Consider the following 72,089-nt stretch of genomic DNA (forward strand, 5'->3'; position numbering starts at 1 on the left):
GAGTCCCTGCAGTTTGCATTGGACAGTTACACCAGACAAATTTCAATTCATTGGCCGGCCCACAAAATTTTTAATTCGGACATCTAATTTTCATTATCATTAAAAAGGGTCCAATGCAGGACACTGCAACAAGTGAGCTCAAGAAGGGCTAGAGACTTCATGAAGGGTAATGATGCCACCACCTTTGTAAGGGATATGTTTGACAGTGATGTGATTCCCTGCAAGGCTCATTATTACTTCTTTATTGTAGTCTTGAAGACTTTGACAGGAATGAATTATTATTATTAAAAAAAATAGATTAAGACATGAGATTTTCAATTGAATGTAAAATTAACTGCAAAACTTCAAATTCCCTTATAATAGTTTTTGTTTTTTTTTTTTGTAAACTATCTTCCTTAAATACAACAAATGTATGGTTAGGCTTTCTCACACACTAGAAGTCATATTGCTTCTAAGGAAACATACTATTAAAATAACAGACTATGAAAGCCCCCCATATACTTTCCAATTAATAAAAATTAATATTCTCATTTACAAGTAAAAGGAAAGGTTATTTCATTAATGAGTGTGCAAATCAGATGGATTTTCACTGATGGTTTTCATTATTTTAATATAAGATATATATTTCTGGCTGTACAGTAACTGCTTAATGATTATGTGAAATAGATTTCCTATTACTAAATTTTTGTATGGGTTGAGGATGGTTTTGCAGTGAAAGCAGAGGCTGGGGAGTCATCCCTGGGTGCTCTGTGAAACCTTAAAACTCTAGAATGTTTTAGATTCCAACTGTTAACTCAGGATTGCCATGCCCACAACTAAACTTTGTCCTTAAGCACCTCATCCAAAAATCTTTCAAATTCCTTCAGGGATGGTGCCTCAAGCGTCTCTCTGGGCAGCCTGTTCCAGTGCTTGACAGCCCTTTGGGAGAAGGATTTTTTCTTCATATGTAATAATCTAAACCTTGCCTGTTCAACTTGAGTGTTCTGCTCCTCATTCATGGAGCAATAACTCCACAAATACATAGAGGTGACACCTCAGACTCAGAGGTACCAGTGGGGTTACAGGTGGCAAAGCCAAACCAGGGGTCAAAGGCATCTGATTTTGTTGTGGCGCGGCATGCGCTCTTCGCCGCGGCACTCCGAGCCGTGCTGTGCTGGGCGGTGAGGGAAGAGAACGGGCGGCCGCTTTCCCCTGCAAGCTCTGCAGTCTCAGTTCGTGGCGCAGGGACAGACAAAGGCGACACGGGACTTGGGGGGGAACGAGATGGTTTTATTCCATGAGCCCCAAGACCCCGGCAGGCGGGGGGGCAAAGGTTTTATACAGAACTCAGGAGGACGGGTGTAGGAACAGCAACCAATGAGGGAATAGCAGGGGAGGAGTTTAGGGCAGAACTAACATCTGGAAGCTGAGGAGGGGGCTAGAATGAATGACAGGGAAGGTTCTAGGGAAAGGGGCAGGGAAAGGGGGGTTGGGGGGGGGGAAACAGATATTAAACAAATATCAAATGAAAGAAAAACACACCACCGCATCTCCCTCTTTTCCTTTACAAAAAGAAGGAGAATTTTGTGGTTTAAGCAAATTAATAAAACATGCAAATAATATAAAATCATATGATAACATTGTAAATTACTTAAAGGACATGAAAGACACATTATTGCATTTATAGGGCAGGAAGAGTAGTAACAGCCTAAATTAGACACAAGACTGTACAAAACTTGCTGTTTTGCTGCTCTGAGTAACAATCTAAAATAATGTAAATAATGTAAATAATTGAAATAGAATGAAATAATTGACAGAAATTAAACTAAAAAATTTAATTAGAATGATTACAATTACAACTATTTAATTTGAATAAAATAATTAAATGGAATTATTGGAATTAAATATAATAAAAGATCAACTAAATATAACTAATAAATTTTTAAATTTCGCAGCAATGCAGCAAGCCTGAAGCGATATAGTAGCTGAGTGATTCCTGTAGCAATAATGGTTAAACACAGCCTTTAAGTTAAAAAATATCAGAAAAGACTGAATTAATTATAATTACAACAAAACAACTTAATATAAAATCAAATTGTAACATTACATATTATTAAAAAAACATAAATTGAAAGACATTAAAAAATGATAAACTAATTGTGATTACAACATATGAAACATATAAAAACTTTATCTGGAATATATAAAATTGTTCTAAATCAAAGTCCAAATTAAGGGTACAAAGCACAGTAGGATTTGTGACTTCATCTGATTTAGAATTTGCTTCGTCGCGGCGCTTGCGATGTTCAGCTTCTTAAATTTTTAAAGCAGAGTTAGCGGATAGCGGCACTTGTCTTAAAGCAGAGTCAGCGGATAGCGATGTGGTTTGTTCAATTTGAATGTCCGTTTGAGAGGTGGGCATAATATCTTGAGTATTAATTAACTGGGATGGTATTTCTTTCTATAAAATATAACTCAACAAACAGATTATTCAAAAATAATCAAAAGCAAAAAGAGGAATTTGTAGTTAAATAAAAAGGAATATTGGGTAGGGTACATTAAGGAATAGGATAGGGGAATCAGACAATCACTTAATTAGTGATTGCCATGATTAACAGGGGGTATTGGTAAGGGGTGGACCGGGGCGCCGCCATTTTAGGGGGAAGATAAAATGACGGATCCCCAGTCCCGGGTTTCGGCTCCATTTCTTCGGGAGAAGATCCCTCCCGACCCTCCCCCCGGAGGACGAGCCCGAAGAAGGATGGGGGAATATCCAACCCCGCCTCCCCACAATAGGGACTAGCCTTGTGCAGGGACGGTGCAGGGCTATTGGGGGAGAGATGGGACTGGCGGGAAATCAGGGGCGGAAAAGAACGGTCAAGGCGGGAAAGCGGGTCCCGAGCGGCGTGGCCAGCGCCATCTTGGGAGGGGTGCCAGATACACTGCACTTGGCCTGAGCAGTGTCCGGCAGGGCACTTGGGGCGGCTCGGCCACAGCAATCCCCAAGGGAGGATAGGAAAGGGTTTTAGGAAAGTCCGAGGGGATGGGGATATAGGGAGCTTCACAGAAGCAAAAAGGGGAAATTTATAGGAGGGGGGGGGGGCCGCCCGACGCAGCTGGATGTCGGCGCAATGCGTGGGTGTAAAGGGCCCCTTTTAACAACGCTCCTATAGCTAACGTGTCGCCCTCTTAGCTGATCCCTACTGGTGTCTTTTCTACCCCCTCCGTCCAGCCCAGAATGGGGAGGGGAGGATAGAGAAGACAACTTTTTCGAGGAGAAGAAAAAGCGATCCAATCTAGGTCCTCACAGAAGACTAGGCGAAGGATAGCACTCAGTGCTAGCTTCCCCCAGAAAAAGAAAACCCACCCGCTTGCCAGGGACATGCAAGGCTACAGCCCCAGTCTGGGCGCAGACGGGGGTTAAAACGCGAGAAAAAAAAAGGTGGCAGACCCAGCCGCCCATCGGGGCGACCCCCACCCCGTGTAGCCCACCTTACCTTGCAGGCTCGGACGGAGATGGCTTGAATTTTCTCCTCGACTCGATGGAAAAGTCGCGGTGAAAACTGGGGATGTTCCTTCCCGGTTTTGGCCCTTCCGGAAGCCTGGGTGTTCCCGTTAAACCAAGACTCGTCCCCGAAGCCTTGGTTTCGGCCACTATCAGCTTCCGTTGGTCTCGCTGCAGATGCTGACCGAGGAACGAACCTCTTCTCGGTCAGCCCTTCTTCAGGCTCCCCCGAGCCGCTGCCAAAACCGCCCTCTGTGTCCTCGGGTAAGTCTGCCCGCCAAAAAGCTCTGCAGCCCGGCTGCCCGTGCAGCGCGGCTGCTTCCGGGCGGGAAGATGGCGAGAACAAAGAGGGTCCCGGAGCGTCAGTTTTTCGCTCGGCGCTCAGCTCCTCTTAGCATCAGGCAGAGCTTTTACGGCCGTAGATGTTCCTCTTCCCTCCTTCTTCTTCTGTGAGGCGGGCGCCCCCACGAATTTGCCCGTTTTTTCTACAAGACGAAGGAGGGAACCATCCTCTCGCTACCATATGTTGTGGCGCGGCATGCGCTCCTCGCCGCGGCACTCCGAGCCGTGCCGTGCTGGGCGGTGAGGGAAGAGAACGGGCGGCCGCTTTCCCCCGCAAGCTCTGCAGTTCAGTTCGTGGCGCGCAGGGACAGACGAAGGCGACACGGGACTTGGGGGGGAACGAGATGGTTTTATTCCATGAGCCCCAAGACCCCGGCAGGCGGGGGGGCAAAGGTTTTATACAGAACTCAGGAGGACGGGTGTAGGAACAGCAACCAATGAGGGAATAGCAGGGGAGGAGTTTAGGGCAGAACTAACATCTGGAAGCTGAGGAGGGGGCTAGAATGAATGACAGGGAAGGTTCTAGGGAAAGGGGCAGGGAAAGGGGGGTTGGGGGGGGGGAAACAGATATTAAACAAATATCAAATGAAAGAAAAACACACCACCGCATGATTTCTTTGCCCCTAAACCAGTGATAAAATCATCATGCTTGCCATTTCTACATCTTAATTCTTTAGTACTTGCAAACTGTTCTGGGATCCCTGACCTGAAGGTCTGTATAGTTCTTTGATTTCTGTACCATCTCTGCACAGATTATCATTGAATTAAACAAACAAAAAAATAAAGAACAAAACCTTTATCCATCACACATCTCCAGTAACTGCCCCCCTCCAACATTTTATTGATTGACTGAAATATTTAGAAAGTAATTATATTACTACCTTAACAGTTTTGGGTTTAGAGAGATTAAAATCCAGCCTTTTCCTCCTGAATGCTTGAAATAGGAAGGATTGCTTCAAGGCTTTACAATCAGTTCACTCTGAATTATTTTTATAATTATTTCCACTCCAACTATGTGCTGACATTTACATATTATGTTATAGGTTTCAGCATGTTCCCAGCTCTGACTGTGTTTTGCACTGTAGGCTAAATTCTTGTGTTATTACTGATGTTATTTTTCTAATGTGTCTCTCTGAACTGTCCACATGGAAAACATTCTGGCCTGATGATATGCTTTGTTGGGATTACAGCTGGGTCAATTAATAATGGTCAGTGATCAGAAGCACCTCTCAGCTAGGTTACATAGTTTAATATGACAGCATAATTCTTTTGTCTTCTTTGACAAGTCACCTGTCTCTACAATGACACAGATCATAATATAAAAAAGTCTAGAGGAAATGAATACCTGTTTTTATAATGATATCATTAAATATGCACACTTAAATCCCATGTAAATCTTCTCTATTATCTCACATACCAGAACAACATTAAAGTTTACTGAAGTCCCAGATGTAAAAGATAAATGGAATGGTTCCTTGCTATCCTATGATCCTGGACTACAAAGTTTCTTGGAAACAATTACTCATTGGTACAGACAAGAGTCATTATATATAAACTACATCTGATCTGCTTTGTTTCTCTGACACTGGAATATTACCATGCCCGTTTTCAATAGATTTTAAGTGAAGATTCCCCATTTTTATCAATTATAGCACTCATTTTCACTAATTCCTAATTTATTATTATTATTTAATAAATAATTATTATTCATTATTAAAATCCTAATTTTATGCCTGATTTAGTAACCAAGCATAAAAGTATGGGGACTTTTCACACTTAAGGTGATACTCATCCTCAGACAGAGATACTGAAATTTAAGTCTGGATGTATAAACATGTGAGCTGGAATTATCCTAAACTTTCCTAAATTATCCTAAAGTCTACTTCCAGGAAAGTAGAACTCCATATCCCAAGCCTTCCTCATGCACATTTTACAAAAGATGAGTGAAAATAACACAGGCTGACAACATCAATACAGAGGTCAAACAAATGGTTGATGGTTCTAGGATGAAGTTTTTTACTGTCTGGTGTCTTCACTAAGGTTGATCACACATCTGGATTAAGCAATATCTCTCCTCTGGTAGCTAAAAAGCTGCTGACTTAAAAGTGGAGGCAGAGCTGCACAGAAGGTCTTGAATCACTGATGAAGGCTGAAGATGTAAAAAATTACCTAGGAAAAGTAAGGAAGTTGGGGTAATTAGTGCTTTGAGAGCTTTTGCTCAGCTTTGCAGGGGCTCTTCTACAGGCTGCAAATTGAGGAAGGAGGAAAAACAGCAGGGCAGGGGCTCATAACCACCAACCACTACAACTTCATCTTGAAAAGGTTCTGTCAGGGATTTTTTAGCAGAATACTTCCTATAAAGAGCAACTTCAGTGCAATTTACATGAACTGAATGACATTGCTGAAAATGAACTCACAGACAAATCCCTTTCTCCCTTTTTCTGGAGTATTGTGTTTCCAAGGAGACAAGTGTGATGCTAGACATGGGTTTTCTGCTGATTTTCCTTGAAACTTAATTTTTGGCTCAGATCAAAACGAAGCTGAATGAATCAGAGATTAGTCAATATGTGTAGTTTGATGTTGAAATTTCCAGAGCATTCATTCTAAAAGCAGACCTTCAGAATTTTGTTTATTTGGATAAAGTGCTAAGGTAGATCATATCCTCACATTTTAATTCAAACACCTAAGGCTTGCTAGTTGAAAAAAAGTTGGAAAAATAGTGTGAGCTAAAAATTCTTACTTAATCAATTTTCCTTCTGTCAGGCACCTGTTGCCTCCAAAATCTGAATAGTTTTCCCTGATTATTTAAAATATAACTATATTTTTGCACAGCACATGATCAGACTCAGAAGGGGAACACTACTAGATGTACCCTGGCAGTCACTTGTGATACCTAACACTTATTTAGCTGTTATCACTGCTCGTACCTGAGTCTCTACTTCAGGTCACTAAAGAGGTGTCAGAAGTCGTGAATGGTTACAAATGATGCTCCCTCACCTGACCACCAAAACACCGAAAGCATGTCTGCTTGCCAAGATAATAGCATTTACCATTCCCATCTCACAATTTCCTGTTGTCTTACTGTCTGGAAATACAGCTGAGCTACCAGCGTTTGTGATGCTGCTTCTCGATGAAAGCAAGCCAAAGATGGACCTGGCAGCCAGAAAATGTCCTACTCCAAAGCACTGGAGTATTGAGTAAAAATAATTTTGCAGCCCATTTATCAGCCAGGGAAATTATGTCCATGTTCCCAGACTTGATCCAACTGCCAATAGAGACAGTGAAAAGCAAAGCTTACTGTTCCAAAGTTGTGGCAGAGTTTCCACCTCGCCTGCCAGTGAGATAGTACTGCACTGTAACTGAAGAGTGCTGCAAGATTTTCGGAGTTGTGAAAAAATTCCAAGTTTCCAAAAGGGACATGCCTTTCCTATTACTTGAGGGAACTTTCAAGCTATGCACCTTCTTTAGATTACACAATAGTTTGAAGAAGCATAAAGATTATTTTTCTCTGAGCTAAGGGGCAATACTCTTCCCACATTTCTTTTTATGAACTATGCCACAGTCACAGTAAGTTCCATTTTCATCAATGTTTTTTTATCTTTCAAGGCTATTTCCCCATGGAATGGAATGCTAACAAACCCATGTTGTCCATCCCCTTCCACACCTCTGATTTCTAATGCTGTTGTGAAGATGCACTGTTTTTGGACTGCTGCTCATCTTATTTGAACCTCTCCTCCACTTACAAATTCTCCCTCCTTTTACATTTCTTCTCTGCTGCTGACAACTGCACCCTTTCCTTTTTCTCAGACTCTCACATTTCCTATAATCTTTGATTCTGCCTCTTCCAGCCTCTGTGCTACATAAAAGTTCTGTGAAAAAAAAAAAAAATCTTCAGACACTGTTAAGGTTTCAGTTTGCTGTGTTGTTTTCTTCATTGACAACCTACAATATAAATTGCTTATATTAGACAATTCTGCCTCCCTATATTGTAAATTTGTCCCACCTAATTTTGACTGTACTGATGCCAACACCCTCCAAACAGCTGAAGCTTTCAAACTTCAATCTCAGGCTGTCAAATAGGGCAAGTTACTCTCCCCACTGACTTTGTGCTCAATTCACTCCTTCCTGATACTCCATGCAATAAGTTTAAATTTATTAAACTTGAAGGTCAGCATATTGCAGTCCAGCTGCAGAGTTCATAACTGATTCATTCACTCCTCATGCTAGCTCCAAAACTTCTTAGTTTCTTATACTATTTTTTACCTTGTTTTCAGGATGTGCTTAAGGCTCACAGTAAAATCATACCTTGCCATTTAGTTACAACACACAGACTTCATTCTGACCTTCAGAAGGGATCTCTCTGACAGATGCAAGCCTTCTGCTTTTGCACATCATGAATAGTCTCAGATTACACCAGGATTTAAGACCATTGCTGCAATATAAATCCAAGTCTGCCAGCCTAGAGACTCCAAAACCTAAGCAAGATTTTCTAGCTGAAGTCATCAGCACTCAGACCCAGCTCCCCCACTGATCAGTCCTCAGAGAACAGATTCTTGGCCTCTGCTTGCTCACTTTCCACTCAGCACTGACTACATCATCCTTGTGGGTCTCTCAGGAAAATGAAAATAAATATAGTCCATGGCAACCCCTCCTATATCATTCTGTGTCTGCTTTCTGCATTGCAAATGTGGCCTCCTTGCCACAGCTGTTTTTTTCCAGCTCAGAATGCTTTATCACTGCACCTATTCTCTCTCATTAGACTAAAGTTTGGATCCAAATGATAGGTCTCATAAAATTTTTTTCTGGATTTAGCCCTTCTCAAGAGGCAGCTAAGGAGAAATGTACTGCTGACAGAAAGACAGAGACACTCCAATACAACTATACAGTGACGTGAGCAGAAGACCACCTGTATTCCACTCTTTCTTAATTGCCCTCCCTTTTTTTGAGCCAAAGAGTTGTGCAATCATGCACATCTGTGCAAACACAGCATGCAAAGAGCCTCTGGTTGTCAGTGTCAGCTCGCTCTCTCCTCCTTGTGGTTTTGGCTGCAATGATGTTTGATGATAGGCACAGTCAGCTTTGGATAGAAGAGCTATGTCAGACAACCTTGCATGGAAAATGTATGCTGTCCATGGGCTTTGAACCAGACAGCTGGACACAGGACTGATTTTGCTTTCAGTTCCAAATCTAAAATAATTTTAAAAGTTACACCAGTGACTACAACTAATTTTTCTCAAGTGTGAAGAAGTCACTGACATGGTGAAGGAAAAAAAAACAGAGAATGACTCAATGCTAATATGAAAAAATATAGAAATATATCTAAACCTTAAGATTATTTTGTTGCTTTCTCTTCTGGGACACGTACTTGTGTATGCAGTAAGGTATGAAGGGGAGTGGTGGGCAGGGCAAGGATGTCAATTTGTAAATGAGTCTCCTGGGAGGTACCTGTGGAAAGTGAGCAATTTCCCATATGAAAGGTCCTTGAAAATTAGAGCATGGGAAGGTGATTGGTGGCATAAATTGTGCAGAAGTATATTCTTAAATATGCCTGTGCTGGTATTTGTGAGGGCAGACTGAGCTCAAGATCAGTTTCTTTCCTGGGGACTGGAAGTCTTGTTTCTTTCTTTTATAGAAAAGGCTGTATTCTGGAGGTCCAGGAATATTTCTGGTATGTTTATGGAGAAAAGGATTATCCCTAGGACCCCTAGAGAGCTGTGGCAGGTGACTAATAAATCATGAGTCTCCAAGCTGCAACTGAAGACATTTGTCTGTTAAGCTGACAAAAAGTGGGTGCCATGTGAGATAACGAGATTGACACAAGTTCATACTACCATTCCATTGAAATTATTCAAGTGACTCCTCTTCGTTCTTGAAGGTCTTAGTGGTTTCTCTCCATGTTATCCATCATATTAATTTCATCAGATGTGATATCCTTCCATTGCTGTCAGCCAGTCATAAATTTTAAAGCAAAAATTTTCAGTTTTCTCTGATCTGATCCTTATCCTTGGGAAAAGCTTCCAGTAATCATACATAAATAAACATCATTTCCCTTTCTCTTCCTCCTAATGGCCCAATCCCTATGCTTGGCTTGCTGTGTGCTCAGGCCAATATATATCACATTAACAGGTAAGGTCTTCTTATTTCTCTTCTACAGATCTGTTTGTATGTTTTCCTTGACTAGAAATGCCTGGGTTTATTAAGGTTTGTTTTTTTTTTTTGTGTATGTGATGCCTAATGTTGTGGACACCTGGTCTTTCATACAACATAGAAACACAAATAAGTACAAAGAAATGTGTGAGTGTGCATATGTGAGAGAAGTAGAGCACTTTCCCTCATATTTCTTGAGTGCAGAGAAGTAAAATCTAAAACCAGTGCAAAATACAGTTTAGTTTTGGTTTTATCTGTTATATAAAGAAACTGTCTGGTGTCCAAACTCATTCCATTTGCCAAGTGTCCATCAACATTTTGCCAACAGAACAGAGGATGAAAGATTTTATTTTTCTCCTGTTTAGCTTTCCAACAAGAACATAGAAGATTAATCCAGTTTCTTCCCAAGAAGGTAGCTCATTAAGCTTCCTGACAGGAAAAAGCACTCTGTTAAACAGCATGCCAGAGCTTCAAAGAGATAGAACTTTTCTTCTTGGAGTGCTCTTATTCTTAAAGTATGCACTCAAAAGAAAAAAAAATGAAGAGACAACACAAGGAATTTCTGTGGCTTAAGAGTTATCTGGAGCTAAAAATGTAAATCAATTCTATCTACTAGACTTTGTTTTCAGTTAAAACAGTACACTCACCATTGAGAATATATGTTTGAAGCTTCTCTATTAATCAGGCAAACTACCAGATAAACCTGCTATGATGACCCTAGAAATCACTACTCTTACACTAGACTTCCTTCCATATATCAAGTTGAATGAAGAAAAAATAAACCAAACCAACCAGATAAACTAACAAAAAATTATTCCTCAAAAATCCCAAAATCACATCATGAACACAACACATAAGCTCCAGGATGACTAATGAATTCATACACAGAAACTCATCTGTTAACAATATCAGCTTACAAAATCAACTGGCTTAATGAATGGGAAAACATGTAGGAGGAATTACACACCAGCAGAGCTATTTAAATTAAAAAAACCTTCTGCTTCAAGCAGACAAGTTTTTGGTCTATGATAAAAAAATAAATTATGTTGGCCATAACATGATTTATTTTGTTATCATACCTCAGTGCTGCTGACACATTCAGTCATTTCTCTTGTACATATTAGACATGGAACAAAAAAAACAGATCCAAGCTTTGGCTCAAATGTTAAGAAATTTAGTTTGAGATAAAGACTGCAATTTCACCTTTAGTTTTTATAAACTGAACCAAGAAGTTCTGATTTCACCAAAGTCCCTGTCAAAGTCAATTAAGAATGTCCTTGCATAGTGATGAAGGACCATTAAGCAAGTTAATTCTGCCAAGCCTTTTGCTTGATCTCATGGATTCTCATTTAGTTTTTTATTAATTTATTTTATTTTCATCTTCTTTTTACCACAGGAGAAGATTTATGGATGGCTTACAGGGCTATATTTCCTTTTTTGGCATAATCTTTATACTGATATCCTGAAGCTTCCCTCCAGGCACTGAATTCAGATACAAATCATTATGAATGATCTGAGCAGTCTTCCCTTTCTCTGTTTTCCCATCAATGACTGCAGCAGTCTTCCCTTTCTCTGTTTTCCCATCAACTCACCAGTACAAATGGCACCTAAAAAAGTCTACCACAAAATTACTTTTTTGTTGCTGTTGTTGTTTACTTTTTGCCAAATGTCAAGTCATGACCTTGTATTGTGCCTGCTGTAGTAACAACAACCTGAATCTGTAGGATAGAAACTTCAGAAAATAAGTCAAATATGTGTAATAAAGACTATACTGTCTTTTTTTTTTTTTTTTTTTTTTTTTTTTTTTTTTTTTTGTGTCGCAAATACATTTAGAAGGTCTTTTTTCTTATATTCCTTCTATATGCTTTTATTCAATGAGACTATCTCAGTCCACAACAGCTTCAGGTTCTCCCAGGATAGTTAGTGTGAAAACATTAATGCCAGTACAGTCCTCTTTAAACAGTGCCTGTGTAGAGGTGCCTTGATCAGCACATAATGTTCTAATGTGCTTTAAGGTAAAGTCATCAAGCAAGCAACGAGCTCCATTGTGTCTTGGCTTGTGCAGCAGGTTGCAAAGAAAAGAGAGGGAGCTGGTGTTGGTGTCTCCTTGGATGGAGATCCCACTGGTTTCTCTGCCAATGCCTTGATCCTGTCAGTTACAGCACACCACAGGTGCACAAAACCACAGCCAGTGTCTAGAGCCATTTCAGCTTTTAGTGTTACTGCATCAATCACAAGACACTTGGAAATATGAAGATGTCATTAAAAGACATCAACATATCCAACTCTGACCAAGAATGTGAAATCTTCTTTATATCAATGGCACATAATGAACTGAACGTACCCAGTACAGGCAGATGGAAAATTAATGAACAACGTGTACATATTTTTAGGGTGGTCTTGAAGTCGCTCCAACGTAAGAAGGAACTTCCCAGGAATGAACTGTTATTTTTTCTCCTTTGTGGATAGCATATCCAGGCAATAGAGTCATGCACAAATTTCCACCAAATTTAAACAATTCTTACTTCAGCTTACTTTTTCATTTATCTTCTAAATTTGCAGGCAACATTTCAGTGATTATGACTTTGGGCTTTATTTCTATTTATTTTATTTCTATTTTGTTCTACAGACTGACTTCAAAGAATTGCTGCACTGCACATGTATGACTCCTGTGTGAAACAAGTGCCTGTGAAATCCTTAGACAAGAAAATCAAGCTCAGAATCACTGATCCAGTAGAAAATTTTGTTTTGAATAGTTTTTTTTTCTCCTATTGCTTTCTAGCAATAAATCACTTTACAGAATACAAGTAAAACACAGTCAGAATAGAAACCAGGTACTCTGTATAACAATTTAAACACAGAAAATTTTTATCTATGTGCAAGTTTAAAATACTTGAAAAAAGCAATTATTTTGGCTGTCATAAACATTATGTTTGCCACATCTCAAAAGATTATTCCCATCTTTACATGAGTGGTTTAACTTTAATACACTCTAAGAATCAGAAATGAAATTAAAAAATATATTGCCTGGATTCAAGTACTCTTATATTTCATATAATAGCATTTCATCTTTACTTCTCAACTGAAGGATCATGTTTGATCCTTCAAACATGAAGGATCCAACATGACTGAAAGAATATTAAACTTTCCCTCTGATTAAAAGAATATTAAACTTTGCTTATGACACACAATTTCCTTCAGTTTCTGCACACAAGGCACAGTCTCCTTCACATCATTTCAGACTAAAATGCAGCATTTGCTCCATGGTAAAACTGCACAAATTAAAGAAATCACAAGAAATTGATTGCACTGTGGGGAGCCCAGAACAAGGGAAAGGAAAACAGGGCCTTGACTAAATGTTGTTTGCTGAAGTGAATCAGCTAAAAGAAGATTACATCACACATAGTCATGGGAATGGCCAGTAAAACAGGAGATATTAGAGACTAATAGAGAAATCTTTTGGTTTGTTTTTTTTTTTTTTTTTTTTTTACTTGTTTGGGGATTAAAAATTAAACTTGATCAGGTATTTGTAATTAATTCAGGTAACTCAAAATTATTGGCTACAAAATAGCATGGTTATGCTGAAAGGACTAATGCATCCAAATTGCAAATAGAACGTTCTTTTATCTGTAAGAAACTTAAGACATCTGTGCATTTTGTGTGATAGAGGTAAGAGAACATTTTGAGGAAGAAGTTGTTTCCAGCCAAAAAGGTTGAAAATATTTTAATTGTGACTGTGTGAGTTTAATAATCACAGGATCTGCTTACAAATACTTCTATATGGCTGAAATATTTCTTCTTTATTTAAAGGTGTGGCATCAACATCTGTTTGACTATCCATAGATACTCCATCAGATAAGAACATAAAACTAGTAGAGTTAAAGCATATTTACACTTGGGCAGCTGAAAAATACATCACAGTCCTTGATGCTTTGATTTGGGATGAAATGATGAAACAAACCCTGTAACCTCAGTCTTGGATGGTGTAATTAAAGCTGGCAGTACCATCTAGTGGGCTGAGAAAGAATTGAAGAATACAAATACCAGTAGCCAGTATCCTGAGACACCCAAGTATTATACTGAGATTTAGGAAGCATAATGAGAGTAGACAGTACTTTTAAGACTTTAAGTTCTATAACTTTTTTCACATTATTGTTAAAAATATATACAATGGAATGCATGTAGGACAAACTTTAAGGAATTTGGTACAATTTTTTCATTACCACCTGTGTATTTCAGCTAAACATGATTGCTCTATATCTTCTTCTTCATAATTGTAAGCCTCATGTTCTCTATTGATTTTGGGCTCTCCCATAAGTCTGTATAGACTAATTTAACTATAGATTAGATTCCTTCTTCTCTTTCTTTTCCAAAATAAGCATCATAGTTCTTATTGACTCATTATTTTAATGTAGCTCAAGAAGAAGCACAACAGATTTCAGTTTTCCTTCCAAATTTATACATGAAATGTTTCTTCTTTTTTTATCATCGCCTGGTTTAGCTACTTTTGATTGCCTCACTTTTGAGAGGTTTCCAGATCCTGGTTATGTATCATATATTAGTCTTAAGAACTACTGAATACTTACAGTATGGACTGCTCAGAACACTTGGTATTGTAAAATCAGACGGTAAAATGCTATTTACAATTCTTTGCCTCAATCTTTATGTGATTTTAAGTAACAAATGTACGGAGTATTCTTTTCTTGCCTGAAAACTGACGAATCCTTTTGTCTCTTCTGAGACACCAGAATTACATTTTGATTAAAAAAATCTTCACAAAATAGTGCCCACTTTCAGTGACTTTTGCCTTTTTTCCTTTGTGCCATGCTTCAAGCCCAGCCAAAAACCAAGCCCCAAGCAGCCATTCACTCACTCCCCCACCAGCAGGATCAGGAAGATAACTGGAAGGGTAAGAGTTAGAAAAATCATGAATTGAGATAAAGACAGCTTAATAAGGAAAAGCAAAAGCCATGCACAAGCAAATCAAGAGAATAATTCACTGTTTCCCATGGGCGGGCAGGTGTTCAGCCACCTCCAGAAGAGCAGGACTCCATCACACATAATGGTGCCTTGGGAAGACAAAGGCCATTACTCCAAATGTGCCCCCATCCTTTCCTCCTTCTTGTTTCCAGATTTATATCTTGAGCATGATGCCATGTGGTACAGAATATCCCTTTGGTCAGTTGGGGTCACCTGTCCTGATGTGTCTCCTCCCAGCCCACCAGGCACTCACAATGTCCTTGCTAGTGAGACAATATGAATAGCAGAAAAGGCCTTGGCTCTGAGTAAGCACTGCTCAGAAATAACAAAAACCTCTTTATACTGTCAACATTATGTTAAGCACAGATCCTAAACACAGCCTCATACTAGTGAATATGAAGAAAATTAACTTTATTCCAGCCAAAACCAGCACACTTTGTAAAAGATATGTTTACATAGAAATCACTACATAAAAATAACGTTCTTCGACAACTAATGCTAGTAACTGACTAGTTCTTCAACTGGGACAGTGTCACACAAGCAAGGATAATTGCAGTATTGCATGAATGTTTCTGTTTCTGAAGCAAAAATTCTTCTCTGATCTTTAATTTCTGTCTTGCTAATGGTGACTCACCAAATTGCAGTTGTTTCTAGTTATCTCATTGCACAGGATAATTTACAAGTGAAGAGTATGAGCAAAACTCACCCAGAGAGCCCTCCCCTGTTTGTTGTTGGCCTGAGGAAGCTGAGAGTACTAGGTGTTCCTGGGAGTGTTTGAGGATGTCTAAGAGAGGCAACGTTTCAATAGGTTTATCTAAACTTCTCAGGGCAAATTCTTAGCTCATGTCCCTTGTCATCTGCTCACCTCAGAGAGAGCTAGGTCAATTTACAAGACCTATGTATCCTCTTTTATGCTCCCTCACAGAACTGATGCAGTGAGTTATCACTAATGAGAATACAGTTTATATTCCTGGCACTTGGGGGACTTTTCTTCACAGTTGTGAAACAGGAGTCAGCTATGAGCAAAAGTAAAGAGAAGTAACAAGAGTAAAAATTATTTGGAAGGGTGCTACTGCAGATGTAACTGAAACAACTGTGAACATCTGTACAGCTGCTATCAAACAGTATTTTAATCTGGTGGCACTGGCAAGAAGGTGGCAGATAGTGTTTGTCCTAGAAACACCTCAAAAACTACTAATTTCCTTTTCCTGAAACTCACTTTTAACTAAAAAACTCTGCAGAAATTTAATAAAATGCAAAATCAGCACATGGTGACTTCCTGTTGAAGCACAAAATTTGAGTTAGGGTAGGTTCTACAGGCTTCAACTTTACCTTGATGCTTTTGGAGAGGCTAGAAGTAAGACAATAAATACTAGTTTTAGCCTCAGAGATTTCTCCATGTAAAAGGTAATGCAATCCTTTAGAGACAGACCATTTCATATGTCATTTATAAATTATCCTACAATATCCAAATATTCTGATAATAACCTGCCATTTACCACCTTGTAGGGTATCCAGGGCATTAAAACTTCATGGTTCTTCTGGTTTATTTACTTCAGGGGAGAGCAAGGGTGACATCCAGTGGTGTATTCAGCATTCTGTGCAGATTAAGCCTTCAGTAAAGGAGATCTCTTTGAGGCCTTAGAGACAAAAGAATGTTACCTATTATAGCTTAGATCAACATGATACTGCATGGTTTTCCACATGGGTCCCAGACTACATCTTTTATAAATAATTTCCATTTTTCCATACATCTTATTTGGGAATTAGGAAGCAAAGAGCACTAGTAAACAATAGGACACCAAAGGATATTCTGTAAACTCTTTTGCTCAGAATATATGAACTTATGAAATAATAATAAAAAAATTCCTCTCCAAATTCAGCAGCTTGTATGGGGTAGATAGTCAACCCAGAAATGTCACTAATCAATGTTATCTGTGTATGTGCCAGTAATATTTGCATGGCTTCCCCTCCCCAGATTTACAAAGGGAAACAGTGAGAACAGCTCACTATTTTTTTGTTTCTTCACTTTTCTGCTGTTTTCAAGGATATCAGTATCAAGACAGGTATTATGTAGAGTATGAAGAAAGCAGTATTATTTCAGCTTAAATCACTTAAATCACAAACCATGTATTATAGAAAGCTACAGGCTCAGTCACTCCACATTCACAGAGCTACTAGAACTCAGGCCACTGTACTGACCAGAGGTAGGCAGTCAATATACTTCTGAAACTCACAGCAGTACTTATTCAGCATTTAATTTTGGGAACATAAGTAAGCACAATACTTCTCATCCACGTGCCTCTGAGCACTGTATGTGTCTCAGGGACAGCCTGCAGCAGGCCCCGGGCTGTTCAGATATAGATTACAGAACAGACAAATGCCACATGTGTGGTGCCTCATGTGCTCTCTAGCGCAACTCCTGCCTGTATGGCAGCTTGGCTTTGGGAATGTGCTCACTGAAGGTTGTGATGTACCACAAAAAAGACTGGATATCATACAAGGGAGGTAAGTTCCTCAGTGTTAGTTAACTTCCAAAAAATGAGGCCTTGGCATAAAATTTTAGGGTTATATAGTCCTGCCCACATTCCAACTCCTTAATGCGTTCTTGTTACCCCCTTGTTACCCCCTTGTTACCCCTTTGTTACCCGCTTGTTACCCTCTTGTTTGTTTCTTGTGAAAAAAAAAAAAAGTGGTTTTAAATATTAAACTGGTTTTGAAGAACTTACAGTGATGTGGCATTAGGGAGAGTTTTTAAAAAAGAAGTACATAGCTTTGCAAATAAATTAATTACTGGAGAAAAAAAGACAGAAATTTATCTGCCCATTCTAACATTTCTGTTTATTTCCTCAGTTCAGTTATGTCAGAATAAGAATTTCTATGACAAGTGGACAGACACCATCTATCTTTAATATACTTAGAAGTTAATTAATTGCTATAGATTTGACAGATGGCACATTCATTCACTAATCATCTGGACTGCAATCACTTTATCAAAATGTCTTTTCTGGTCATATGATATTGTGATAAAATTTCTGATGTCAGGGTTAACAAAACAAAATCTTAGTAGCATCTGTAAAATCAAACTTCTAATTAAAAAAGTAATTATGCATGCATCTTTGGGTACCATCTCTGCATGACAAAAAAGTATTATGATTCAGATCAACAAAACTACTTCTGTGTCCAAAAAAATCCCTGATTTGAGCAGGTAAAGTGAGGAGGGCCCAGGGAATGAAGTAACATTTTTATTAAATCAGCTGTTGAATTGATTGATGCTGTTAGAAGTAGATGAACCCATGAACTTTAGACTAAACTCAGTGTAAAGACTGAGGCACCCTATAAACAGTACCAGAAAACACCATGGGCTGAGTGGGGATGTGCCTGCACTATATATGCTCTATTGTATTATTTGAGTTTCTTCTGTGTGAGAAGGTATTACCTGGGGCTGACAGGATGTGCTGGCCTCAAGATGATGAGTTTGAGCATTGACCTTGATCTATGTCTGTCACACAAAGCCAAAGTGGAGGCAAGAGTGTGTCTCCTCCTTTGCACAATGAATCTATGGTTAGTGCTCTTGTCCAGCAGGAGGGATACCTGACCTATGCTTCTTTTTGGTGCCTGTGGACACCTGAAGGTCCATCTCAAAGGCCCCAAGTGGCTAATCCAGCAAAAATTATACTCTGAGTTACAAAAGAGAGACAAGGCTCCTGCTCTCACATATGTCTGAGTATTTCACATTTAGTGTTCAATAGGCCTTGTGCAGGAGTCAAGCCATCCCCATCCTTGTCCCCAGGCCATAGACACATGCTTTCTCTGCCCTAATAATTATTTAATTACTGCCGCATGAAAAAGTTTCAACAGATGGTCTGGAGCTGAAAAAATTCTATTCCTGCAGGCCACGGATTCAACAAAATTTGGACCCACACTCCAGTGAGCCCTCTAGCAGCTGAGCCTGTAGAGCTGGCAGTAAGCCCTGAACCTTTTACCAAATTATGTACTTTGTGGGTGTTTTCTTTCAGTGCCCAATGAGACTGTAGATAAAGGAGCACAGGGACATGGCAGCAGAGGAGAAAGGACTTTAAGGATATAAGTTTTAGAAACATATGACTGAGGCAGATCAGAGGTACCTTTATTGATCTACATGGAAACAGTTAAGGACTGGGCATATTTGTAGGGTGAGTCCAATTGGTAATGTTTAGGATAACTATTTTTTTTACCGATAAATATATAAAGCTCACACCATATCGAATCCTATTATTTACCTTTATTCTCCCACTTTCCCCTAGCCTTCCACACAGTTTTGCCCCCAGCCACTCACAGTCTTGCAGTCCCTCCTCTGAATCCTGGGTCTACAGCAATATTCTGCACTGGGGAATGATATTGTTCGCTGATCTATTTTTTTCTTTTCCTTTTTCTTTTCCTTTTTGTTTTCCTTTTTTTTATTTTTAACATTAGTATGCGAACAAAGAAGGATGCCAATTAATAGATTCTAAACTGAGAGGCATTATGATCAGCTGCTTCACACAGCTGTATAAAACATGCCAAGGAACCTCACCCAACCCTTTTCTACAAAGAAATGCACAGGCCAGAGATGGGCATATCACATAGTACAGATCAATCTTCAGCAGCAACATGGGAATGAATACCTCAGGACCTGACAGGATAAACAAGGCTGTGGGAGGGCAGCCCAAGCTGCCAGAATAATACTGTATGGTAGATGAAAGAGCAACATTTATTTTAGGACTGGCAGACATCTGAAAGAAACATCTATCACAGATCTCAAAAAAATATTATATTTGTCTTAAATGAAATTATAGTAACCATATCAAGAAAGATCAAGGGCCTATCGAAAGATCAAGCCCCTATTTTAATTGGGCTGTGATCTGGGGAAAGACAAGAGAGAAGGGCTTGATACAAATTCCGCTGGAAACACCTGTCAGCATATTCTGTCTCTGTTGGTGTCATCAAAGTTACACAAGATATAAGTGAATGCAACTCAGTGTCATCTAGAAAGCAGCACATAACTGCTACCCACTGAATTTGTGTAATATGTGCAAGGATAAAGCACATAAAGCTTATATTTGGTTGACCATGTGTAGCAAACAGATCTAGAAAATAAGACTACAATATGATAATACAGCATTACCCTGAAAAGAGAAATGCAGCAACTAAAAACAAGCAAACACTTAGTAAGTAATGAGAAAAAATTTTAGATTGACTACACAGAGCAGGTAACCTTGATGAATTCAAAGCAAGGAAGAGTTAAAAAGAAAATAATTCATAAAAATGAGCTTTGTATGCTGTGCCTGTATTTTTACAGATGATTTAAGAAGCACTTAGAGTGATTTCACACTATATCACCTTGAGAGTTTCACATCAAGTAGGATTGCTTTATGTTTTTTCTTCAAACCATTTTATTTCTGACTCCTTACATATGCTTTCACCATCCAGCCATGGATAAAGGTGAGGCATACTGCAAAACTTGTCCAAAGCTCTGTGCTTGGGCTGACTGAGTTCAATTGCATTTTCGATCAACTTAGAAAGATGTAGAGTTGATTTTTCCCACTGATTTGTTGAAAAAATTTTTCAGTCCACGACATGAAAATGTAGTGTTAAAGTGTCCCACCCGCCTCTATAGTAGGTGTGTACCTGATTCTCCAGTATACTCTGCTACAGCCCTTCCCAGAGCTAAAATACCTGGGTGGGATATTTGGCTCCATCAAAGAGATTTCTGCAAATGCCACTTCCGCAAGAGGTGAGGAGTTTCATAACCAGCAGAGGACAAGCACTTCCCTGCAGTAGGAAGGAGGAGAAGCCCCAGGTTTTTTTTTTCTCATCTGTGTTGCTTCACTAGCTTTTTCCTGGTAGATGTTGCTCAGTGTTTCACTGCATAACATAATTTAAAGTACAATGTCTGGGGCAGGTCTCTGTGCAGAAGCAAAGACATCTACCAAAGCCTGCTTTGTCCTGTGAGGTCTGGCCAGAAGGTGGGCTCCAGATGTAAGGCTGTGCCACCTCTTCCCTGGTCCCCATCACCCCATCCATCTCTAGGCTCCTGCAGAGGCCCACTGGTGACAAGGACATTGGACACAGTAAGGAGGGACTGCACAAAAAACTAACATTGCACTGAAAGGCTCATCTTTAAAAAAAACCAAACTCTTTCCACAGGAGGCAATTAAAAGAAAGAAAGTTTTCAGGGTGTATTATCAGTTAAAACATTTTAATTAATAAGAATCTTGGTTTTAGTTGTTGTTTCTATGCAAAGGACATTTTCCAAATAATCATAATTTAATGAAAGATAAACTATGCTTGTACAACTAAATAAAACAGAACAAACACTTTGGACTCAATAAGCGCTCTAACAATAAAAACAAAAGAAAAAAGTCAGCAGAGGAATTTAAGAATCATTGACAGTTTTTTAAAGAAAGGAAACAAATCTGATAGGGTCAGCCTGAAACATTTAAAATCTAAAGCAATCAACTGAAGTGTGCTTTTACATACTACAGAATTCACATCTTTCCGCATCCTGCTCAGAGCTACCTGCATAAGTAATGAGTGCATTAATTAGTTAGAAATAAATAATCACTGCTTTATATATATATATATATATATATATATATATATATATATAAATTTTATGTAAATTGTCTGTGGCATATAGCTTGACTCTTGTGCCTTTTATCTGCTGATAATCTTCAAGTGTGGATTCCGGCAGGCCAAATATTTTTTATCTCTGCTGGGACTATTTTTGGCAAGTTTTCCATCAGTAGGAAATGAGCTGGAAAACCCTGGTGAAACATCAAAGCAACAGCTTAAGGTGATCTTTCATTTCATGAATTTCAGACTGTCTGCTGTTTAACAATATACTGAGTTCTCTCTCACTAACACACTTTTAGATATTGTGAATAAGATGACTTTATAAAAATCATACATGAGAATCATGTGAGAGATCCTGTCACTTTGGAATACAGGGCATTTTTAAAATTATAGTTAATATGAGATATTGAAGCCTCAAGTGCTATCTTTTATTAGTGCATTCATTTGTACAAACAAATGGATTTAAATCCTTTTATGCCTGAGTAAAATTTGCTAGGATGAGAGATGTATTATTCATTTGTTTGACTAATTTCTACTTTGCCTCCCAATTTTATTATAAATATCTATTCTTCTCTATCCCACGTTTTACAATACAGAATTTATGAGCTCAAGTTTTGCCCTCAGGTATGTATCACATGTATTCAATAAATTAGGGACAAAGTGAAGCCTGCTGTAACTCATACTAGCAAGAGGGGCAATCTAGATAAAAAATCCAAAGGGCAAAAAAAGCAATCTTTTCCAGGGGCTAAATTCTAAGGTAAGGAAAGACACAAGTGGATATAATTAGATGGAGAATTAAAAGAAATCTCAGTAGTCATGTCTTCAAAAATATCATAATAGGTCATCTGGACTCAGAGGTAAATTATGTGCAAAGAGCATTTAATTGTGCCTGTTCTTGAAGCAACTGATCCAGTTATTAATTGTCCAGTCATTAACTAGGGCTGTGCAAATGGCTTAACAAGCCAAGCAAGGTCAGAATATATTTGACTTCTTGAACAGTATTCACAATTACATTTCTTCCACTTTTAGTGTAATCATTATTCTTAAAACAGTCTGCTTCCTTCTCAGAAGGCACTTCACAGCAAAAATTCTATCAAAAGTCACTGAAAAGAAGAAGGAAAAAAAAAAAAAACAACCACACCCACAACATTTATATAATTACTGCTCCAAGTCTGGGCCAAATACCTACAAAGAAACATGACAGGGTTTGAACCATTTGGTCGCCATATTGTATGCTTCTATGGTAAGAGAAAATAGAAACAAAAAAGCTTTAAAAGTAACCAGTTACAAAAAGAAATTGTATAAATGTGAACTGTTTCAATGTTTGTTCACTTGGTGATGGTTATCTTGAAGGAAAAACAAAGAGATGATGACGCTCTGAGAGGAATTTATTTTTTCAGAGCGCTGGAAGAACATGGGATCTATTGACCTGGAACAGCAGCAAGAACAAAAAAACAAGGCCAATGACAGTGCCTCTGGCAACAGTTAAAAGCTGATGTTTCAGGAAAGGGGGAGACCAGGAGTCAGCACACACAAATAGACTTGCCAGAGCCATAGCACAAACCAGTGACTAGCACAAATTTGGGTTTCATCTCAGATGCTGCCTTGCTTTATAGCCACTTCTGCTGTATCGTACAGCATGCCTTCTCTAGCCTGCATTTAATTGTGAGCCCTGCTTCTGCCTAGAGCCATCTGCAGACAGAGGAAGGATTTGCCCAGAGATGAGTTTACCTTGTTCTCAGTTCATAAAAGGCTGCATCAAAGCAATAAAGAGCAGGGAGGTGAGTAAGGCAGGTTAACTATGCTCTGATTAAAAGAGTTGTTGGCAAAGAAGAAAGAAAGGGCGGAGACAAATCAGGCACAAAGGCAGAATCTGCTTCTGCACCCACCAAATAAAGAATAGAGTGGGTATGTCACAGACACCACATCTGTAGGTATCTGGTTTGGTTTGAAAGCAAATATATGTGACAAAAAATTCTCCACTCAAAACAGGAACAGGTCCAACTGCTATTTGGCTAAAGGACCATTACAGATGGTTCTATTGAATTGTCAGCAGACCCAAAGAAAAGGACCCCAGACACCACTGGATGGAGAAATGGGCCTGGAATGTGACCTCAAGTCTATGACTGTGTATGGTCAGTAACTTAGACTCACTGACTTGGGTGAGAAGTGACACTAAGGGCAGATTAGTCAGCACTGGGACATGAGCAGTGGTTGGAAGTGGATGAAATTAGTACTCATCTTTACATCACTGTCACCACCATAACTGTACCACAAATGCTACTGAACTCACTCCAAGTCCTGAAGGCAGCACACATTGTCACACTCTCACAAACCTGGAGAATAAGCTGACCATCAGCTGATATAGCCAGACCTGTTGGCTCTGTATCAGAGATAGGACTGAATGTGAATGTCTGGATTTCCTTCAAAGAACTGCTTCTCAGCAGCAGCTCAGACATAGCATAGAGGAGAGGAAATTAGCTTCTATTTCTGTTACCAAAATGAATGCTTCCAAAAGATCAACTTCTTCTTTTAATAAATGCTTATCAGTAATGCTTCCATCATTTGAGGCTGCACAGAAGTAGGAACACCCAGAAAAAAAAAAAAAATCCTGAAACTTAGTTGAGTGTGGTCAACAGCAAATTCAAATACCAGCCTTCTCTTAAGCCTGCACTAACAACTTCAAAAGAACCCCACACCATATTCCCTCTCCTTCCTATGCCTAGGATACAGCAAAAAGGTCTCATGGCGAGCTGCAGTGGCTCGCAACTAGGAACGACTGGGAGGCACTGCCTAGTCAGTTCACCAGGGGTTCCATTACAATATGTTTGTACAACAAATGTTGTAATTAAGGATAGGACAGGTGTACTCATCTCTTACTGCTCAGCCAGGAACACCAAATAAGTGAGTTTGCCCTCAGATGACTGAAACAAGGCATTTTTGCCTATGAATATAGTTTGCTATGCCTCCATGGCAAAAATAAAACAATCACAGAATGTCACATTAATTTAAAAATTTCATGACACAGTAATGTTTCTCCAAACTTGAAATCCTTCTAAAAGTGGCTTGGAGAAAAAATAAAAACAGCTTCCAGAGTGTTTCACTGGCACATTAAGTTCCACATTCTAAGTCCTGGAGGTGAAATGTTTTTAGCATTTATGAGAGCTCTGTGCTTCCAGTTCTCATGCTGAGACAGCTATTAATACATGACAGAAAGCATCTGTGATCTACTGCTTGCAGGGTTCAAACCCCAAAGCATCCAGAAAGTCTGTGCATAATCCTTCATTCACATGTCTGATTGACTGCACCACACATAAGTCAATGTGATGCATACACTCTGATGTGACAGGCTCAAAATAAAATGTACATTATAAATTATTTGATCTTTATTAGAACAAGAATCTTTTATAAGAATAAGATCCTTTATTAGAAGAATCTTTTACACAAATCAAACATTTGATTTTTTATTAAAACAAGAATCTTTTACACAGAAATTTTCTTTTAGAGAAAGGCATAGGGCACTGAGAGATATTAATGCCAGCATCAGCTCCCATAAAACAGAGACAATATCTATTCTAAGCCTTGCAGATTTAAAGTGTACATTAAAAATGGGATTATGCTACCTTGAATGGGAAAATGATTGCCATTCTAATTTCTCACTAAACCAGACTGGAGCATCCTGATGAACACAGCAGTCCTTTACAGGATTACAGCCCACTCTTCTGTTGGAAAATTCTTGATGCATTTCTTTGACATCCAGGCTTCTGTTAGACTGCGTGTGAGTGCACAGGAAAGTACACTGCAGCAGAACAGCAGAACCAGGGCCAAGCAGCTGCCCTGAAGTAAGGCTTTAACACACCTTTCTGAATCATACAGCCTTCATGACATTAATGTTTCTACCCTGCACTGTTTTTTTTTTAGTTTTGGTTGGTTTTTTTTTTTTGTTTTTGTTTGTTTGTTTGTTTGTTTGTTTGTTTGTTTTTGTTTTTTGTTGGTGGTGGTGGTGGTTTTTTTTTTTTTGTTTGTTTTGTTTTTTTTTTACTGGAAGACTGGATCAAAGCTTTTTAACTGGCAAGAGAATTCAGTCACTTCAGTCAGTCTGGAAATATGTCTTGTTTAAACTTGAATTTCAAGGAGGGCATATTTTCACCACTTTAGTCTTCCTCAGTAATGTGATTACTTGTTTTCACCTGATGTGGCATTGGTGTCTGCTATCTAGCAGTTTTTCCCTGTTGGTGTAGTTTCTGCAATTAAGATGTCAAGCTGATCAGCAGGGAAATTATGTAAGTGGTGTCTATGGAAATTCTGACTTGATTAAAATAAAGGGAAAGAAAAAAGTTGCAAAGATAATACCTGGCAAAAGTATGCATCTTATAAGTAGAAAAGCATGCCTCTCTTTGCCAGCTTGTCTCAGAGACGGAAATGCATGGCAGAACAGCCCATGCTCTCCAATGCTCCGCCCAAGGAAAGCTCCAGGAAGATCAGCAGCACAGCCTGTGAAGTGGCTTGTCACACTCCTGCTGCAGGGATGAATTCATGTGGGGCTTCTTGCCCTTCTCAGGCACCTGTTTTCATTGCGGAGAGGGGAGCTTTCTTCTGTAGGTGCTCTGTATTGGGGAGCAGTGACTGCAAGTCTGAGCTGCTGAAAAACTTGTCTTGTTCATCTCTCTGAAGTCACACTATGGAAACATGGTTGTGAGACCTCATGATCTAGAGAATGATTTTCCCAGGGACTGTCTTTCCTTGCACTTCAGGGGTGCTGACTCCAATTTTCCCAAATGCAGGTAACTCAGCTGGCCTGAATTGCAGGAGGAGAGCGGGGAACCCATGCACAATCTTCCTGGAAAAGAGACAGCTCATGCGCACAGTCATCACATGCTCAGTTAAGTGTATTGCACAACTGCAACACCAATGCAGGAGGAGGTGTTTCCATAACCTCAGCTCACCTAGAAAATCTATGCATGTTCTTATGTCCTGGAAACACACAATCTGCAACACATGACAGTAAATCTGGGAACAGATCAGAACAGCAATTTCCCTTACTTGCTAGATTAACAATTATGGATAACAGACATTCATATCCCAGGATCTGTTGAGGATTCACAAGAGAATTGTGGTCAGTTTTGAATTTTGTCATGTTTGAGCTTGAATTCTCTAGTTTGTAGTCTTTTAAAATCACTTCATATGGAAGAGCCCTTGATTTGACTCTTTGCTTCCACAACAACACATCACAATTGTTTATTTTCACCAATTTCAGTTCACTTCAATGCACAGGCAGAACCTTTGGGTTGAGGCTTCATAGAAACTGCCCCACAAAAAGAAAAATTAAAAAATAAATATTACAATTTAAAAACATGCTGGATTCAAAAGGAAATTAGGAAAAAATTATAATTTGGGTTTGGAGGGCTCAGACTGAGAGTTGGGGTGCTACTACCCATATGTTCAGTATGGCCTCTGTGTGAGGCAGAGGCTGTGAGATTTGCAGAGAGAAATGCACATCGATTCCAAATAGTACATTAGATTATTTTAATGTCCACAGCTATAAATTGCAATGGGCTGCAACTTGTCCCTGTGACAATCCACGCATCCAGTACTGTCTGGGTATTTTAGTCTTGCAAATGCCTTTTTTGTCCAAGTGGGTTGCTCAGCAGTAATGATTATTCAGAAAAAAAGTGGCAGACAGGGTCAGACAGCAGTAGAATGAAAAGTGAAAACCTGAAAGATGCTAGATGAATATTTATGCAGAGCAATCTTCACTCTCGAATTATGGCACATAATGGGATCAGCAAAGCTAACGGAATTCACGCTGTGTGAACTTCCTCTGTGAGAACTTAAGTTTAATCTGCACATAAGACTGACAACCCGTGAACACAGAGAAAACATTCAATGGCATGTAAAAACTTCATTGAAATAATGTTTCTGACTATATCAATGTTCTGGTAATGACAGAATAAACAACATTTTTTTTTTTTCTGGCAGATTTTAAATCCACAAGCCACTTTTTTGAAATGGCATTCAAATATTGTCACGGCAGACTTTGTTCTTTTGTTTCATTGCTGATTTGGTATGTCCTACTGGCAACTGAAATGCATCCATGGGGATTGAGTAATGAAGACAAGGATTTCAGAGCAGCCTGGCACTGAACATCTCTTAAAGGCTGGTGATGACGAGGAGCAGCCAGCCAATGTTTAGCTCTGATATTACAAGATTTGTCGGGGAATACTTTCCATTACAAAAACAAATGGCAGTTGGCTGACTTTGAAGAATCCATCTTATTTTGCAAAATTTTGTTCTCAATGTGTCCAAAACTCAGTGCACATAGGCAATGAAATCCATCCCTATGCTCTAGGGTCAGCACAAGAGCTGCAGATCAGTTTACTCCTTTAGGGGGCTGCAGATTTAGTGCACAAATTAGGTCTGTATTTCATACATTCTGTATTTTTTGAGAGCAGGTCACTACAAAGCCCAAGAAGCTCTTATAATCCATCACTATGCGCAAATGCCAAAACAGCTGATCACCTGGGGGCTAAGTAACTCATATATTTAGACAGATAGCTAAACCTTTTATGTTTATTCAAGTGTCTTTAAAAACATGCTCAGCAAGACCAGTTTTTTCCTTGATATTTCTGCAATATGCTGACACTCTTGCTGGTTTAAGTCGTAATTTAAAGTATTAGAAAAATAGTTTTCCTTACAGGCCTTTAGTAATTTCTTTTCTGAACTAGAGGCCCTGCTTCATCCCTGTATCGAATGCTTCAGCACATGTCTAATCCTTCTGAATTCTAGGATATATTAAAAAGCTCTATTGAATCCAGAACTCTGTGAGAAACTGGGAAAGAATGCAGCTCCAGCTATTTGAGATATCTGAACTCTTCAAAATACCCACTATACGTATTATCTAAGTGTTGTCTGATCTTTTTTTCTCCTCGAGCATCTATTATCCAAACGTATCAGAAGCACATCAGTTAGCTGGCTACCTTACGTTTGAATTTAATTAAATGAGAATATACAAAATAAAAGATGCAGAGTTTAGCCCATCCAGTAATCCCACTTTTCCCTTCTGCTGCTAATACGCTCAAGAGGCCAAATCCTGCCTGGATCGGGGTCCGCGGTCCTGAGCGGACACACCAGCCGCTTTGCAAGAGGGCCATACATTTATTTTACTTTTTCTATTGATTTACTTATTTTACATAACACTTTTCACTGGGAATTTTCTGATTTCCCTTAGAACTGCCCGAGGCTGCGGGGCTCCGGGTCTGGTTTTCCCGTCTCCTCCCGGAGGGGAGGCGCACGGCAGCGCGCCCGCGGCGCCGCTTCCCGCGCCCGCGCTCCGGCCGCGGCACGGAGCGCGTCTGTTTGTGCCAGCTAAAAATAGACGGGAGCGCCTGACAACTGCCTCCTGATTGGCTGCCGCTGAGGCGCCGGCAGCCTATGGGCGCGCGGGGCCGGCGGCGCGGGGCATGCGGGCAGGGCTGAGGGAGCGCCGGGCAGGAGCCGGCGATGCCTGCCCGTCCCCGGCCGCGAGCGGAGCCTCTTTCTCTGGAGCCCCCCTCCTCTGGAGCCCCCCTCCTCTGGAGCCTTTCTCTGGAGCCCCCCTCCTCTGGAGCCTTTCTCTGGAGCCCTCCCTGCCTCCGTCCCTCCGTCCCGGGCCCCCCCGGCCTGCGGGGCCTGTGCCCGCCCGCGCCGGCAGGGAGCGCTCCTGGCTGCGGCAGAGCGTTGCCGTGCTCGCTTCTCGACGGAGGCAGTGCCCGGAAGGGTTAACCCCTTCACGGGAGGGTGCTGCCAGTCTGTTTTCCTCTATCTTCGTGCATCCTAAAGACGTTTCGTGCGCTTTCTCGTGTGAAGTAGTACCTGCAGTGGCACAGTAATAAACAGAAATCAAATAGAAACTTAATGGTTTTGTTTGTTTGTTTGTTTGTTTTTTTCCATGGAGGTACCAAAGAACAGTGTTGAACCAATTGCAATGGTGAGTTAGGAGAATGTCCTGAAATCTGTGTAATGAATTCATAAAATCTGTGCAATAAATGGATGAAATCAGTAATTTCACTGGAGAGAGGCATCATCCCATGGTTATACAGACAAAATAAAAACTAAAATTTGCTAATAATTAAAATATTAAGTGCCTTACAGTCCAAAGAGTATGCTGGGGGGACTTGAAAGGCAGAAACAGGAGCTGATTATCAGAGTGATACCTCCAAACTTATTCAAGCACTGGATAACACCTCTGGAACTGTTAAAATATCTCACTTCTTGAGAAGTAGTTTCACTCCTTCATATCTGTTTCTCCAGAGCCTCTTTTCTCATGGGCGCCACACATTCTGAGCATCACAGAGGTGCGAGTCCAAGTGGGGCAAAGGTAAAAACTGTAAAAAAGAAAAGGTGCAAGAAGACTTTCTTCTGAAGAAATTCGCACCTTATGATTTTTCACTGAGTTTGTGCCTTGGCTCACGCTGATAGAAGCAAGTAAACAGTTCTGTGTTCTGGTCCATTTTAAGTTAAATGATTTGAAACATCTAAAAATGATTCTTTTCTGTTGCTTTTACATTATGCACAGGTAGCCTTCCACTATGTGGGGATTATCTTCTCCATGTGAGCTGTTGGTGTCATCTTGTAATTTACATACTAATTGCTCACAATCTTTAGCAGTTGAAAAGTTAAGTGTCCACAATTCAAAGGATTTCTTAATTATGAAAGGAAAGTACTTCATGGCAAAGAGTGTAGCCAATAATTAGCTACTGCCAAGTGTCAAAACACATGTAAAATGAACGTTAACTGCTGGGAACAGAAGGAAGTTGATTTCTTCTGTGGCAGTTTGAGGCTTCTGGCATGAAAAAGAAGATAATGGTTCACATATTCTGTTAGTTTCAAACCTAACGGTATTTTCTGTGTGGTGATGGCACTCAGCACTAAGTACTGTAAAATCTCTGGTGCTGAAAATTCAGAGGTGAGCTAGGTTATACACAGAGATTATACCCCTTGTCCACGCCCATGGGTTCTGAGCACTTCTGAGGACTTGTACCACAGCTTGCAGCCAGTGGGACTTCAGCTTTGTGCACATATTCACCCTTCGTGGTTATGGGCAGCTGCAGAAATTTGGTGGGTTTTAACCAGTCCCACCACCTTATCATAGCCTCTCCTGTGCCATCATCTCACAAAGCCAGAATGAAAGGGTTAAACCTTTTTTAGCAGGGTAAATGTTCGTGTTTCTTTTGGATTTGACTGGAGGATTTTTCATGAAAGTCATAAATGTGAAACTTCTTTAAATTTGTCCTTGTGCTGGATAAGAGAGTCCAGCTGGTTTTGGTTTTACTGTGTGCAGCTGCAGATACTTCCAAAGTTTAGAAAAGCATAATAACTTGGAGATATATGCCTGAAAAAGTTTATACAGACATCTAATATGACATTTGCACACTTTTTATACCACAGCTTGAAGATCTATCAAAACATTAGAAATAAGTTTTTATATTAATCCTTCAATAAGAACATTTTCAGCTTTTGTTATTTTATATCCACTGGCTTAGCACTTTTAACTTTCTGTTTCCAGATTTATCTCACCCGTATTTTTAATTTTCTTCTTAATCTTTGTCATATATTTTATTTTCAGTATTATTTCTTGTAATTTGGTGTAACTTCAGTCTCTTACCTTTTATAACTTCTGAATAGTTATTTTGTGTGACATGTCTTGCTGCATGTGCACTGTTAATGTACATGTGATATTTTGTGTTGATTAAGGTATAAAGTTCTTGAGGGCATCTGTTCAGGTTTGCATATATAATTTCTTTTCCTACAATGTTTGACTTAGGCCTTTTCTGTATTATGTTTTCTTTACCTTTCTGTACAGTGAATCCGTCTGGGCTGCTTTTCTGAGACCTTTAATTATCATGCTGTCTCTAAGACAATTACATAATTAGGTGGTTTTCATTTTCATTTTAAATTTGCTAATTATTACAAAAACACTGAAAAGTGCATCAGCTGCAATTTGAAGAAACTCAATCAGTAAATGTACCTAGATGAGAAACGGTTGAGAAGATTCTACTAATGACAATAAATGAAATGAAAATTAAAAAGAAATGGAAACAATTGATCTTTCTGGACTCTTTGAGACTGTTACTTTAAATTATAAACTTTTTGTACCTTTGATGATTGCAAAAATGATGCAAAAGTGATACTCCTATGAAAATGTATAAATATAATTGCAGCAATTAAACATTCCTCCAAGTATGGTAGAATAAAGTACTGAAGGGACAGATGTTGTTTCATAATTTTCCATATTTAATATTTTAAAGATATATTATTTTCTTCTCTCCCTACTTCTAGCACTGCCTTAATCACGTGTGTGTACTTTTCATGCTTTATTGAAACAGATGGCATATCTCCTCTTTAAAGGCACAGACAAGGGGGGGTGTAGGAAATAGGGGAGGATTAAATTATTTTGAAACAAGAAGACATCTTTCTCATATCCTATTTCTCATACACCTGTTAGTCTTTCAAGCAAGCAGTGGCAGTAAACACTCAGAAAGAGGGAGTTGGTTTTGGTTGTGTTGTTCTGAGAACCCTGCCCTGTTCTTTGGTATTCAATTCCTATAACTACCTGTTTTTCAAAACCAGAAATCTTAAAGTTATCAGCTAAGCTTGACAAAGCTCAACGTAATACTCCTAGCAGGCACAAAGGGAGCAGATTAGGCATTTTTTCCAGCTCTATTAGAAAACCTCTCCGCTAAATCCACCAAAGTCACCCAAGGCTCAGTGCTTTTGAGAACCAGGTCATCTCTTAAAGCATATAAACATGAGTTCAGAAGCCTGATTTTCAGCTTTTCATTGTGAAGATGTTTGACAAGCTGAATTAGTACAGAAATACTACAAAGTCTTCAGTTTTCAGAATTTAATATATATATGCTCTGAGGAATGTCTGGAATGCTGTGAGTAAAATGCATTTTTTCTGGCCTCTGGATTCTATATTTTTCATACATTTATGTGTGAAACATCCAGTGACCGCACAGTGCAAGGCTTGTGAGTGGAACAGTAGTAGCAAGTCTGGAAATCCAGGTGAAAGAATGGCTTAAAGCAGCTAAGAGTTTCTGATTCAGTCCGAAGTTTCACATGCTGCCAACATCAGTGGGTGTTCAGGCAAGTATTTGTGCTGTTTAATGAATTTCCATTGGATCCTGAAGAAATGTCTGCTCAAATGCATGCCTGAGATGTTTCTGTCAGAGTAGTGGCTAGTGGCTATGAGGAGTTTTAATTTTAACATCTACTTTAACACTAACTAAATTAATACAATAGTTGCATAAAATGTGCAAGACATTTATTTGGGGGCTCAGTCCTCACTGACTGCTGGTAAAACAGATTTCCCAGAGCATGGGGAATTCTCTATTTGTGTCAGCATGCTTGTGCAAATAGCACAGAACATGATGACAGAGGAAACCTGGTCAGGCAATAATTTAAAATTACCCTCTTTCGTCATGTGAACATCAGTCATAAAATTGAGACCTTCAGGACATGTTTTGAAATATATATTAAGAATGCCTTGCTTCTAATTCAGTTCCAGATTAATGGCAAAAAAATTAAAAAATCATGTGCCTGCAACTTAGCATTTAAATCAACCTCTGAGTTACAGTGACATTCAGAGTGAAACCTATCCTGGTAGTCATGAGTGTCTAACTTCTTCATGTGACCAGGGGAGGGATTAAATGGGTCAGGGGTCTCAATCAGTAAAACAAATCCTGTTTTCCCAGAGGTTTCCAGAGACCTTCTTAGTGGATACTGGATTATTTTGAGATGCAAAGTATCAGAAATTTGAGCTGGCGTAATGAAATGTGTACAGTTCAGAGCTGTGCATCTCTTAACTCCATGGTTGTCAAATGGCTGTGATCTGTGGCTGTTAGCTAGTTGGTGGTGTTCTGTTTAACAACAAAAGTGGTACTGTTTTCAGTTTCAAGGCAGGTGAGCAATCCACGAGAAACTTGAAAACATTAATGGATACTTGGCTCCAGAACCTGGGAATTTGGTTTGAAGGACTAAGTTCTAGTGTGATTTTTTGGGGGGCCTAAACATGCATGTTCTCTAGTTTTCCCATAGCTACAGTTTATAGTTGTATCATAGTTTTTCTGGTAAAACACACTTCAGATATCAGATTTTTTACTCAACATTCACGAGCCCACATTTGCCACTCAGCTTTCAGTGAGCAGCCGCTGTTGGCAGAGTGTCAAGAAGGTGTCAGTACAAATTCACATTTGAGAAGACAGAAGATTGCATGGGCACGTTAAGATTCATTATTGATCAGAACTTTGTCTCCACAAATTCAGGTTATTATTTTCACTGGAGTCAGGAGTCATACTGCTTTGATGAAGAAGTAACTTGGACCTTATCCAGCTATTGCTATTTCTAAAGTGATGATCTGGCTCTAAATCTGGCCACAATGATGCATTGCCTCACCACACAGATTTTATTACGTGTGCCTGTCATTAGTAATGCTTCTAACTTTGACTTTTGAATGCCTCGAGCAGAGAGCCTAGTAGTTTTTGTTCTAATAGGTTCTGTGTGTAAGGCAATCCTTTTACTCTTGTATAGTGTTTCCACTGGATTGCTTACTACTGACAATCATGCGAAAAATTGCTGGATGTGCAAAATGTGCTGCTTAGGAGAACTTTGTAGTACTGGAATATTTTTATATAAACAGGTAACCTACACTGGTTTTCACCACAAAAGTTCTGAATTTAATATTAAATTCAAAATTATGTATCATTGTCTTAAAAAATCCTAATTTCTCATATTCTTTAATGTTTCTGTATTACTCAATATTATGATGGACTAGTAAAAATTTTTACCGCAGCACAGAAGATTCCAAAGCCAGTGATCCAGAGTTGCTCTTTTCTTTGTTAGAGCTTGTATGAGCTGATGAAAATGTCAGTGAGGTACAAATGGGTTATGTTTGGTTTGGCTGCCACTGAGTGTACCTCCCTCAGTTCACAGTGTGTGACAACACCTGTACCACTGCAGCAATACCTGTGTTCCTGCAGAGCTCTGGCAGAGCAGCCACTGCAAATCCACTCACGCCTCCTGTACTGAGATGCTGAAATACAACCCAAGCAAGGCCAAAGTGATGTTGCTTGGAGAACAGAGGTAGTCTGAAAGCCAAGGTCCCCTTTTTATGCAGTTCAGTGCTTCAGACTGCTTAGCCAGCCTAGATAATCAGAGGCCTGGTGATACTCATTTTGCAGGGCTGAGCAATATTTTAAGTAAACTATTGATGACTGGACTATGTGTGTTTGTCCCTTCAAGTGAAATTTTTCTCACTAAATTCAGATTCTGGGTTTACAGATGCCATCTTATTTTACTGTACATGTCTGTGTGTAGCATACTATTTTATGCTACATTATGCATGTGTACTACTGACAATGTCAGTGTTTACCATTGTAGATACTCATATTGACAGTTTGAATGCTGTATTTAAAGTTAATGTAAAATATGGCTGCATTCCACTTTGTATGTTGCTTGAATATGAGTACCTTTTTTTCTATTCCCATTAATCTATTTGTGGTGAACAAGCCTGTTCAAGAGCTTGATCCTCAAGCTCATTAGTAACAAGAGAAGTACATGGAATTCTAAAACTAATACTGTCTCAACATTTCTCCAGCTTAATTCACTTCCAGGGATGTTGTCAAAGCCTGATTTTGGAAAAAATCTTCTTGATGTCATATTAATTCCATTTGGGATATGTGTGATAATAATAAAAGGACATTTGTTAATATTTCATTACTTAAGGTTATATCCAGGCTTTCTACTGTGTATGTACCTCAAGATGTTTGAGTATTTTTCATTTGTCTATATATTTGTCTATATATTTCAGGCTCTTGCCTTTTGCCATTTGCCATTGTTCATGCATTTTTCATAAGTCAACTACCAGATTCATCACTGCAAATATAATAATTTTTGCTTTTTTATTTTATTTGCAATGACCAACAAAACCCCCAAACATAATTCTAGCTTTATATACCATCCTAAATACATTTTATGCATGGTATAGATTCAGTAAGCCCTGGTTGAAAGGATTTTCTTGTTTGTTTTTCTTTCATTTTTTTAAATAAAGATAAATTAACACAATTTAAAACTTTACACTAAAAATATTTATTAATCATTACTTGGGTGCATAATAACAAGAACACCCCCACTTTGGCTTTATTTTTATTTAAAAGTATTGAAATCTTATTTTGTTGAAACCTCAAGCAAACCAAATTATAGCAGTTCCTTGCCTCCCTGAGTCTTACATTTCACCCACCACAGAAATTAGAATATGGAAAAATAAAAAAATCTAATACCAATGAGATAAAACCAGCACAATGCAAAGGAAGATAATTACATTGCTCAGCTGTCACAAGGGCAGCATAAAAAAATTAAGTGACTCATCTCCCTTCACAGGCACAGCCTGCTCAAACATACATATATAATTATTTATTTGTATGGGTTTGATTCTTTAGCCAAATGTCTCTGCTTTATAATGTGGTTTAACCACGTGGGGATTTTTGTTCAAAGAGTTAATTTATATTTTTATCATTGAGCCACAAAAAACTGTTCTGGGCTCCAATGTAATTAAGTCGCATGCAAGTGCTATATATCATTAAATCTTACTCTGCATAAGTACATGAGTTCAAAGGCAGCTCTCCTGTAAAGATAAGATGCAATAAGCAGTGATCAAGGGTTGCTTTCTAGTGAAGTCATATTCTTTACTAAACAAGTGTGTCAGGCAGGAGTAAGCTCAAGACCTCAACATCAAAACATTTTCATATAGCATTATAATTTTGACTTTGGAGGTAAGTGAAAAATTGATTTAGACAATTTCTTAAAAGAAAGGGACTCATATTTGTAATTCAAAAGTGTATTTTTGAGAGTTTCATCTATGATGTTACAAGCAAAATCTATAAAAATTGCAATATGCAAAAATGTTGTACAGGAAGAACATTAGTATGGAATCTTTGAACAATAAGTGCCATTGAATTAAAAATTTTGACAAAATATGATACTCCCACGAGGTGGAGATTCTGAAATAAGAAAGAAAGATTTTCAGAGTTGTAGATAGACTTTTGTAGAGAACATTTATGCAATCATCAAGCTGAACTAAGTGTAACAGTTTTGCCTTATAAAACTTAATGTAAATTTTAAGGCTGAGCAAATTGTGTAAATGCTAATTTAGTGATTTTCTTTTTGTTTTCATTTCTTTAACCGGAAGTTATGCCTGTTTTTTGGAAAGTGTGTTAGTGGTTCATGTTTGCTGAAGTCACTTGGACAAATCTGAATTTTTGAATTTTCAGTCAGTGGGTTATTTACAAATTGTTTGCTTTGACTGTTCACCCTGTTCTATTGGTTCATTCTACTGAATCTAATTAATCAGTGTAATATTCAATATGTGCAATGCCTACCAGAGTAAATGAGAGGAGCCTTTTTACTTCTGTAACTGGCATCAGGAGGTACTTTGGCAAATGAAACTGCACTGGCATACTCCCGCATTTTGTCAAAACAAAAATTAGGAAAAAAGAGAAATCTAGTAAAACCAGACATTTTTTGTGATATTAGTATGAAACTCAGAAAGATACTGTTAAAATAGGAAACTTCCTCATCTCTGTGAAAGTCAAACCATTGCAGATAGAGAGATTACAGAGTGTAAACAAAAAACTTGCTGACCGCTGCCATTTTTTGTCAATCTCAGCAAATATCTACTCACAGACAAGCATCATATAGTGACCCACTTCCTCAAACTGATTTTCCCTTCTTTCATTTTTTGCAAATCTTCTGAAAAATTAGTTCAAAGGGAATAAAAAGGGTGACACTGGTTGAACTTTCTGTAATCTAATTTGGCTAAGGAAATGTGGCTCTTTGGTACAAGTTTCCTCCTCAGTTAAGGAGAGAAAGCAAGCCCTGTCAGAAATTAGTTCAGCCAGTGTAATAATAGTCTGTGTGATAGGTCCTTTGTGGTTACGAGTTTGTTTCTGCAAACTAGAGATGCAAGATGCGCTTACTTAGATGTAGATCCTCAGTATGGATATGAGATAGTGCCAATGCCAAAAGAGATTGGGAAACTGTCATGGGTTCAGTACAGACCCACTGATGCAGTTGGAGCAGCTGTGGGAAGAGGCTGAGCAGCTGGAGCTGACTCAGCTGGGAACAGAATTGTCTTTTGCGTAGGCATGTGAGGCAGCCTTGGGAAGATGGAATCAGACTCTACACAATGAGGTAACATCCACAGGTTGAAACAAGAGCAACTGAGTTGGAATATAGGGGCAAACTTTTCACAGTCAAGCAGTCCCTTTCAGTTGGAACTGTGATCCTGCTTTACTGGATGATGTTACTATCCAGGCCAAATATACTGTTGGGTGCATTGTTGGATCTCCACTGTTGGCTTCTATCTTATGAAATCATTAAAATTTTAGAAAAGGAAGGCACAATGCTGCTGTCAAAACCATTCACACACTCCACCGATGGAAGATGCTCTATAGCAATCTATCTGGTTGAGAGCTGTTGTAATCTCATTTCACATAATTACAAAGGTGTGACTTTACAACATTCCATTGTTTTTTTTTCTATATTTGGTGTGTTTAAATTAACATTTTAACAATATTCATCCAATTTCACTGTGACTTTTATGAGATTTCTAAGTAAAAATGCTGAGCCTGATCACTTTTTAGTCTTTACACCTATAGTACCATTATTTCTCTCAGGCCAACTGACATAGTGTTTGAACACAGGTATCTCAACATGTCTTGCTCTTTTCTGCTTTTCTGTTTCTCAGAATTCCCCTACTAATCTCTGTTCAGTATTGCTAAGATAATGAGTTTAGCACCAACCCTGAAATTGGTCACAAATAAAGCAAAGCAAAGCTCTTGTGGTCTCTATGAATCATATTCCCTTAACAAAAAATTCTACACCCAGAATTCTTTATTCCTCTCAATACAGAATTTAACCCATCATTGCTAAAAAAAATAAAGTTGATAAGTAAGAAAAGTATCCAGAGACTTAAACCTGTTGATTTTTCCAGCTAGTTAAATATGCCATCTTATTTTTATGGTTTCCCCTGGGTTTCCATGTGAGAAACAACTATGTGCAGTTTAGCATACAAAGATATTAAATCCAGAAGTTACAAATCTCAGACTTCAAAAGAAGGAACAGAAAATGCCCTTTCAAGATGAAAATCAAAGTGACAGCTTAGCCATTATTCCCACTTTTGGAAAGATGAGAAAGGAGAGGTACAGTGCACTCCAAGAGGATCAACTTCACATACTTTCTGACGGGTGTATGGCTGATGCGAGCTGGGGAAAAAGAGAAAAAAAAAAAAAATCTAAAGGTTTAATTCCACCTGTCAAGCAGAATGCAGTTCAAGTCTTCCTTCACCGAAGGAAGAACTTCTTGCATAATTTTTTCAAAGACCTGTGATGCCTGAGTTCTAGTACAACACAGTAGATGATGGATGATCTGTGGAGGTGAGGCTGAGTCCTGTATATTACACAGGGTAATTAGATGTTTTACTTTGCTGATTTTCTGTTGCCCCTCTTATAGTTTCCTTGTATATTTTTATAAGAATGCATGTAGGAAAGAGGTGGAGTCTGGAAGTATGTTTGTTGAGACCCTCAAAGATTCTCTAAAATTTTGAAATTCATATTCTGGCTCTTTAAAAAAACTAACTTCAGTGAGAAGGACAACCTGAATTCTACATGGCTTGTACCAGTTCTTGATTTGATTGTCTAGATTTCTAATCAGTGCAAACATGTTCCTGTCATAAACGATCTGTGCTAATTTCTATAACACTATAAAAAACCGAAACATTATGAAGAAAGACTCCAAAATAGTTAAAATATTTTTTGCATAATGGCTCAGCAGCTGCATTTTGCATAGTCAGTTTTCCATTCAGTCTCCCCTGGGAACTGTTGTGTTCACAGCACTATTTGCATGCTTTTCAGAAAGGCTTTTCAGAAAGCTGCCTGTGTTAAGTCTTTAGTGGTTTGCTTTGCTTTGTGAGGAGGGCACAGAAAACAACATTTGGAATAGAAGGTGAAGATTACTGACTCCATATGCAATACTGAAAGCAAGTACAGACTCAAACTATGCTTTCCCTTATCTTTTGTATCCTCTGTGTGTGTTCCAGTACCACCTGCTTTTTTGACCTATTTCATTCTTTTATTTCTCATTGCTGCTCTTACTGGGAGTGGCTTGCTGCAGCACCAGGGGCAACTGCACTTTCAGGAGAAACTCCTTCAATAAAGCAGCCAATGAAAGGTGGCTTTAAGCTGAAAGGAATATGTCTGGAGACTGAAGTGCTCGGTCCTGCATTAATATTTTGGAGGGCATACTATTGATATTACCAATACCTTTAGGCACAACATCTGCTGCTTTTTTTCCTCATTTGGAGGATTATCATCTGAAGTTACATGCTCTTTAACACATGTGATGAAGGTCAGAAATCTACCTCTGCTACAGCTTTTCTCTGTGATGCAATAGAGGTTTTTCCACAGAGCACCAGTCATGCAAAGTTAGCAGAGGAGAGTTTCTGGATGTCCTCTGGTCTCTGCTCTCCTCCAAAGATCTGTCTGACAGTAACATGGCTGGATGTGCTCTGTCAGACACTCTGGTTCCAGTGCCAGAGCTGTCCTTTGTGGCGGTGCACAGGGCAGCTGGCGTTCCTAAAGCCCTGTGGGGCTGTCAGTGGGCAGAAGTAATCGATGCTGGGGCTTTTTCTCTGAAAATTGATCCATTGCTGAGAGAGTCTAAGCCCTCACTTCTGGCAGAAAAAAAAACAATTTTCTGTCTCACAAAAAGAAAAAAAAAGAAGAAAAAAAGGTAACAAAAACTACTTTGAGCTGAGATAATGGATTGCATTTCTCTCACATCTGTGTAGCTCTTTTCCAGGGAAGGGCAGAGTCCATGACTATGAATCTTGATTTTGAGAAGAAAGAGGAATACCTCATGAATGTACTTATGTGCATGGTGAGGGAGTGATACAGAACACTGAGAGATAAGCTTAGAATTATAAATTATAGCTCTAAGATAAAACTGGAACTCATATTTTTAACTTACAACTTAAAACAAAATAATGGGTTTTTTAATGTTTTCTATTTTACTGAAAGAGAATATTATGTTTAGTTGCACTGGGCATTAGAAGTTAGGGTTTGCAAGAAGAATTATAAGAGAAAATGGAAGTTTTAGAAAAGCAAGTTGACACAAATAATTGCCATTTTCAATACACATTTCTAAAGGCAACCTGTAGCCAATAAAAAAAAAGGCATTTGAATCAAATAGCAAAAAATTTATTTTTTATTAGACTCTCCTCTGGTCTCCTTGTGCCACCTATGATTTTTTATTGTATTCTTAAAATCTCTTCAGTTACCTTTCTGTAATGAAGAATTTGAGGGCATGGTATAGCCTTTACATCTGCCTTGTTCTTTAAATCTGTTCCAAAGTCCAATTTAATGTCTATAGAGTTTCTGAAAAAAAAAGATAAATAGGGAGACAAGAGAAAAAACACCAGCCTTAATTGAAATAAGGTGCAGAATTACTATATGGGGCAACATGAGTGCACAATTCAATCAGGAAACTCCAGAGATCCAGAGAAAGATCACAGAGAATGATCCATGTTTATTGCATACAGAAGGTTTTCCTAGCATAACCAACACTTATTTTTTTAAACAGCCAAGTGCTTGACATTACAAAATGCACTATTCAGCATTTGGAATTTGCCAGGCAAACTGAGTTTTCTTATGCTAGGTGTCTGCCACAGTCTGGGGATTTTCTTTGTCTTCATATGGTTTAGCTGGTTTTGTAAATGTTGTTCTCTTTGCCTACTGTTTAAGAATCTATCCATGCTTGAACATGCTATAAACCAGGTAAAATTGTTTACTTGAGCCCTGCCAGACATTAAGGTACCATGGTGAATAGGGAAAGCGTGGGGAGGGGGGAAGGAGGGGGTGAAATCAGTCTCGTCTTTTTAAAAATTTTTCTTGTACTCTATTATGCATGTGGGAAGAAAGCCATTCAAGTTGAATGCCAATGGCACAGAGATGTGAGCTAAATAAGTGGGGCAAAAAAGATGAGATAGAGAAATTGAGACTAGACATTGCTGTGGCAGCAAAAACAAAAGGCTACTTCTGAATGCTAGCACTTGCTGGGAAGGGAAAAACAGACAAGTAATTTGGAAGGAAAGCGAAGTGATACTGGGAATTGGTGATGACGAGAGATACCATAAAGATGAGTACTTGGTGGAAAACAAACGTGAATACATGTTTAAAATTGGTGAAATAATGCTTGATCATATGGAATTATGGTGTCTCGTTATATTTCTTTAACACTTGTGACTTAAAATCATACAGCTAATTGTCTTTTAAAGGCAGTTAAGTGCAACCTCTCCATACATGGCACTTTAAAAGACTGCCTTTTGTGGGGTTTTACCCATATGTGTATGAATTGTGTCCTGTCTGTCCATTTCCATAATCTGAGTTGTAATATCTTGAGGGATATTCTCTACCTCATCAGAGCTGAGAGTAAAGAAAGTATTCCAAAGTGTTGGCAGTGGTAAGAGCACTACAGAAAAGTCCTTTAACACAACAATTTCTATAGAAAACTGATACTCCCTCCAATATTTTAATATAATAAAAAACCTACAATAAAATAATTAAATAATTAACAGTACATTTTGGAAAGAAACCTAAATTTTTTTAAAGGATGGAAGAAATATCATCTCAAATAAAATACAGTGACTAACAGATAAAAATGTCACAAACTTTTCTGACTACAGAAATTCATAAGAAATGCAGAAACAGTTGATGTAATTTGTTTAATTCGTTCATCTTAATAAAGGCCTCATTTGTTTCACTATTAAGAATTTTTTAATTGGCTCATATATGCCTTTTGTTTTGACTTTGATTCACATGCTTAACTACCAAAGGGTGTCTCAAAGTTCCATTGTTTCAGAGAGAAGAAAAAGCCTTTAGAAATAACTTCTCAGTCCTTTCAATGGCAGTATTTGAAAAATCTGGGTACAACGGGACAGGAAATTTGAAAATCCAAGACCTCATTATGCTTCTTTCACCCAGATTCAGTCATCTTGTCATATCTGAGGAGGAATTCCTGAATTCACCAAATCAAAAAAAAGGTCATTTTAGAAACTCTGGCTTATTGGTGTACTTTCAGATATCTTCTGAAAAATAGCTTTAATCCATTTGTATAGTGCATTATCCTTAAATAAAGAGCTGAAGAATAAGTAATCCATTTCTGTACAAAAAACCTTGATGTATTCACAACTTTTCCTGCAATGCTCAATCAGTTTAAGCTTTTGCTACTGTTTCCTTGTATTTATTTCAGAGTTTAATTCAGATATTGCTGCAGGATACAGAGTTCACCAATAAAACCTTTCTTTGAAGAAGCACATTTTTCTGTGCTGGATACTCACAACACTGAATATCCTCTGTGGTTTCCAGGTGGACTCATTAATGAACTTCTTCCACTGATTTTCCAAAGTTCTTCAGTTGAACTTTGGGCCTTTTCTAGCCCAAACCTTGAACAGCTTCTTACAAAACCACTGGTGACCAAGTGGTTAGCAAACACAGGGCTAGCAAACTCTACCTGGTTTATGGCAACTGCCTTACTAGTGCTTACTTTTCCTGGTGACATCACTGATAAAGAATTTCCACTTGTTCTAAGCCAGGTACAAGAACACTTTTATAAAAGTAATCCACATTCTCCGTTTAAATCTCCTGTGTAGCAGGCAGGAATCATCTTCAGGCCCCACTTCCAGCTCTGCTGTGGGATTCCTGATGCCTCTGAGTTGAGCCCTTTGCATTGTTTAATGCTCACATTTTTGCGTGGACAATGGAAAAGGTAACTCATCTTTCCCCTGTTGTCTTATACTGAGGGCTCATTGTAGAAGGGATCACCTGTAAAAGATGTCTGGGACCACTTCTTGTAAATCACACCGATTTTATCTCTGGTCTCTGTTGTGACTTTAGCTATTCAGGGATAGAAATGTCATCTTTATTTTTTTTTTAATAAAACATGCTTCTGTGCTGAGCTCAGAAGTACTAGATATTATTATTACTAAGAAAATACTTCCATTATTACTAAGAAAATATTTCCAGATATCCAATGGTTCAGTTACTCTGAGGTAAAAGTACTGTGAGGTATTGTACAACATATCCTCTCCTTCTCTTTAAATCAATATGTCTGTACTTCCTTGACCCAATGACATTTTTTTTGTTTTTTCATATTAAGCCTTGAGTATACATACAGAGACAAAAACCATAGCATTCACAGCAGCTATAGCTTGTTATTGTGAGGGGAAAATCTGTATAGTTCCAGCTGCCAACACTAACACAAGAAAATAAGAGAAAAGCAATGTTTTGTATTAATCTTATTAAACTGCAAATTGCTTTCTCAGCAATCAGAGCTGTACACCGATGCAAATCAGATGCTTACGTAATGCTTTATGCAAGGATGGTGACAAGAACTGCAGTGATAAAAATACTCTTGCTGTGTTCAGACTGTTGCCCTTTCACTTCAAAAAAACCCACCAGCAAATAAACTGCTTGAAATTGATAATTCTGAAGTGTCCCAAGAGTCAAACACATCTCTGTACTCGGCTGACTTTTCACCTAATTATTTTTTGTTGGATTTATTGTTTTGTTTTTTTGGTTTTTTTTTTGTTTTGGTTTTGGTTTTGTTTTGTTTTTTGTTTTGTTTTCCCAAGGTGCTTCATTGGGCACACCAAGATGAACATCTCCTTTTCCATGCCACTCCTTGGAACAGCTCTCATACTAGACCCACATGCATGCATTCTGCAGAGTGCCACATGGCTAAGATTAGGATGTGGTCTTTAGCTGGCATGCTGATGAAAAAGCAACTCCTAATCTAAGACACATGCTCCTGCATCACTATGCATCCTGACTTAATACAAATTATAGCATTTATGTCTGGCCATGCAGTAGCTCTTTTTCAACATAGCCATGTCAGGAATTGGATTAGAATCTAATCTTGATTCTTTTTAGTTAGTTAGTATCAAATTAAGCATATGTATACTAAACATATCTAATACCAGTTTAAATCTCTAAAGAGATTTTTTTCCTCCTGTTTTCCTTCTCCCTTATTCCTTTGGAAAGGTCTAGTCTCTGGCACATTAATCAAATATTAAAGACTTTGATGAAAATTAATTTATTTAGAACTAATAAGTGTGATATCCTAATAGAAACTGTATTAGAATAATTTTGTGTCCAACAACATTGTAAAAATCTAGTGTGAGCTTTTACATTTCAGATATTCAGTGGTATTAATGACAGAGATGGTAGAACTACAGTAACCAACTGATTAGAGATATAAAGATATATCAGAGTAACTCTTTTTTCATTGCTAGATGACATGCATAAGCATCAAAACTGGCTCAAACAGCCTTAATCATTTTGAACTGATTATTTTGTACATATTTCTTCACTTAATCTTACCACAGTATAAGGCAAGCAAAGTTTAATGCAGAGTGAATTCAGTCAAAGTTAGTAGCAAATTGAAATAAAAGCTTATTTAAAGCTTTGTGGTTATAGCAGAAACAAAACAGAATATATTGAGTTTAGGGAAAAAAACACGGAGTATATTTTTATACTAAAAAGAATGTTTATAAGAATAGTAAACTGTAGAATCTTTTCAAGTCTCTGTAGCATATTCCTTTTCAATAAAATATTTTTAGAGCAATATGAAATTGCTGTGTAAATAGTATAGCTAAGGCCAAGTTGTGAGCAGGGAAGAATGTGAGATGGTGAAGAAATCATATCAGTAATTTTGATGATCTCTTCCTTTCCCCATATTTCTTTTGGAGTCACCAAAAGCAAGAGCACAGATTTCTTTGGATGCAAAGAGTGATAAATAAAGCACCAATAGATGCACCAAGCTAGGAAAGGAAACAGGAGAAAGAGGACAAAAGAGAAAACAATGTCTGAAAAGGTACCAGATATATTTGTCCAAAAGTTTATACTATCCATATGTCTATGGCACAGTATTGTGAATATTTGCATCATACTGAGATCATGCTGTGTTGGCTACTTTTAAAGTACATAGAAATGAGAATTTGTATCTAAAATATTCTGAGCATTTGAGATAAAGAAGGTTTGGAAGAAAAGCAAGTGTCCAACATACCTTAGATTCTGGGCTTGATTATGGTACTAATCTGGTTTAGATTGTGGTCTGAATGATGGCCAGAAACAATGTATTTTAAATGTCTATTTATATGTGAAATGGTTCACCCTATGTCAGAACTCTGGTTAGTGGCAGAGCCAGGAATAGACCCAGGTTACCTGGGAAACTAGTTCATTTCCTTATCCTGAGGTTAACTTATATATTGTCATCATAAATTAATTGAATGAAATCCTCTTCTACCTCCCTTCATTTTAGATATTTGGGGGCATTAACTATATTTCCACATTATCTAACTTCTCATAGTTGTTCCAGTATCTTAACACTCTCATAGTTGTTCCAGTATCTTAACACTCTCATCAGATAATTTAATCTCTTCCCCATGGGAGAGCTCTGTGTAAAATATTGAAAAACAACCTAAAAAGAAATGGCAAGCAAAAATTTAGTAACAGCTGTCATATCTTATGTCAAACTCAACCTCTAACTCATGCCATAAATAAAATGAAAATGTTGATGAGAATTATATTATGTCTTTCCAGACTGCTTCTGTTATAGGTGAACATTACATGGAAGACAGTCAAAAACTAAAGGAGTAAAGACATAACAATATTTTCTGAGCTTCCACTACAATCACAGATTCAACAGATGGGACACTTTAATGTAGCATTTGTCTCTTTAATAAAATATGAAAAATAGATTTGCTTTCTTACATGAAATATATTCAATAGTGGTATGCATCTTACATAAGGTACCATTGTGTATAGCTGTTCTTTTTGGTATGCTATTGCTCAGTCCATGACTACCTGGAATATATTGGAAAAGGAGTAGACACAAAAGATTTCTTTATTCATATGTGGAAATGAGAAGTAATTAAGTACCAAAGGCATGGAAAAAATGCTGGTTTTGCATTATTTTGTAAGGCTGCTTTTTTTCTGGTAGGGGAAAAAGAGGTTATCCCAAGAGGAGCCCAGCCTCAAAAACTGGGGTTTAGCTCTGCTGCCTTACAGAGCCAGATGAGTTAAAGTACAACTTGAGCTCCTGCTTCAGAAACAAGAAAGGGTATTTTGGAGGCTGATTGACATCAGCATTAATTCCTATCTGTAGTCACATATTCCAGCTGGGTATCTGAGGTGGAGCTGAGATGTGGCCAGGAGAGGAGATATCATAATTTAATTTTGTCCTTTGTTATAAGGATTTCTCCAGTACTGTTTTTACTTCCTGTTTGGAAAAATCAAGATGCAATATTTTGCTAGGGACAAATTTCACATTGCCAAGTCAAAACTTTTTCTTTTAACCCTGCTGCTTCAACACTTGATTTTGCAAGTCAGGGGGTTACTGTGCACACTGGGATCAAAGATGTTTTGCACTGATTTCTGGAGTGATTCTTCGTGAATTTATTAGTTTGCAGATGAAACCCTGTCATATGTGCATTTGTCATGACACGGCTGTCAGTGATAGAACATTGATTGGCAAGAGGTTTCTCATATTTTTCAGGAAAATTTTGACCCTTAAAAGGATTAACTTTATTTCTAGCTTCCTCACAGCTTCAAGAATTTAATAAAATGGATTCTATTTTTTAATGTGCTTTTCTGTTCTTATTATTCCCTCTGTCCCCAGAATGAGTCTATAATGAGAGCCACTACTGTTGTGCTGTGGTATAACTCATTATCCACAGACAGAAATGAGAACTGACCATGGCACAAGATTAATCCATTCCCATTCCAGCATCTTTAACTTAACATGAATGGAAGACAGCAGCATGTTTGCTTGTTCAGGCAGTGATAGGAATAAAAAATTGGACAAGGAGGCTCAGTTTCCTTCTAGGGATATGTTTTGAAATATTTAAAGTCATGAAAATCTCAATATATTTATATGATAATTAATTAACTATCATATAAATAAATTAATTAATTAATATGATAATATTTATATTTTTAGATTTTAGATAAAATTTATGTATTTTTTTCTAATTTACCATCTTTTAAAACTAAATATTAACCAGGGGAAAACTAAATACACTTTTCACAGCATCATGATCCTACAAGGAGCTGGTAAACTGCTTGTGAAAACAGTAAAGATGACAGCATACAGAAAGGCACTCAGCACATGGGAGTCATTCACACACAATCCGTAAATTTTTCTCTTCTGCAATATAATGTCGGCAAAGAAGCATGTTGGTGTTGTTTATGCTAACAATTGTCAAAGCTGGAATTGAAAAAAAGCTCATTGTGTGAACTTGGTTGAATATGTGAGCATAAGTGTAAGGATTTTTGTATGTCTGCACCATCTCCAGACCATTACATCCCAGTTTGAAAATTTCCCTGAGAGGGAAAAATTATGTTCCTAATTTATAGTTGCTGATACTTCAGAAGTGTTGTCCTAGATTTCTGGTTCCTTGGCCATCATCATGGCATATGCCCATATTTGGTGACAGTCTAATCCACATAGTTCAGCTATGTTCCCTTCACATACTGCATGTTTCTGTGGTGTTCTTTCAAGAGCATTACATAAAATGAGCTGATAGAAAGACATATGATAATAAGCATACATGCCTCAGGCTTTGTGGTTGTAAAATGTCATGCTTACACAGAGAGCATTGTTTGTTTGAAGTCAGCACTCTCAATAACCCATTATAGCTTTGTTTACTCAGGGGCACACAATAAGCCAGAGTTTCAACTCCCAGCCAAACACTTCTCTGCTGAAACTCACAGTTCCCCATCTCACACCCAGGCTGCCATTTACCTCACAGGCACTATTTCAGCACGTATTTTTCATAATATAAAATTGCCAGCCCAAAGCCATTTTATGACTCAAGGGCACAATTATTTCATTACTTTCATCTTGGGTTAAGTACCCTTGAATTACTGTGTTTCTATTGCTCTGGATTGAGAGAGCACAGTAGGTGCAGGACTTTGCCATGTGGAAAGGAACTGTGAGACTCTGCAGAGTCTCATCCCAGCCATATCCCAGAACTGCAGAGGCTGAAAGACAGGAGAACTTCTTAAATTGTTGTGGGAAGGGTGTGGAATAATTTTGATAAAGGACTTATGCAAGATATTCTCTCATATGGAAGGGGGGAGGAAGGAAGAATAGAAATCAAGCAATAAAGCTCCTTGTTTCTTCATCCTTCCTATTTTCAGCATAAAATACAGACAGCAGTAAAAAGACAGGTGAGAAAAGGTGCATTTTTGTGCTGCTTTACACTCTGAATTCCAGTCCACATATGTCTTTACCCTGCTTGTGCTAGTAATTGTTTCAGTTGAATTAGAAGTCAGCCACAGTTTCAAAAGTTTTGGTCAAAAACATTCTCATAACTGCACTGATAGGGATTTCGGGACATTTGTGGCCCTCCAACCTCTAATTCCAGGAACTGAATGTTTAATTTCATGTGGCAATTAAAACATTAGCTGAATTATCTCAACCTCAGCTGATGTTAAGTGTGGGTTCAGACCAAGTTTCAGGCAAAGGTACTATTCTTATTTAGTAAGAGTTGGTTTTATTCTCCCTGTAATTTGGACATTGTCTGGAGCTGTTTTTCATTAGCAATGTGCTATATGTTAAATTAATATAATTCAGATTATGAATTTTTACAACCTTGATCTTGTCTTATGTTTGAAGGTAATTTGTAGTCTCTTCATTTTCATAATAAAATTTTAATTCTGTTCTAGAGGAAATACTTAGATGTGTAAGCTTAGGGGTTTGGGTTTTTTAATTTTATTTAGCTGCAAAATGAATTATTCTCCTTCCCTCTAAGACAATTGGAAATGATGGGAGAAAACCCTCTTCTCATACTCAGCTGGATTCTATTATGAGAGAAGCAGTTGTGGGACTGACTGTGGTGCTCCCTGAGGACATGGCAGCTGGTCACTTAAATCATGGATGACCTCTTTCTTGGGAATGCTTCACAATTATGTTATAGGAGTACGTTTGTCTGCAGTTGTGTTTTCACATCTTGTCTCTTTTGGAAAGCTTCTCAGTTTCTTGTTTCTGTTTTTATCTCTAGTACAAGTTGTCCCTCCTAGTGGCTTCTTTTCAGTGTTCAGCATAACAGAGAATCTTGTAAAGCTTTTGCCATTTTCAAGCAAACTGGAATTAAGCAGGTAATAGGAAACCCTATGGCAAAGCAATTTCCCTGGGCAGTAGTGAGTGGCACTGTGATCACCTTTCCTCTTAACCACTGGGCATGCAGTAATTTCTCCTGTTGCATAGTCTGCATCTTTCATCATGTTCCCTCTTTATTTTCTCTGAAAGACAGTTATTTGCCTCTTTTATTCATGCTCTTCTCCTGACCTCTTTTTCTGGGCCATTATTGAAGCTGAGCCACATTTAGTGAGCCAGTAATTTTCCTACACACTTTTTTTCATTAGAGGTCATGGTCTTGGTTCTGCTGCTTGCTTAGTGTCATTGCCATTTCTGTATTCTTTTCTCCAACATTTTGTCTTCTTCACTTGTGTTATCACTAGAAGTTCCAGGTAATACTGGGGTTTCTGTGTAGTTATGTGGGTCTTTAATATCCAGTTTTAGTGGGACTCTTCCACACTGAACATAGAATTTAATGCTTATTTTTTAATGCTGTTGAGTTTGGCTTTGTGCACATAGATGAACATAGCAAGAGACATGGCCTGCCCAAGAAGAAGTAGAAGGAGATGTATAGAGCAGACAAAACTCAGAAAGAGATAAGCAAAGGAAGTAGCTCACTTCATTGCAAAAAAAGCAATGAAGTAGCATTTATTCTTTAATTTTTCTATTTTGAGATATTTCCATTTAATTCTTTCTTTGACTGTCATAAAATGTTTGGAGTCTGCATCAGAGAATATGAACTGTAGGATAGAAAGCATTTGAAATGTAAGGATTATTTGAAATTATGCCATAGACACATATGGCTCAGAAGAGGTCTTCTGTTGCCATCAAGACATTTTAAATGGCAAAGTAGTCCAAAAAGTATTTTTTTAATATAAAAATAAAAAGCTTCTCCAGGCTGGGAAATCAAAAAAAATATATTTCCAATCTACTGGAGAAGCTCTTCCTTTTTATAAATGGGTGTGTCCTACTGAATAAAACCAAAAGCCAAGGCAATATAATAGCCTGACAGTGATGGAGCCCAGAGCAGCTGCCTGCAGAACGAGCCAAGGGAAGATTTACTCTCTGCTGTGGAGTGCTCTGCCAGCCCCCAGTGGTCTGTGGCCCAAGAACTTTCTCTGTCTTTGTATTCCCATGACTTACCACTGCTAGCTAAATGACCAGACATTTCTGGGCTGGATTTAGATCCAGAGCAGCCCAGAGAGTGGGGAATGCTGAGGAAAGTGCACCTCATTCCTTTGCCATCAGCAAGAGATGAATTTTCTTGCTCACTTTGGGCATGGAAGGTGACCTCAGAGTTCTTCAGTTCCTTCTTAAGCTAAATGTTTTATGAGCATGGCAGACCACTGATGCAGTGCCCTACACATCAGAGTATGAAAATAAACACTACTTGGTAGGGCATGTGTTTAATGCATGCTATAGTTCACCATCTTTTGGAAAGTTATTTCTTTGATTACTGAGCTGCCAGCAGGTAAAATGTAAATTTTCCTGTTTCTGGAAAGTACTAGGGACAAGAAGAGTTATTTAAAAATAACTAAATCAACATGATGCTGGGATGATATTGAATCTTTCTGTAAAACATTAACCTAATTCCTCTTTCTGTTAGGGGAACCAAAGCTTGGATGTGTGTCCCGGCTCATTGGGTGTGACTTTCCAAAAAAAGCATCCGCTCCACTCCTCTTTTTAAAAAACAATTTGCACTTTATTTCTGTGGCACCAAGAGATCACACATCAGCCAACACAGACAGGTAGCCAGAATGAATCAATGACTGGCTTATCTCCCAAGGTCTGTCACCTGCTTTTATTACTGCTGACAGTGGAGCCACCAGTTAAAGGGCAGCTTGAGATGATCAATTTGTAGATAACACTAGATTTTGCACACTAGCTGAGCCTACTGGGGCACAGTTTCCTTTAGAGTAATGATAGTATCAAAGAACCTCCAGCATAAGCTTGCAAAGAAGCTTCCCAGTTTTATCTGCCACATGAAACCTGAGGAATGCTTTCCTAAATAGCTGGATAAAAGACAGCATCAATATGAGTAACAAAACCAATAGGTATATACAAGAAACAGTGTCTCAAAACCACATGCTTTTTAGCAAATAGAAGCAAAAACCCAACATGAACACATAAAGTGGGTATAAGGCATGTGGTAGTAGAATATAGTATCACATTTTCCGTTCTCTTTAGGGAAGGCCACACATACTGTCTATGAATGGGAAGCATTTGGGAAGTAATCTTTATCAGCCTCAAACATACACTAGCAATCTTCAGAGTAAGCTATATTTTGCAAATTACTCTACTTGAACTGCCAAGTGGAAAGATATTTAATGTGAAGAGTTCAATAATGACAGGATTTTAAGATAAAAATAAAAGTTCCATCTTAACTCTGATATGGGAACATGAATACTTGCTAAGGATAGTTGAAGACTACCCCTACTTAAAAAAAATGCAGTTCAGTGGCCTTATATGGTTCGGTTGAAAACAACATTAAATCCCATGTTGTGTTTCTGCATAATCTTCCATTGATTCCTTTGAGTGTGAAATTCTGTCAGAACTTCTGTTATTTCAGCCATTTTTTACATAATTTACTGCATTTTGTAACTCTCTATGACTTGTACTAAGCTTTGTTTCCCACTTGTTCTCTAGGTCTCATGATGTGTTTGCTTCTAAAGATTTTAAATTATTCTAGAGTTCTAATCCTGAGAATTAGTGGGGAAAGAAATTTCTTTAAAATATTAGTACAAACTTATTCAGACCTCTTGCTGGCTGTGACTTGAGAGCTCATTTTAGTCCTACATGTTTTCGATGGATGAATGTTGTGTGTGCGTGTGAATTAACAGCACTTTAGTGTTGACTGTTAGACATCAAATGAAGAATGTTCAGCCAAGGATAAGTAAAAAAAAAAAAAGATCCTACAAAATCATTCAGCTTTTTAATAACACCTTGGACAATATGCTGTATTTTTAAGAGACTGTACTTTGATGTGAGTTGCATCATTTCAAGTTCAAGGAGAAACATGTCTGCATGGCAGTGCAGCTGTTTTTCCTAAATATGGAAATTTGAAGGATCTAAGGTGAAAGTGTCTATCCCTCTTCAATCCACAAGCCCATTAGTTGTTTATCTTACCCTGGCTTTAGCAAGAATGGCTTTAAAATAATACTTGCAAACAGAAATAAAGAGTGGCTGTGCCTGCAGTTGGCAGAGCCTTTGGATTATTTGTCAAAGAGGGATAGAGACAAGCTTTGTGCCTTGCCTTTGGTGTTACCCAAAGCTGCACAATCTGAAGGGTATGAGGAATAGTGATGGGCAGGGGACAGAGCCTGGGAGCACATCAGTCCAGCACTGATAGATACCACAATATTCAATGGAAAATGTGTCATCATCCTCTGCCAACTTTGTGCTTCTGATTTTGCACAGTATGTTTTCCTTCCCTTTTTCTTTCACCTATAATTATTGTCATTACCTGTCTTCTGCCTTCCATACAGCTAGCTTTGGACTTGAGAGGAAACTTCCTTTGATAGCTGAATTTGAGTCAGAATCTATCCAAAACCACAGTTTATGTACCATATTGATAGCCTTGGGCTTTTGCAGCGTTCTTACTACCCATGGTATAGAACCAATTTTAAAGCACAGTGCTTCTTTAAATGAATTTTAGAACTATAATCTGTGCCAGCTTTCTCAATGAAGGGCAGATAACAGGTTTGCTCATTTCCTAGTGAAAATTCATTTTTACTGCTTGACTTAATGATTTGAAAAGGAAAATAATTTAAAATAGCAATAGTGGAGATAATTATGCAGTTTGAGTTCAGGAGCAGGCTCTCAGCATTAGACAGAGAGTTGTTGAAATGCTATAGGTGACAATGATTAAGGCAAATAATTTATATCCTCTTTAGAGTTTTGCATTTGTTGCCCTGCATTCTCCTCATCTACTGTCAGGTGCATACTAATGAGGAATTGTTAATAACTGATGGCAATTTTGAATATATGGAGCTGTGAAGGCAGAACTAGGTACAAAAAATATTTTTGAGCAGTCCATATGTGTTTTGAAGCATCAGATTTTTTGTTTTATAAAAACTGTAATTTCCTGGGTACCGCTGGGTACCTATTTATAATTTTGCATCATTTTGATGAATGGTCAGATTCTCAGGCTTCTTTTGTTTTTTGGCATTTGTGTAATATTCAACATCTGGAGGCATGTAGATCATAGATACTTAAACTTTTGCGAGATCAATCTCACCCAGACCGTCTTGGCATGTTGGCATATCCCAGAGCCTCAGTAACACTTGTAAATATATTCAAGAGGAGTTTTGGGATACCAGCACTGATGACAATGATATGCTGAGGAACTAAGCTAATAAAGTTGTTAACAGCCTTATGAAAGTAATTAATTAATGATTACCTTGAAATTAGTACTCTAAATATATATTCAACTTATAGCATAGCCTAAAACATATGAATTGAAAGGTCAAGATTCTTGTTTTCAGTTACTTTCTCATATGAGAACACTGAGGGGATGAGGAAAACTAACAAAATTTTTTGGTGTTGATGAAATTGGAAACTGAAAAATGGAGAAGTAGCGAAAAATGACACCTCAGCTTTCACAAATTTTTTTCACCATGTTTGAATTCATTGTGATATGGTAAATATTTTGAAGTGTTAAGAAAAATTATAAAGGAGAACAACTGAACAACTGTCTTTGGCTACAAAACTAAGGGGGTTTTCCATTTATATCTATAAGGTCTATTTTTGCAGGTAAAATTACTATAAAGGTGTCTCTGTTCTTTGGAGTGCTCTCTGTAAAAATGTGTAAATTTAATCTGTACCTTTGACAGGAATGTCACCAGCCTTTTAAATTTTGATTCTTGGATTTTATCTTTTAATGTTGAATCACCATATTGACAGAAAAAGACAAATTCAAGGTGAAAAATAAGCCAGAAGGCCTCACCTAAAGTGATTATTTCACTAAACTAAAACAAAACTGACACTGCCTCCCACTCTCAAACCATCATGAATTACAAACACAAGTTTGACTTTCCTGACTCAGCTTGGCTTAATTTCGTGTCTTCATATTTCCTTAGGCTTTATATAGTTTGATTTACTTTCTTTGGTCTAGAAAGAGAAAGAATCATGTTTCCACATAAATTCTTTTCTGGATTCTGCAAAGTGAGATTTGTTTAATTACATAAACAGATACTCAAAGAATATCTTGTCCACAGTTTTTTGGCCTGAACTACTGACAATTTTGTTTTTTTCTTGATCTTTCTCCTTGAAAAATGTTGGATTTTTAGTTTCACAGAACTAAAAATCTAAAGAACTATTGGCACATGCCCAATAACTCCATTAGTAACAGGGAATAGTTTATTTTTTGGTTTGAGACCTCAGGATCTCATTGGGAGTTTCAGTTCTGTGAGGACCCAAGCTACGTCCTCCTCCCTGTGGCATGCCTGCAGTGCTGTCATGCCACCCCTGGCACAGGTGGCATGACAGCAGTGCAGACACAGCCCAGGAGGGAGCTGCCAGCACAGCCCTGCTCACCTCTGAGAGGACAGTGGTTAGGATCATGAGGACATTAGGGTTGTGGTGTAAAGCACACCTTACCCACAGTCTAGATTTTGCCCTGTGGGGTCTTTTACTTTATGAGTGTAAGTGATGTTTTGGATCACACTGAAGATCTCTGCATAGAGGATACAGAACCACAGAAGATGCTCTTCTTTTGTGTGAGATGATGGTTAGCCAAAGCTATAACTCAACTCTGCAGTGTGAACAGATAGCAAGCTACAATGAATCTCGTACCTCTCAGAGATATTTTTTGGTTGTAAAACGATATATCAGACACTGGTGAGTAAAATTAGTGGCCTGTAAATCTCACACTATAAATCAGTCATGGTAAGCGTTAAAACATATAGCTGGAAATATCAGTATTTCATCTGAGGTAATTTAATTAGTTAATAAATAAAAGAAATATGTGTGACCCTTATTGAATTTTTTTCCTCTTTGGATATAATGGCTACAGAAGTGAAGGAGAGAGGGGAGGACAGGAGAGAGAGAGAAAAAAAAGGGAGAGAAAGAGGGAGAGGGAGAGGTTTTATGCAAACTCCAAGTGGGAGCACCTCACAAGGGCAGCAGCGAGGAACAAGATCCTTATGACCTAAACAACATATAGGCAGTTAAAGAATTTGGTCACAAGTCTTCTGAGTCTGTAGCAAGGTAGTCCCAGCGTAAAGCCACAAGAGTTCTGGTTTTAGGTAATCATCACTTGTGAATTCATCCTGTTTCATTTACAGCATACTTAATTGGCTGATACTGGTTGTGTCTGTGCTGCAAGTGGGTACACTTGGGGCTGTGCCATGCAGTCCTGTTTGCTAACTGAAATCTCTTGGAGTAGATCAAAGTCCCATGGGCATCCAAATTTCCCACTAGAGGACACTGGCATACATGGAGATATACTGTAGCTAGAATTCACCAAGAGAATTCAAGCACAGAGATCCACACATTATCCCATGGCATAAGCCAAGCTACTATATAATGTGAAATCATTTTCATTATTCTTTTGCTCCTTCTTCCAACATTTTAGATACAATTTATATATCACATGTGTATACTCAGTAATGAGAGAAACTTAAAATGCTGCAATTATTTTTGGAAGACAGTCCATTCTCCAACTGGAGTTTGGAGAAATATGCATGTTTGTGGGCATATTCAAAATAGAATATGATCCAAACTGTTGTAAGTTAAGTTGATATGACAACCTATCATGTTGGAAATAGTCAGTAATCTGCATTATATTTTGTTAAAAGAAAAACAGACAATTTAATTCATTTCTCTTGTACAAGGGATTTTCTGACTAGCAGGCTGAATGTGAGTGGCAAATCCCATCTTCCTCCTACTAATAGATGTTCTCTGCATTCCAACTGAAGTAATTAAAACTTAGATTAGTAAAAAAAATGCAGTTTGTGGTACAGATTTGATAAGGGCTATACACTGCACTGATCAATTCCAAAAAATATTTTTAAAAATTCCTCTTTTTTCTGGTTTCTTCTCACCTTCCTGTTTATCCCATTATCATTTAAACTGTTTTTTCATATGGGATTCACCTAACTTTAGCCATCTAGAAGTTAAAAATCTAGTCTAAGTGAGAATCAATGAAAAGTAACAAAAACTTCCTGAGGGTGATAACAGTTTATCCTAAAAAAGGTGTTTTAGCCAGATTGGAATTCATTGCTTTCTGGAAGTGGGCACGTACCTGTTACAGGAAATGCAGTTGTCAAATTTGGTGTAGAAGCCACCCAGCTACTATATAGTTAAATATTAAGTCTGTGGAGTAGAAACTGTTTGGGGAAGAAATTCTTGGCCACAAATTAACACTTCCAGATATTCCTGCATATACCTGTGGGATTTAAGAGAAATAAAACAACAAACCAACAACAAAACAAAAACTCCAAACAAATAAAGAAACAAAACCCCCAACAAAAAACAGAAGCTGACACAAAAAAACCATTCCAAACAAATACACCTAATGAAATGATACAAACGTGTCTGGATTCTACCAGAAATTTTCTGTTGACATATTTTTGAGTAATCTTGAGAATCTTGGAAAGGCTGTCCCTTTATATCTAGATGGTTGAATAAGGCATCAAGATATTTGGCCTGCTTGAGACCTGTTTGAGCTACTGAGAATCCAAACATTAAACTTCCAATGTATTGCACAGCCCTTGTGAGCTAGAGCTCTTTTTATGTTGCCCTACTGAAATTCATAGTGTGCATACCTGATTTTTTAATCTGTAATTATTTTTACTAAAGAGTAAAAGGAGAGATTTTTGCATTGTTACTTAAAGTGGCTGGTTCTTTCAAGAAAAAATGTTTTCATTTAAAGGAAAAAGCAATATTCTTTTTTCTTCTCTGTGGCCTATACATGACATATTTTAAATACATTTGCTTGAAGAACACTAATCTTCAAGAAGTACCTTGAACTTTTATCTTTTTTGTAGCAAGCTTTCTGAATTTATCAGCATGTTTATCAGCTGTGTTAGCCAAGCTGCTTTAGCCATCATTGGCTGAACACTTTGACTTCACTAATCATCAAGCAGCCATGAAGGTTCCTTCTGGAACTGATTTTTTCCACTGACTCTGTTGAAGTCACTTTTCCCTGCCTCAAAGATCTGAAAGAGTTGGCAAGAAACCAGGAATCTTAATCCAAAACATAATGTCTGCAAGAATGATAGTGAAAAATTGTGGTTTATCTGTGATTATTTTAAAGAAATGTTTCCTTAATCCCTTAAGTTGTTCTGTAGCATTGTTAAAACTGATGTTTATTAATTATTCTTTCAGGACTGATTCATTATAGATTCTGAAAATAATAATTTGTAACCAAAAACCTATATTTTAAAACAATCCTGATTTTGTGCGTTTAAATGTCTGCTTTGATCCTCAAAAATAAAAGAAATGTCACTTAGCTCATTCTTCATTTTGTAGAGAACATAATTTAATTCTTCATTAAATAGGAAACTCTGCTGGAGCAAGAAACAGCTACTGAAGCCAAGAATAGATAATAATAAACATGTTTTTGTCAGTCGTGATGAACCAGTACAAGCCACCAACATGTTTGCTACGCATGGCTCAGAGGCAGCCAGGGGCTCTGTGCAGGGCTCCCACGCAGCTCCCACACAGCTCCTCCAGGATCTGACGCAGGGTTGGCTGCAGGAGCACGCTCACCCCTCTGTGCAGAGCTGGGGACAATGTGCTGTGCCTTCCAAACCTGTGGTCTTTTTGAAAGACTTCATTAAGGCTCTTAAATACCAAAATCACCTTTGAATATTACAACTCCAGACCACTTACTTGTGGGAGGGGACTTGGGAGATAGTCCCCCTGAGTTGCTGTGGCAGGTGACCAAGGTGTAGCTTCCCGCCTCCCCTGTTGTCAATCTTTTGTTGTACCTTCCCCTCGTTCCTGTCCATCATTATGTAAGCCATCCCCCAGTCTGGAAAGTTCTTTGCTCTCTGTACCCCCATTGGTTCCTTCCCTGTAACCACTCCTTCCCCTTGTCCCCATTGGTTGTCAGCCCATCACTCACCCTCTACTCCACCATTGAACCCTTCCCTCATTGGATGTTTCCTACCCTGACCCTCCTTCCCTGCCACAGTTATATTCCTCACCCCGCCCTCAGCTTGGGGCTCTCAGCGTGAGCTCCCTTCCAGAGAGGTCGTCTTCCCTTGCTCCCCGATCTGCCTTTCCCTACAATAAACCCTCTTGGAAACAACGCCACCTGAGTGTCATCCCGCCATCGAGAGGAAGCTTTACTAGTGCTATCCGGCTCCTGAGGACCTGACCCTGTGGCGTGCCTCACTTACTCAGCTGTTTTTTACTTTTGTGCTTCCTGGTAGCTAAAATTCTGTTTTCCATGGGACCATGAGCATTCCAGTTGGATCTTTCAGCATCTGTCTTCAATTCAAACTTGAAGCGAGTCTAGCAACATGACACTTCTCAATGGGAATCCCCTCGAGCAAGTGATCTGCTAACTATCCTCACAACATGTGCAAAGTAAATCAACAAGATGTGACTCTCAGAAAGGTAGTTGCAATAGCTTATCACTACAAATTACTTCTAATGCTACAGCATAGTGGCAAGGGCACTTTTCCTAGGATGTGTAGGATTCCTGGCCTGGACATCTCCTTCATGTAAAAAAGTTCAAAGGCAGAGTTCTCACTTCTGAAATTGTTGTCTTTGCCATCAGGCTATATGAATTTTTGGATAGGGCCAGCTCTCCACAACTCCTTCTGAAGATATTCCACCCAAGACTCCAGAAAAGGATAAATAAACAATACAGAGAAGCAAAATTTTCACTTTGGATATTGATTTTTTTTTTCTTTAACTGAGGCAGCCTGTGATCCTCACATTTTAAAGTCAAAGGTCATTGTTTAAATAGAAGAGAGAAAAAAATGATCCTGGGATCAAAACCTAGCACCTGTCAGAACCACAGGCATTATTCAGGTCAATTTACCATATCAGCTTTTGTTCCATCTCTCTTTATTCCTCTATCTTCTTCCAGCCTTGGGACTTCAGAGACTAGATTTAGAAACATGGTGACACCTTTTCCCAATGCACATTTACAATGTTTTCTGTAATTACAGTGGGAAAATGCTTAAGGAAAGGAAGAAGAATATTTTTAGAGAGGAGAAAACATTTTATCAAATCTGAATGCTGTAGAAATAAAAACCCAGCTTGACTGCAAACAAAATTAAGTGGATGAAGTTGGGAGGTGGAAAAGCTGTATTTCCCAAATCTCTCACTCAGAAGTCCTGACAGAAAGAAACATTGAAAGGAACAGTTTTTTAGTGCTGAAGCTGGCTTCTGAGAGAGCTCTGGTATGTTCTAAATGTAGGAAGGATATGTTTTAGTTTGGGATTTTTAAAATATAAAAGCTATTAATAGACTCATACAACATTGCATACGTGATATATTGACACTAAAACTCCTGAACAATAAATCTAAACTCAAAATATTGGACCATTCTGAGGCACCTGGGTCCCGTGACCACCGGGCACGCCACAGGATCAGGTCCTCAGGAGCCGGATAGCACTAGTAAAGCTTCCTCTCGATGGCGGGATGACACTCAGGTGGCGTTGTTTCCAAGAGGGTTTATTGTAGGGAAAGGCAGATCGGGGAGCAAGGGAAGACGACCTCTCTGGAAGGGAGCTCACGCTGAGAGCCCCAAGCTGAGGGCGGGGTGAGGAATATAACTGTGGCAGGGAAGGAGGGTCAGGGTAGGAAACATCCAATGAGGGAAGGGTTCAATGGTGGAGTAGAGGGTGAGTGATGGGCTGACAACCAATGGGGACAAGGGGAAGGAGTGGTTACAGGGAAGGAACCAATGGGGGTACAGAGAACAAAGAACTTTCCAGACTGGGGGATGGCTTACATAATGATGGACAGGAACGAGGGGAAGGTACAACAAAAGATTGACAACAGGGGAGGCGGGAAGCTACACCTTGGTCACCTGCCACAGCAACTCAGGGGGACTATCTCCTAAGTCCCCTCCCACACCATTCCTTGGTCTTAATTCTGTATTATTTCATTCACTGCATAATTAAGATTGACTTACCGAGAAAAACCTACACCTTATGAGTAACATATTTACATGAGTCCTTTAGATCAATTAGATGATCCCATACACCACATATTCATCTGGTTTTTAGACAGATGTGTGTTTAGTAGCACTTCTGAGCAGAATTTCTACTTTTGAATTTGAGGGGTTTTGAAGCAATTTCTGAAATGTGATCTTCGCATCCCTGGATGGGCCAGTGGAGACAGACATTTTAAAGCAATACTGTTTAAAAGCAGAGCAGTAAAATAGTAAAAACATTTGTCAGGTTAGAGGTTCATACAAATAAATATAGTGCTGTTCAGACACAAATGACTGGATAATATAGAAAGACTATGATTTATGAAAATATGATCTGCAAATATTATCTGTACTGGACTTCTGCTGGAAATCCTAAGATTGTTTACTTCTTCTAACCCTGTGGTGTATTTAGGGCTTTTCCCCTATTTTGCTTACTGTCACACACATTGTGTCTTACAGAATCATTCGTCCTCAGAATGTCATCTGTCCTGTTTCCCACAATCACATTTGTCTGTGCTAAATGGCCCACAGAAAATCACCCCAACATCCTTCTTTCATACAAGTGCCATAACACTTTCACATAGGGTAAAGCACAAACACATGCTGCCAATGGAGGGACTTTTATACCAAGTAACACCTAAAACTAATTTTTTCCTTTAGCTGATGCTAAATAATTGACTTCAGCTATGCAGACCTTCAATTTCTATTTGCTCAAAGCAGTTACAGGCTTGAGATCTTAGATACATTTCGCATACACCAAAAACAATTGTGTGTACTCTTGTAGAGTGGCACAAAGATTACTATAAATAAATTTGTGAGGCTTTTGAGGAAGACCTGATTTTTTTTTAAATTGCTGGTTTCTGCTGGTGAACAATGTCTCCTTTTTCAGCAGTTAGCTAAAATGCTCTCAGGTAAAATCCTTCAAGAATCCCATAGCTAATACTTAATAAGATTTAATTATTTTATAACTTATCTCTTTCACATTAGTGGTCCCCCTGAATCTGCCACATCCAAAGGAGCAATACAAGTGCTGAATTATGAAAAACAATTCCAGTGTAGAAATATGGGTAATAACATACAAGGTCAAAAAACAGGCAAGAGTAATTTGCAGCAACTAAATTGCTTGATGTAATACTTTGGCTTGATAGTCTTTAAGAGGAGGCTTTACATAAGTCAAAGGTCTTTGGAGTAATATGCAAATCAAAATCCTACCACTCTCCTAAATCCTTTTAATCCAGTCGTTAATCTCAATAATGACCTAGTTTTTGGGACCTTTACTGTGTTCAGCCACTTAATCACATTACCTAGTTTGCCCTTTGCAAACTTTTAGAGGAGAAATAAATGTACATATATAGCATCCTACTCTAATATAGCTGAAGCCCTCCTGAACAAGTGCAGCTTTACAGCAGAAAATGCTGCAGCACCTGCTAAAGTTTCATGTAGCCTCTCTGTATAACCATAACTCTTAGATTTTTAGAGCTTTGCATAAAACAGAGGGAGAAAAGGTGGGTACCAGATTCGTATCCTTACCTGACAGTCACTGGAGAAACATCAACATGAAGAATGAGAAGCCATTATATACTCTGGCTCTTTTTTCTCCAGTTGCTGTGCATTGTATGATCACTGACATACCTGATTTGCTGTAAAAATAAATAATAGAGAATATCACTGGATTCATATGAATTTTGAAACTGTGAAAGAAGAAAATTATCAACCATGGAAACACACACAGTAACATTTGTTCATACTGCTTTTACAGAGAGTAAGAACTGGTTTACATTTAATGACAGACACAATTGATGTCAGAATTCCACAAAAAAGAAAGGCACAGACTGGCTAAACCACAGCATGTACAGCACTCAAATACTCTCCAATACCAAGCACATTGTAGCCTGAAGTTCACTTAAAGCAATTGATTGGCTGGTAAATAGGTTCAGTGCTTTGCGTCTGGAGAAGCAAGTCAGAAGAGTTTTACACAACAGCATAATTCACCTCCTATGTAAATCCACACATGAGATAATCACATATCTACCTGATTGTCAAATATCTATCAGACAGGCTAAGCACACTTTCAGGTGATCCTGTAGAAAAAGATGGGTGGATTTTATTATTTTATTTTATTTTATTTTATTTTATTTTATTTTATTTTATTTTATTTTATTTTATTTTATTTTATTTTATTTTATTTTTGAGAGAATATACTTATACTAATAATATTTTTAAAAACCCTAGCTCTTTCATCTCTGATCTTTCATAGCTATCCTGCACTTGACTTGAAGTTAAATAGTGTTTTTAGCAGTTATGCCTCAGAGAGAATACCAGAGAGTAAAAAAAAGAACTGCATTTCCATGAAGTGTGTATAAAACCAGACAGTAATGTATGCACTCACCATAAGGAGTCACAAAGGCTAAAAGCATTTGCTAGTTCTCTGAAGTCTAAAAGACCATGACAGATAGAATGCATGCTCTAGTAACTAGATACAACCACTCTGAATCGAGTTTATCATTGTTGTGAGTTTCATTTTTTATACCACTTTTATACCATTTTTTATACCAGTGAAAGCAGAAGAAAGCCAAAAGTACCAATAACAATAAAGAATGTTAATACTACTGTTGAGGATCTGAATGGTGTGAGGAAGCCAAGCATCTGCTATTAGAAGGAGTACAGCTTTACAAAAATTATACTAGAAAACTTTCTATTTTAATAGAACATTGAAATCTTTGCCTAGATTTTCTGAGGTATCCTAGTCTTATATCTGTGGAAGTGATATAATTTTCCATGATATTGCATGGCCTGGTGTAAAACTTTTTCAGGAGCGTAGCATTTTCCATCACATTAGTGCATTTGCCAGGAGTTTTGTCTGAAGGACAATTACTTTAGCTCCTAAATCCCACTATTACTTTGTCTTTTTAGCCTTTATATTATTTCAAAATAATAGAATCATAAAATCATAGAAAGGTTCCAGTTCAAAGGGACCTTTAAAGATTATCTAGTCCTTTAAAGATTATCTACCCCTGCAAGGACAAGGGATACCTTCCACTAGTCGGGTTGCTAAAAGCTCCATTCAAGCTGGACTTGAACATTTCCAGGGATGGGAAGCCACAGATTCTCTGGGCAATCAGTTCTGGTGCCTCACTACTCTCACAGTAAAGAATTTTTCAACAACCTGCTGGTGCTACCTTTAGTGTCACCATCCAGATCAATAAAGAGGAGTTTCACCAGTATTGCCCCAGTATCAACCCCCAAGGTGCACCACTGGTGACTGGCTTCCAGCTGGCCCTTATCCTGTTAAACCTGGCCTCTCAGCCAGTCCACTGCCCTCTTATCTGGCCTGTACTAAAGCTTATAAGGAGTCCCAATTTCTCTGCCTTCCCGTTCTTCTGAATAAAAAATGAGTATGCACCAAAGGTAAAATTAGGCATACATATATAGATACATTTTTATGAGAAGTGCATGTAGAGTCTCTTTATGTTTAGCATTCACAAAATTGCATGTGTTTGCCTTCATATAGCTGAAAATATCCTTTGTACTGAATTTATGAAACTAAAGTATATTTAGCTTGGTCCTGCAAAGCTCTGCAGATTTTGTCAGGGGCTGTATAGGTTTTTATCATCTCTGATAAAAATTTTCCATAACATTTAACATCAACAATGCATCTTTGATCATTTGAATAACAGCACTAAATATAATTTGCATGGATTGAAGTGTAGGAGAGGGCAATGCTAGTATATAAAAATTACTTCAAGGTAATATTTCATTCTCTATAATGACAATCAGAAAAGAGAACAACAGACTTCTGGCATTTTAAGGTGACTTTTTCCAGCCCTAGTGACATCTTTGAGGCAGTCTCTGAACATTGACAGATACTGCTCAAACAGTTACCCTCCTTTTTCACAAATTACAAGCCACTCCTGAGGCATTAAAAAAAAATGTATTTTCTTCAGTAATTTTCAAGATATTTTCTTAATGAGCATAGGAAAAGATCATGAATAATTTTATTTCTGCTTCAGTGGCCACTGCAAAACAGAAATCAGTTACAAATATAAGGGATGTAGCAGTATGCAAACATAGAAATTGAAATGGAAATTGGCAAAACCAAAATTTTAAAACTCTTGAAACTTTTGCAGAGATGGGAAAGGTGGGATAGGGAAAATACTGTACTAATATCCACATATATATACATCCCTGTTCCATAAAGATGCTTAGTTTTATCCATTCAAATACTCATAGCAAGATCAGTGACCAAGAAAACCCAAAAATATCTCCAGGTTCAGTACTACTGTAAAAGCAGGAAGATTTTGGATGAGGGGTGGAGGGGGAGTACCTAAGTTAACAGTAAACTGAACCTTAGAAAGGCTGAGGTTGGGTTTTAGTTGGATTCTCCAGTTTGACCTCTAGGCTGAGCTGAAACAGACCACAGAGTCATTTTTGTCTTTCCAAACATCCACTGTCAAAAGTGACTCAATAATGTCTGTGTCAGTTCTGAAGGACATTAGAGACATTTTTTTTCTTTTACAAACAAGCATTCAAACAATGGGAGCACCGAATTCCCCACAGCACAGCAGCATCTCCATTTGATATTTGTGAATGAAGTTGTCTCTGGAAGAAGAAATGTCTGATTAGCAGTGGAGTAAGTCTTCTGCTAATTGATAACCTGAAGTCCACTGATATATGACTCTAATGCAATCTGGAAGATCAAGAAAACTGTGCTGTCTTGTAATTCAAAAATATATTATTCAGATTTGGAGGGAAAAGAAAAGAAAGGGAGAGGGAATCAATATTGGGAAATCTCATCTATAGCTGCCATCTGAAACCTAAAAAGATTGACCACTCTGTAACTTGAGATATTAATCTGGATGATCTGTAGAGGTTGGCAAGATGGGATCACCAGATAACAGAAAGAAACCTCTTAACACTTTATTTAGGCCCAGTTTTCACTGTCAAACACATAAGAATTGAAAGAGCAAGCATACGGATCTGCAGCCTTTCAACACATGAGGCATTCAAAGTATGCTTGCAGTGCTTTGGTAAATTATTTCACTTGATCAGCAAAATAATGGTCAAGGGAACCTGAAAGGATAAAACAGTTATCAGATGGATCTTTATGAAAAGTCCAATGTGAAGACATTGGTGATTCTATCATCATCAAGAAAATGGACACAACAGTTCAATTTTGATTGCACCAGAGTTGTTCGGGCTTTATGTACAAAATTCTCATCTTTTGAGTAGTATTCCTCTGTCCTCTGCATATCAGCTATAAATCACAGAATAATCATGACAAACTTGGTTTTGTTTAAGTGCTTATTATAATTCCATTTTGTCTCATTTAAACCCTAATCAAATAAGTCCTACAAAAGAGTTAGCCAAGGGACAGAGCTAAAGGAAATTACAGTAAATCAAGAACTTATTGTGATGACATGTAAAGTTTTAACCATTGTTAAAGGACATATATTTAGTTTGTAATGAAGAAGTGCAAAAAGGTTGAGCTGTCTGAACCACTTTGAGGCTGAAAGTAGTTCTTCTGTTGCCTTCAGAATCCATCATCAGCTCAGGACATCGGCTTACACATTGCAAATATGAAAGGGCATGGCTTATTAGGGCTTACAGGGCCAGATAGTTTCATAGGAATAAAATATTTTTGTTCCATTGTAAGTCCCATTCTTCAGTTGCAATGACTGTGCTGCTGGAGGTATAAAATTGCAAATACAAATAAGTGCCTTGAGGTTCTCACAAGAGCACAGACTAGCCCTCTAGTTTTTGAAGGCAACACCTTCAAAACAACAAAAGCTAAACCTGTAGCCATGACCTTGAAGTTGCCCATGGGATCATTTCATGTACCTAATTGCCCATCCATGCATGAGTAAGCAAGCAAGAGCGGGTTGCATTCCCCAAAAGACTTAAAGTACTCAGATAAAAATTTACCATAATAAATTAAACTTCAAATTAATAAGATCTTTACAGGTTTACTTTTTTTTTTTTTTTAACTCAGAAAAGTGTCTTAATCACAGAGGTTAATGTTAAGATATTAAAATATCACTGAGCATTAGGGCTGGATAGTTCTGCAAGTGGAAAATATCCTGAGGTAAGGATATTTTCCCAGGATTCCTGGGAGGTAGATGTCACACAATATTAATGAAGCCTTAAAGCAGACTCCATTGTGCCAGGCACTATGCAACATACCTGCCTGGAAGTGTCCATGTGAGAAACCATGTTGACTCCTTGTCCCAGAATAGATAGAGGTACAAAAGGATATTTGGGATGAGGTTTGACTTAACTTCAGACCTCTACAGTGCAGATGCCATGTTTTAGCCATGTGGGAGGCTTTGGCTGCTCAGCAGAGGCAGCTTGGAGCCTGGAAACTTGATGCAGCTCTTCTGGCCTCCCTGCGCTGTCAGGGTAGTTGTGTCTTTTAGCAGCTGACACTGGTCTCTCAGCACCATGTACTTGCCTTTCTTGAAATATCTTGTTTCACACAGGGAAGGGAATAAAACATGATTTAACAGTACCTTCTGCTCTTTTCAAGCCAAGATACTTATATATGATCACATAAAATGCCCACTGTATTTGTATTTATTATATGCAACATACAAGAAAAGAAAACTCATTCAGATCAGCTGTATGGAGGGTGTTTACATATTTTAAGACGAAATTCCAAAATCAGATTTTAGCCAAATGTAACTTTTCACCCTCTACCAGTCTCTTCATAGTTTTTTGGCTTTAGTTTTGTCAACAAAACAAGTAATTTTCATAGCCTTGTTCCTGTGCCACCATGCACTATCCCAAACATGTTACTTCAGAAGTTTTAAAAAAAGACCAGTCTTGCTTAACACTATCAGGCTCTATTGCAATGTGTAGGGGAAAAGAAAATAAGTACAGAATAAAATTGCCATTACTGTAAGTAGTATTTCTCAGTGTGCCAGTGATTTCTTTGACCTTTCTGGATATGTTATGATGTCACAACTCTGCAGCTTCGGCCTATTTTTGCATAGCCTTCACTGGGCTAGACTTGATGGAAATAAACATCTTACATAACAGTCCGGCTGTGCACTCAGCTCTTTTCCCTTCTCTATTTTTTTTTCCTGAAGGAGATTTTCCCAGCATGAATTCTGTATGTACAATTAACATTTGCCAGATTTCATCTTCAAAATCTGTTAGGGTTTATAAGAAGATTAAGAGACAGAGCTGATGTGTTTCATCACTCTTCCTCTGTAATCACCCAGCTTAACGCTAGGAAAGAGACCAAGAGGCAGGTTAAAAATGCAGTAATTCCCTTGGAAGTAGAACTAAAATAGAAGGCTCTGAATGTGAGATTTTGTCCTACTGGGGTTATTTAAAACAAACCCTTTCAGGAAAGAGCAAAGATCAGATACAGATTACCCTCATAGACATAAAAAATACCCTGACCTGGTAGCTTTTGCTGTTATGTTAATAGCAAAAAGAATGAACAGTATTGCAGTGCAGAATCTTAACTCTTTCCTTTTCTTTTGCTTATATATTTTTGGTTGTATTTGTAGCAGGCATGTATACAGACAGACTGGACAGGAAATCTTCCTAAAGAATAAAGGATGAAATATGTATGTAGAAATAAATTTACCTAAAGTGAATACAGAAATAGGTGCATATATACCAAGAAAAAAAAAAATGTGCCAGAATATGTACCATAGATTGGCATTAACCAAGTTGCACATGAAGGTTTTTAAAGTATGGAAAGTCTGCAGGCAAAATTTTGCAAAGCTCTCAGAGTTACTTTCTTTCTAAAGTAAAGTCTCAGGACGTACCATCAGCCTCTACTTTCAAAATGACTGAACAGTTTAAAAATAATGACAAAACATATTATTTTGGACCTGATGAAGTAAACAGAATCCTAAATGACCAGGTCTACAATTACCAAATCAGTAGTGTTAAACCCACTGTATTAGAAAAAAATATTTGATATGTCAACAGTGGACATGAACTAGCTTTTCATTTTTAATAGTTAAGTATTACCTGTGTCCTTTAATTAGCTTAGACACTCCTGTGTTCCATACATACTTCCATAGCTAATTTAGTAAAGTAAACCTTCCCCTTCATCTTGTCTATGTACAGCAATTTTGTGATTTTCATCAGTATAATCAATGATAAAAAAATCTGTCAGGCTTAGCAGTGTTGAGTTTCTAACAAAATGAATAAACAGATGCAAGTTGTGATTTATTCATGGTCAAGCAGGTTTTAAAATTTGCTCTTAGCTTAGTAAAAGTAACAGCAAAAAAATAAGTGGAAACTGTATGCCCACATTATTTCAAGCCAGGTTTCCAAAAGAATTTATGGGCTTCATGGAATTCATAAATCATGAACATCCATGCCTTTTTCACTTAGAACTGTTACATTCTGTGTATGATTTATGAGCAACATTGGTTAAAAGTTGTATGCCAATTGAATATGTTCCTTAAGCCAATTTTATGTACATCTGTAAGATTGACAGATACAAGACACAATGTCAAAACAGAAAGGATAAACCAACTAAAAGTATTAACAGGATTTAATGCATCACCTCCCACTTCTTCAACTACTGTTCAAGAGAGGAGAGACACTGAGGATGGGGGAGGGTCTCAGATCTCAAATTTTAACAGTACTCACTTTCTGTTACAGATTTGGAATATATAATCATGATGGGAAAACAGAAAAAACATCTGCTTGTAAAGTATCATCATTTAAGATGCTCCCAGATTAGCTATTACTTAGCTATTGCTAAGTTACATAAACCCTCGTGTTCCACGAGGATTGTCAGATGGATCTGTCACTGAAGTGTGCAGACTGTCACACTCAATGACTTGGAGCAATAAATAAACAATAAGAGTCCTCAGACATAATTTACAAGGTTTTCCAGACCTAAAAGATATCCTTCTTTACCTCACACTACTCAGTGGAACAAAATGTCACCCAGTTCTGCATCTCTAACTGCATCCTTTGCTGTACATACACCTGCCATTTCCAGGGCCTAAAAGAACTGCTCCAGACTGAAAAATTTCCTTCTTCCTGTGGCTCTTAAACCAGAGGAATTATCCTCCCATGAAAGCAGAGTTTTAGCAATTCCTTCATAACACTTTCTGCTGCCTCATCCCTTTTATATGACATGAAGTGGAGGGTCTAACATGAGGATCTGACAATAAATCTTCAACAACATTTTGAGCAACATTCTGATTTGTTTTCTATCCTGTTATTCATGGTCTTCCTTCCTTTTTATGCCTAGATCTAAGATAACTAGCTCCAAGGTAGTTAGAAAGAAATCATTGAATTAAATGAATCCCATGCTTGAACTCTAAAAAATATTTTATTGATTTGAATTGCAATTGCTGGCTTTTTTCTTCCAAAAAAAACTTGCTTTTTTTTTTTCCTTCCTTTCATTCTGAGTGACAGTCAAAACAGATATATATCCTAACCACATATATATTTTTGTCTTATTCATTCCAAAGAAGTTGAAGTAAAAGACTTCTAACTGAAAAGCAATCAAAAATGATAACTGCAAATAGTATTTACCTGCTTTGATTTGAGCCCAGATTCAACTGTTAGAAATATATAGAAATTGAATATTCTTGAGTGAAGAAGTGATACTACTCATTATAATATATATGATTAATGTGTGATTCTTTTGAAAAGAAAATATCTTGTAATACCAGGGTATTTTATTCAGGCTCATTGTCAGGCAAATTCTTAAAGCTATTATTTGAAGTTTCCCACAGTCATCACTAAAAGCTCTATTCAGTACCAAATACCAGCACATGCCGGAACAATCTACACATAAATGTTCATTCCCACAATCCATCCTCTGGTATTTCAAACCGGATTGCTACTTACATCAATCTGTAAGTAAAGCTACTAGTGTCCTATCTCACAGAAATCTAGCAAATTGTCCTACTGCATAATGTAAATGTATGCAGGCCAGACACAGTGATTCGTGTCTTGTGCAAGTACAATTTTTATGTACAAAATAAACATTGTGTTTATATACAAAATATATGCACTGGTTTGGACACAACTCTTTCATTTCCATAGAAACAGAAGTCAGAATTAGCATGGTGGGGTCTTGAGGGTGAAAGAGGCGGATCTCTGGGGTTTATGGACTCCTCCCTGCATATCCATGGTCACATCCTATGTTGTAAGTGGTACTGAGAAGATCTGGCTCCACAACCTTGGGCAAGATGCTCAGGGCCAGCTCTAATAAAGAACATTATTGCCTAAAACAAAAGAGCTAAACCCCAAACTTGTATCCTTCAAAATAAACCTCACAGCTGCTGCCTAAACCCGGATGTGCCTGAGCCTGCTCTTTCCTGCATTGGGAAGGTCTCCACGTGCAGAAAAGGGCCCATACCCGGCACCTACAGGGACGGGGGCAGGAGAAGTGGTGAGCATGAGAATGAGGATGGCACTCGCTGTGCACACAAGGCTTCCTGCCCTCTGGGTCTGGGAAGGTGTCTGCTGGGTAGCTGGATCCTGAGGCAGCCCCCAGTCAGCCTGCCAGCCTGAGGCAGCTCCTCCTCACAGGCGTTTAGCATTCCCATGGTGCAATCACAGGAATTTAAAAATACTTAAAAATACCAAGTTTTACCTCTGCTCTAAATATTCAGATCCCTTTCCACCAGCACCCTCACATAGTGAATATTGACCTACTCCTGCTTGCCCCTTTTTACCTGTTATGAGAGAAGCATCAGCATGGGTCTGATCTGTTTTCTAAGACAGAATCAAAACTGGAAGCTGTGTGTAGTTAAAAATTATATATCATCAGTAGTTTCCTTCCCATGTACACAACTAAAATAAAATAATTTAGTCAGACATCTGTGTACCTATAAGAATATTGTCATTTTTTCTGTTCTTCATGTAAAAAGAGGGGATTGTTGTACTTTCTCCTGATTCTCCTGTATATCTGGGTGCCTTCTATCTGGGTGCCTGTATATATCCCTTTCTTTAATTGATATTTTATACAAAATCTTTATAAATCTTCCTGTTATGCTTCAATGAAATTTCAGACAAAATAGTAAGTAATAATCCACATCACTCTGAGTCTTATCTAGGTGTGTTTTCTCAGAAGCATTGGTATTTTCAACTTCTGGGACATTTAGGTACATTCCTTAGATGAAGATTATTCGGTAAAATATTTACAATAAAACCCAACCCCTCTATTCTCACAAAATTATTTTCTTGTTTTCAAGA

The sequence above is a fragment of the Lonchura striata genome, chromosome 5 (assembly GCF_046129695.1).
Source record: "Lonchura striata isolate bLonStr1 chromosome 5, bLonStr1.mat, whole genome shotgun sequence".
NCBI lineage: Eukaryota > Metazoa > Chordata > Aves > Passeriformes > Estrildidae > Lonchura > Lonchura striata.